General features: G+C 35.8%; 1 pseudogene; it reads right to left on the reverse strand.

Moving 5' to 3' along the window:
- Positions 1-19,308: 19,308 nt before the first annotated feature.
- Positions 19,309-34,017, reverse strand: LOC149232393 (indole-3-acetic acid-amido synthetase GH3.5-like; annotated as a pseudogene).
- Between the last annotated feature and the right edge of the window lie 38,072 nt (positions 34,018-72,089).

Raw genomic sequence — 72,089 nt, forward strand, 5'->3', positions numbered from 1 at the left:
GATGTCATCCATTAGCCTCATCAAGTTTGTAGGAGCATTCATCAACCTGAAAGGAATAACCAACCATTCGAAAAGGCCCTCCTTGACTTTGAAGGCAATCTTCCAGACATTGGAGGGTTCGATTGGTACCTGGTGATATCCTGACTTCAAATCAATGTTGCGGAAATATTTTTCCCCCTTCAGTTAGTCTAGAAGGTCATCAATCCGTGGGATTGGGTACCTATTCCACACAGTGATCTTGTTTAGTGCCCGATAGTCAATACAGAGTCTCCAAGTCACATCCTTCTTCTGTACCAACACAATCGGGCTCCCACAAGGCGATGAACTCAATCGTATGTGACCTTTCTACAACAACTCTTGAATCTGCCTCTTGATTTCATCGTTCTCTAGAACAGAGTGCCGATATATTGGTCCATTGGGCAGCGGTGCACCTGGTTCAGATCGATGGAGTGCTCTACCTGACAATGCAGAGGAACCCCTGCGATGGAGCCAAAGATGTCCTCGTACTCCTCCATGATCTTGTCCATCTATAGTTGTCATGCGGAGGGACCCTTTCTAGAGGTTGTGGCCACCGTCTTCTTCTTTCCCTAATCATCAGGAAAAAAAATTTCTCGGTTCTGGAAATGAGCTTACTGCATTGTTTTGCAGTACCTAAAGAGATGGTGGTAGGCGGTGCTACCTTCGGTATCTTGTACAACTTATTTCCCAAAGTAACAATAACAACACGAGGCCTTGACTCATAGATAGCATGTCGCTTCCACAAGTATGGTTGGCCTAATAATACATCACAAACATCAAGGGGAGAAACGTCACACAATACCTCATCAGTGAAGGGCTAGATGTTGTATGGAAGGTGACACTGTTGGCTCTCGCGAAGATCTCGTCCTTGGTGAAGCCACCCGATGGTGTATGGTTGTGGATGTGTTGTGGTCGGTAAGCCCATCCGCTTCACAACCTCTACTGAAATTAGGTTCTTTTGGCTCCTGTTGTCGACAATGAACTGTAGCGGGGAGCCCTCTTCCTAAATCTGGGAGTGGAAGAGGTGCTCCTCCTCCTCTTGATTTTTGGGTTCCTCCTTCTGGATCTTTGTGGTGGCAATAGTGGCATTGGGATCCGCATCGATAATCTGCTTCCCTTTGTCATTCCCCTTATGAGGTTCAGACTTAGAGTTTGAACATGCATTTGATTTCGAAGGCTTTACATCGGCCACTAGTGACTGCTTGGCCCCACACTCACTTGTGTTATGAGTGGAGATCTTACGGAACTCACACCAATTTCCCATGTCCTTATTTGGCTTCGTGGTGTTGTTCTTTGCTTGTGGCTTTGGCGGGTTGTCAGGGGCCACCCTGCCTTGGCTTTGTCCTTTGTTTAACGGTTTGGGGGCGCCTTTCCCTTGCTTCCGCTTTTCGGATCCAAAGCCTCGCTTCTTCTGTTTAAACTTCTGCTTGATCTTGACAACGTATCGGTATGTCGTGCCAAGTGATAAGATGTCAAGGAACTCCATCTCATCCTGGATGTACTTGTGTAGGAAGCCGTGGTATTTGAGTACCAAATGCAGCTCGGAATCCTTGATACCCAACTTTGTGCGGAGGGTACGAAAAATATTGGTAAACTCTGGCACGTCTTGGTCCCTTCCCTGCCACAACATGGTCCACTTTATGTATTTATCCTCATATCTTCTGACACGGTAGTACTGCTCCTTGATGACATTTCGGAATGAATTCCAAGTGGGTGCGGCTAAAAAGAGTGAGGCTGTACTTTCATCCTTCTGCTCATAGTAGGTTTCCCACCAATCCTTGACATGGGGGGTGGCTTTGAGAAGAGAGAAGGTAATCTTTTCCCGGCCAGAAAAATCATGAAGATAAAATTACCCTTCTAGCAGATTTAACCATTTATCTACATCGTCTGCATCTATCTGACGCTCAAATATGGGAATGTCAAAGTTAACTTGTACCTTAAAGGGTGTAGCTCTTTCAGAGTAGCTGCTAGAAGTAGATGTATCGCCACTCAGTAGTCATTGAAGGATATGGACAAATTTGTCCATCATCGCATTCCTTTGTTGCTGGAGGGTCTCTTCGAGCAAGATTTTGATAAGATCTCTTGCCCCCTCATCTTTCTTTTCATCCACTATGGGAGGCCATTGGGATTTGCAAGGCTAGTCTTGCAAAGGTTCGACCAATTGAAGCCCTAACTCTTTATATCCTGACCTTGTTGGGGACATGCAAAGAAAAATAGAGATTTAAGGCTATTTTCTAGGGCCATGATCCAGTCACTGCCCACAACTCCATGAAACATCCAGAACTCATAAAAGACATGAAGATAATTCTTTTGATAACGAACTTGATCAAGGACTTGACCAGACCTTCCCCAATCGGGACTGACATTCAGTCAAACACTTGGTAAACATACAACGTATAGGTCATGAATGCAAGGCTGAACATAAGGAGGTGAAAAATTGTTTGAGGTTTAACAAGAAGGATCCTTGCCTTCTCACATTATCTGTCACAACATCAATTAGGTCTTTAATTCATTATTCATTCAGTTACAAGTAAAAGCATGAAAAGAGCGATGACCAAGGGCTATCAAATAACCATGCTTATAACCAACATATAACCAAATAAATAACAATGAGAGAGCAACCATTAAATCCACATAGTAACAAGTACATTTACTCATCAAAAGTAAGAGAAACTTAGTTCTTCTTAAACATATGCAAAGGCCAACCAGGTTCGAGACTTCCATGTACCACCCAACCATAGATTGATGAAACCAAATCTTTCTTTCAGCCAAGTGCCTCAAATCCATTTACTTTACCTTTCATGTTACATTTATCATGATTGTCTTTCCATCATCCATTTACCCCAATGGACCCAACTAGTCCAATTGGATATAACATTCTTTCCTTCAACTGACTTCATACATGCATCAGTCTTCATCTGAGTCTTACATTACTTGTTGGGTTTCATTCAACTCTTCCCTATCTCCATTAACTTTCCTCCTTCCCAAACCAATTCCCAAGACCCTCAAAACATGAAAGGTAAGAACCAGAAATAATAAAAAATAAAACCATGAAACACCAACAACAACATGTCACCACAAACAAAACGGCATGGTCATGCACCAGACATAAACAAAACTGAAAATAAAGCATAAGAAAAAAACAAAACATTGAAACCACAAGACTAGTAACAAACATCATGACTCAATCCCCATGGGTTCCCAACACTTCCAAAGCAAATATCAACACGATCCTTCTTCAATATTTCATGGGAATCTCTTTTTTCATGCAACTGCCTTGCATCATATTGCCATAAACACACGAATATCAATACATAAATAAACATACAATATACTAGTTACCTTACCTTTTTGTGTTAAGCACGCTACTCTGTAACTGGACATGTACATATATAATCTCTCAAGGAACTCCAAGTCCTTGACGAATCCACTACACTTGCAACTTCTTTGGTGTTGAAGCAATGTTCTGAGTATAACATGTAGTGGCCAAGTATTGTGGATATGCTGGTAAAACTTGTATAGTTAGTCAATGTGATCTTGAAAGGCTTGAGATGCTTAACACATTTCTCTATCAAACTTTGAATCTCAAATTCATCCATTTTGTATGTGTAGATACTCAACACAACATTTTGTTTTCATACAAAATGGAATTATAATGTCGCATTTTGAAATAAAGTCATCCACAACACATCGCCCATTCTATAGCGATGAAGCCTATATTCTTGCCCAATTCTCACATCAACAAGTTTAACTAAATTGTCTTGCTCTTTCTATCAAGTGTGCCAAGGATCATTGATGATTCAACTGGCAGGATAAGTTCTTGTCAGTGAATAAGAAGGAACTTAAAATAGGCTATGTTTGGTAGTAGAGTGTAAGACACTTAGAAAAATGGTTTAGATTGAGTCTACAATAGCCTTCTGAAGAAAAGTATATAGTGCATACTAGCCGTAAGCACCCAATGTAGTAATCTAAAGTAGGAATATATCGAGCCATTACAACAGTCACAATAACTTTGATATACTTGATAGTTATGATAATTTTTTTTAACTAATTTAATTATTTTATCTTCTAATCATATGGATAGTCTATTAGTGCTTCCTACTTTGTAGAATTATATCATTGTTAATTCTTAAGTATATGCTTCCTATGTCACCATTATGTCGTGCTTATGTTCAGGGGAAGTTAGCAATGTGTTGCTCATTTTTCAAGTTGTATCTTGATCATTATATCAACCATTTCTAGTTGTTAAGTTAGTTTCATTATCTGAAGTATCTTTTTCATGTACTCATGTTAGTATTTAAGGTCCCCAATAACTTCTTTCTAACAGGTCTACATTTATCAAATTCGATAAGTTTCTCTAACAATCATACCTAGAATAATACCTTGGCTCTATTTCCATCATCTATAGGTGGTCTTATACTCATCATTTATTTTCATCATTGTTCATTGACTGAGTGGTTTCACTTGTGTCCATTTCTAGCTTATATTATCACACATTAGGATTTGTATAGTACCTTGGGTTCCATTTTCCTTATTGGTGGAATTCCTCTCCTCTGTTGGAAACTTTCATTATCAGTTGTTACTCAAGGGGTCTTCTTCATGTGTGGTGTTCCTTGAAATATTTCATCCGAGTCCTTCCAAATCATTTTGGCTACATGTGTGTTATTTAATGGGGACCTTAATACCCTCCTTCAATCAGATTTTTCCCCATCAACTTCAACTCCTTTTCTCTTGTAATAAGGTTTAGGGTATCATTTAGTACCTTGGGGTTTGCAATCATCAATGGTAGTTTCGATTATTTTTTATAGTCGAAATACACCAATGCCCCCTATTTGATACATTATATTGGTTTTCAAATTCAACACATCTATTTACAGTTTTTAGAATGTACTAGTTACCTTGACACCTATTATCATCAATGATGGGTTCCCTTTCATTTGTTAATGGCATAGATCAATGAGTGGTTATAATCAAATAATTTCTCCCATATTTGACTTCAACATTTGTTTCTATGTTGGTATCCAATTTAGTACCATATTTCATGTTGACACCCAAGTTTTTGGAAAATAGCACGCCTTTTCACATGTTTCTAGTACTTCACAGGGGGATTTTTTAATTTATTTTTCAGTTTTTGTTTTTGTTTCTCCAAAAATCCTCTTGCTTTATATAATAAAACATAGCTAAACTATGCATTATTAATGGCTATGACCTATTATCTTGAATCCATTGTGTAATCTCTTAATGACCATACAATCTACTTGATGGGTGAACATATTTTTCAATCTCTAAGCATGGGTTTTCCCAACTTGGTAAATGTGTTGTATTAAGTTGGTTTTTTTTTGTGGGTGTTTTGTCGTCCATTGTCTGGTGAACTTCTCCTAAGCCCACTTGATAACATCTTTCCAATTTTATATAATGTATTTTGGCCATTAACTACCCTTTTGACCTAACATATAATGGGGACTCTATTATAGTATCATTCCCCACATTTATTAGAATATGTAAATATTGGCTTGATCTTATCATCCCTATCCCCATTGCAAACATTTTTTCCCAAAAGAGATCTTTAAGACAATGAGGTGTGTTCATATACACCCATTTTGACTTATCATAACACAGACAAAGAGCACTGTCATGAAACAAAAGTGCACATATACGCTATTTTCGTTAAGGAAACTAATTTATTCCCTCATTTTGAACCAATTTTTTTTTTTTGCGTTTTCATTATTGTGCGCTTTGAGCTAGAATTTGTAGGTTTAATAGGTGTCCATCTCCTATATCCCATACCATAATGATCCTAACCTCTTTCTAAGATATTGATTCATGTCATGGGTGGAAGATAAGACAAGATTTCATCAAGTATCCTTATGTTGGTGATTTCCCTATTGATCATTGTATGAAATTCCCTTGGATTATAAATCCCTTTCCCCAAAAAGGAAACCCTCATTTCCTAATATACTTACTTATTTCAATCTCTAAGAAGAGCCTTACTCTTTTTCTCATTTAGAAGCATACGATTCAATGGAAGAGACCTTCAGTGGCCTAGGGTGGAGGGAGTTGGGCGATCAATGTCATCAACGAATATTAGGTGATCTCAACACTTTGTATTTTTTTTCATATTTTGTTAATAAGAAACCTTTTCCTAATTTTTCCAATTCAGAGTTATTGCAATATATTTTTCAATTATGAGTTATTATGATGATTTTCTTCATTTAAAACATTCAAAATTTCTTGGAATATATTATGAATCTTTTTTTGTTTGTTGCTTCTACATAAATATTAAGAAGCAGAAGCTTTTCTCAATAGAACTTCACTAACCTTCAGTATCCTACGTAATTATTTTTCCTTACTTAGTAGTTCTTCAATAATTCTCATTTTTTTCAATTGGATTGAGTCTCTTTAAGTATGATTTGTTGTGGTCTTGAATCTAAACCATAGGGAAGAAATTTATGTTAATAACATGCTTTCATAAAAAACTAGGATGCATTCTATAACATCATCAAGTTCATTTTGAGGATGCCATCTCAAAGGAACTAGTAAATCATAAGGTCATGATAAGCATGAAAATTATATGGAATATGATAATATTTCTACAAAATGCAACATTATTTCAAAATGCAATAGTTCTTCTACAATATGTGATGATGGTACAAATTGTGATAGTTGATGTAGTAGAATACAAGATGAAATATGTAGAAATGGTTAAGAGGAAATTTGCATACATGTAGAAGGTAGTCTAAAGGACACCTTGAAGAAGGAAATTTCTATTGAGTCAAAATTAGAAGGTCACACCGCAAAAGAAGGATCAATGGAAAGAGATGGATTCCAAGATGGAAACCAAAAGGAAGAAGTTGGAAATAGAAGGGCATGAGGATTGGTAATCAAAGTAGTATGAGAAGACCATTTGCAAGTGGAAGGTGAGCAATTTGTTGAAGTTCAATAAATACAACATTAAGAAGGAAAGAAGAGTAGCTTGTAGAAATAATAGAAGTTGGCTTGAGGAAGAAGAAAGGAGATCTCATTAATGATGCAAGGTAATGGTTGAGGTTGGTATGGCCTCAGACCTAGCAAACCAACAATCTTTATAAGTTGATATGAAGTCTTTGAGCCATTGAATTTATATTCTACAAAAAATGATAGAAATAATTTAGGTTTCAAAATTATATCCCTATACATATTTGTGGATTATTTGTGTGATTATATTATTGTGTTGATTTTGTATCAATGGTTGTAGATTACATTTTGTTGTATGGATGATTAATATTTTAAAAATGTCAAGGATGAACAATATATTCTCTTATGGATAACAATGTCCTCATGAATCCCTAACATTATGTGTATTCGTATGTGTGCATGCATGTGTGTGGAAATACTTGAGTTTCATAATTATGTAGGGAAGTGTTTTAGTGTGTTGAAGCATGAGTCAATTCTATTGTGTATGATGCTCATGAGGATGAGAGTTCCTATTGAATATAAGTAAGAATATAAATATTTCCCAGATCACTGATGAGTGTCTTCATAAGCAAGATATGATAAGTTTCCATATGAGAGAGGATAATTTCTTTGGTTTATGAACTAACCATTGATTACATGAAGTGGCATAACTTGTAGGCGATGCTACTATGAAGAGAGCATATAAATATTGTCGAATATATAATTGTTCCCAAAGACACTATATAGGTGACCACCCTTATGCACTCTTATGCTACAAATTGAGAAATATGGAGTAGATGTGATCATGCATACTTGTGTTATGTGGTGTCCATTTAACAATTCTATAAAAGAGTAGATAATGAGGATGCGTAATTCCAATGGTTATAGCATTCTTTGTTTGAGAATATTGTGTAGTTTTATTTTGTTGTAGAAGATATAAAGCTCCTACATTCCCAAATTATCTAGGTGAAGGAATTCCACTATGAATTTTCTATTATAAATGAGGGGAGTTGTATCCTCTTAAATCATTGATGAACTATAAAGTATTAAAGACTCTACAAAAGAGAATAATAAAAAGGTTGATTGGAGAAATCATATATTCTATAAAAGTGAGCTCAACCTAAACATCACTTACATAAAACTATATAAAATAAAAGGGAAATTATATATCACTTACTAATCAAAACAAGAAAATGAAAATATATTAATAGAGAATTTTGTATCTACTTTGTAAATTAAGAAAAAATATTAATGAAAACGTGAATTTTTCTTGAATAAAAAATATAAACATAATCTAATATGAACATTTAAATCGCCTACTTCATTTCTTATCTTTATTTTAAAAAAGTCTTTATATCAAAAAAGTTTTAAAACACAATTAACCAAAATTGTGTACTCCTTAATTTTACAAATCTTTTATAGTCAAATTCTTTCTTCTATTTTAATTATTGGAAAAGGTATGTAGATGACACTAATGTCATCTGGTCTCACGGCCAAGAGGAGTTAGATATCTTCTTTGATCATCTCAATAATCAATCCTCGGCTATTAAGTTCACTATGGAACAAGAGGTTAATGGTTGCCTCCCATTCCTTGATATTCTTATCTCTAAGAATGAGGATGGTTCCCTCTCCCACCAAGTGTTTCGCAAGAAAACTCATACGGAGCAGTATCTTCATGCTAGTTCCGACCATTTCCCAGCCCAGAAGTTGGGGGTTCTCAACACCCTTGCAACAAGTGCCTTAAGGATCTCTGATGATAAGAGCTTCGAGGAGGAGAAATCCCACCTCCTTAATGTCTTTGTTGAAAACGGTTATAGTAGACACTTGGGACAAAACGCGTTCCTTGAAGCAGGTAAGAGTTTGTTAACCAAAAGAGGGCCTAAAGAGAAGATTCCTAGTGTCCATCTTCTGTTTGTTCAGGGGACCACGAATAAGATTGCGAGGGTTCTTAAGAATCATAATGTCCCCGCAAATTTTAGACCTCTTAACACCATTCGTAAATCCCTCAGATCTGTAAAGGATCCCATCGACCCTAAGGACATAAAAGGGGTTTATATTATTCCTTGTTCTTGTGGGACCCCCTATATTGGTGAGACTGGTCGCTCCGTTAATCAAACGATTAGTGAGCATGCAGCTGACCTCAACCATATGAGAACTAAGTCTTCCGCTTTAGCAGAGCATGTGGAGAAAACCAATCATCATGTCTGCATCGAGGAGGCTAGTGTGATTGCTAGAGTGTCACAATTCCATCACCAGAAATTTAGGGAAGCCCTGGAGATTGAAAAAAGACTGAACAATCTCAATAGAGAGGATGGCTGGAAGATCAATAGTTGCTGGATCCCAGCCCTCTCCTCCTAGTCGTTTTCTTTCTTTTCCTCCCTTATTTCATCGATAAATTAATTTTTAATATGGTAATTTATTTATTTATTATTATTATTTATTTATTTTTTTAATTTATATGTGAAAACTCTTTGACTATTAATTTAAACTTAATTTATCTACAAAAATTAATTTAAATCTATTTTAATTAATTAATTTAAACTATTAATTAATTTTAATATGGTAAAATTATTATTATTATTATTATTATTATTATTAATTTATTTTATTTTATTTTTTGCGGATATCAATTTAAACTTAATTTACATAAAGTTAATTTTAAAATTAATCTATTTTATAATTAATATATAATTTTTTTTACCATTAAATAGAACTTGAATTAATTTTTATATTTCCAACCCTTGAGTTCACTAACTTTTTGACGAATATTTATATTACTAACTAATATTTTTATCTAACAATTTAAAATTAATTTTATTTGTAAGATAATCTTCGGCAAAATCACATAACGAATCTTTTGTCGACGCGTTTCGAACCAACCAGTGTGGTTCATCGTCAGGACAAGTTGAAGAACCAATCCAGCTTAGCGTGATTAAATAGAGCGTGCAGAGATCCCAACAGCTAAATTCCTAACGGCTAATTTGACCTAGAGACCCTGGTCAAACTACTAAAAAATTCAATTAATATTTCTCGAAAAAGCTAAATTTAGGTAAATAAAGGAATCCATTTGGTAAATTTAAAATAATTAGGTGTATTATTCTTATTATCCCAAATATCAAGAAACGTACATATTTTAATTAAGATGGTTATTATATCCCATAATATATATTAATTAATCCATATTTAATTATTATTCCAACGTAAAGGTAATCAAACCCTATTATTCTAAGAATTTAGTTATACTAGATAGTTGTGTGATAATTATTTAATGGCCTTGGTAAGTTAGATCTATATCATATTTAATATTTTTTAATTAGATTGGTCCATTAAATCAATAAGTTATATAAATTAATAAAAGTCTAATAAATAATCTAAATCTTCTTGATAATTAATAGATCTAAACAAATTGTTAAACTATTATTATTCTTAGAGTTTAGTTATATTAGGTGAAAATTATAACTAATATTATGGTAAATCATAATTACCTAATAATCCATATTATTTATTCCAAGGTAAATCTATTATTACTTATAATTTAAGGTCGATATGTTTATTACTAAAACTAATGTTATTGGTACCTAAAGGTTAAAACAATATTTATTAAAAAGATTTTTATTCCAAATTTATTAAGGTTAACAATGTCATTATTATTTATTATTATTATTTATAAGTTAGGTCTATATCATATTCATTATTTAAATAGATTGGTCCATTAAATTAATTAATAAAAGTTTATTACATAATCTAAATCTTCTTGATAATTAATAGATCTAAACAATTTGTTAAACTATTATTCCTAGAGTGTTATTATATTAGGTAAATATTATAACTAATAATATGGTAAATCATAATTACCTTTAAACCTAACGGTCAATAATCCAAAATCTATTATTACTTATAATCCAAGGTTGATATGTTTATTACTAAACTAATATTATTGGTATCTTTAAACCTAAAGGTTAAAACAATATTTATTAAAAAGAATATTTATTCCAAATTTTTATTAAGGATAACGATGTTAATATTTATAAGGTTTAAAACGTGTTTATTAGAAATTAGTTAAAGGGAAACTTAATTCTAAGGTTAATCTAGAGATAATTAAATAGTATAAATACTGAAATTTTGGTAAAAAATCTAATAGTACCATAGACAGGTAAGGTTGATACAATAATAGCCCGAAACAAATCACTAACTCAACCGCTCCAAAATAATAGGACAAAACTGCCAAAAGAAAAATAAAGGAGGGGGAAGACAGAAACCCTAAGACCTAACGAAAAGGAAATGAGGAGGCTAAGAAGACAAGGTTGGGACCCAGCAACTGCTAATCTTCTAGCCATCATCCCTATTAAGGTTGATCGGCCTTTTTTCGATCTTTAGGGCCTCTCTAAATTTGCGATGGTGAAACTGCGCAATTTTGGCAATGACTCGAGCCTCCTCTATACACACATGATGCATAGTCTTTCCTGCATGCTCAGCTAGGGCAGAGGACTTGGTCCTCCCATGTCTTAAGTCAGCCGAATTCTCGCTAATCCGCTGATTAATAGAGCGACCAGTTTCACCAATATAAGGGGTCCCACAGGAACAGGGAATGACATAGACACCCTTCATGTCCTTAGGGTCAATCGGGTCTTTCACCGACCTGAGGGATCCACGGATAGTATTGAGAGGTCTAAAGGTTGCGGGCACATCATACTTCCTCAGAATCCTTGCAATCCTGTCCGTGGTTCCTTGGATGTAAGGAAGGTTCACACCCATGATATGATCATTGGGAACCTTTCGGATAGAAGGCTCCTTCTTGGCCCTGAGGAAGGCTTTTTGACCGAGGTGCCTATCGTAACCATTCTTCTCAAAGACTTCTAGGAGGTGAGCCTTCTCCGCTTCCAGGCTCTCCTCATCCGAAATTCTAACAGCACGGGTGGCAAGCGTGCTAAGAACCCCTAACTTCTGAGCGGGGAAATGGTGGGAAGAAGCATGCAAGTATTGCTCAGTATGCGTCTTCTTCCTATACACCTGATGAGAAAAGGAACCATCCACCTTTTTAGAGATGAGAACATCCAAGAATGGAAGACAACCATTCTCTTCTTTTTCCATCGTGAATTTTATGGCGGTGGATTGGTTATTAAGGTGACAGAAGAAACGATCGAGCTCATCAGGACCATGAGACCAGACAACACCAGTGTCATCAACAAATCTTCTCCAAAGCTTTGGTAAGAGACGAGAGGAGGCCAAAGCCTTAGATTCAAAACCCTCCATGAAGAGATTAGCGACAACAGGGGACAAGGGGGAGCCCATGGCAACTCCGCAAGTCTGCTCATAGAATTCTCCCTCGAAGCTGAAAAAGGTAGAGGTAAGGCACAACTCAACTAACTTGGCCGTATCAGGGTCAGTTAGCTTATTAATAACCAACATGGCCTCATTGATAGGAATGCATGTATAAAGAGAGACCACGTCAAAACTAACCAAAATGTCCTCGGGTTCAATATTAATATTCTTAAGATCCTTAATAAAAGCAGCCGAGTCTTTGACAAAGGACTCAGTTTGCCCGACCAAGGGTCTCAACTTTGCCACGAGGAACTTGGCCAGGAGGTAAGTCGGACCACCAATGGTATTGACAATGGGTCTCAGGGGGACCCCCTCCTTATGGATTTTAGGAAGACCATAAATCCTAGGAGTGATGGGGTTACCCTCAATAAGTTTCTGGGCTAGAGGAATCGTGGAATTGCACGACTTGATCGCAAGAGCGACCGCTCTGGAAACCTTTTTGAGGGGATTCTTCGAAAGCTTCTTATAACTCCCACTATTACAAAGATGGTCCAGCATCTTATTTCTGTAATCCTTTCTATCCAGGATAACAGCAGCCCCACCCTTATCAGCTTTTAAGACCACGACGTCACGATTACTGTTCAAGCTTTTCAGAGCCTCAAACTCGGCCTTGCTGATATTGCTACGGGGAGGCTTAGCCCTCCTCAGGGTAACGGCACAATCCTGCCTAATCGTGTCTTTAATCTTATCAGGAAGGTTCTTAATGCCATACTCCACATCGCAAATGATGTCTTCAATCGGGATCTTTCTGGGGGCTAAGGCAAAATTCAGACCTTTCCCTAAGAGACTAAAAACCGCAGGCGGGAAGGAAGAACTCGACAAATTTACCACCTTATTGCCCTGAGGAAGGGAACCCGATTTACACACCGACAAACCCTTAATCTCAGATTTACCATAACAGCTACCCATCCCAACTTTATTACCATGACTACTAATATTATTATTATATACTTTATTAAAATCATAATTAAGAATATTGATTTTATCCTTGTTATTTTTATGTGATATAGCTTTATTACTATAATGCCAATTGTTAACGCTATTAATATGTTTAACCTTCTCGCTATCCATACTACCATTACCGCTACAGACTTTGTTCGAAATAGGGTCCTCTTTACGAACAGAAACACTTACCGTTCCATCGACCAAAGAGACGCTCTGCTGGAAGGACGCAGATGGAACCACCGACTCCAGCTCACGGCCTGACCTTTCTGCGCCTATCACTCCACCAGAGCCTCCGCGCGGATCAACAACTTCATACCTACCAAACTCGATGCCAACCGGAACAGAATTAACGGTTTCATCAACCAACGAGACACTCTGCTGGAAAGACGCAGATGAAACCACCGACTCCAGCTCACAGACGGCTGGATCAATCCGCAATCCACTCAAATTCAAACGGCTTGACCTTTCTCCACCTGCCACTCCGCGTCGATCAACACCTTCAGACCTACGAATATCGGTGCCAACCGGAACCGCGTCTCCCCGCAGCTCATCATTCATAGATCCAGCCGCAACTCCATCTGACAGCTGCGAACGGATAGGAGAGCCAACGACTGAACCCATTGCTCGGTTAATTACCGGCTCTTGGCTACCGCAGCCTGCTGCAGAGCCCGACACCACGCCACTACTAACACCAACGCTTCCTCTCTCCAGATCAGAGCCTTCAGATGGCGGATCAAGACCGACAAAAGAAGGGTCCTTCTTCTGTCGGTCTTGATCCGCCAACCGAAGGCTCTGATCTGGAGAGAGGAAGCGTTGGTGTTAGTAGAGGCGTGGTGTCGGGCTCTGCAGCAGGCTGCGGTAGCCAAGAGCCGGTAATTAACCGAGCAATGGGTTCAGTCGTTGGCTCTCCTATCCGTTCGCAGCTGTCAGATGGAGTTGCGGCTGGATCTATGAATGATGAGCTGCGGGGAGACGCGGTTCCGGTTGGCACCGATATTCGTAGGTCTGAAGGTGTTGATCAACGCGGAGTGGCAAGCAGAGAAAGGTCAAGCCGTTCGAATTTGAGTGGATTGCGGATTGATCCAGCCGTCTGTGAGCTGGAGTCGGTGGTTCCATCTGCGTCTTTTCAGCAGAGTGTCTCGTTGGTTGATGAAACCGTTAATTCTGTTCCGGTTGGCATCGAGTTTGGTAGGTATGAAGTTGTTGATCCGCGCGGAGACTCTGGTGGAGTGATAGGCGCAGAAAGGTCAGGCCGTGAGCTGGAGTCGGTGGCTCCATCTGGGTCCTTCCAGCAGAGCGTCTCTTTGGTCGATGGGACGGTAAGTGTTTCTGTTCGTAAAGAGGACCCTATTTCGAACAAAGTCTGTAGTGGTAATGGTAGTATTGATAGCGAGAAGGTTAAACATATTAATAGCGTTAACAATTGGCATTATAGTAATAAAGCTATATCACATAAAAATAACAAGGATAAAATCAATATTCTTAATTATGATTTTAATAAAGTATATAATAATAATATTAGTAGCCGTGGTAATAAAGTTGGGATGGATAGCCGTTATGGTAAATCTGAGATTAAGGGTTTGTCGGTGTGTAAATCGGGTTCCCTTCCTCAGGGCAATAAGGTGGTAAATTTGTCGAGTTCTTCCTTCCCGCCTGCGGTTTTTAGTCTCTTAGGGAAAGGTCTGAATTTTGCCTTAGCCCCCAGAAAGATCCCGATTGAAGACATCATTTGCGATGTGGAGTATGGCATTAAGAACCTTCCTGATAAGATTAAAGACACAATTAGGAAGGATTGTGCCGTTACCGTGAGGAGGGATAAGCCTCCCCGTAGCAATATCAGCAAAGACGAGTTTGAGGCTCTTAAAAGCTTGAACAGTAATCGTGACGTCGTGGTCTTAAAAGCTGATAAGGGTTGGGCTGCTGTTATCCTGGATAGAAAGGATTACAGAAATAAGATGCTGGACCATCTTTGTAATAGTGGGAGTTATAAGAAGCTTTCGAAGAATCCCCTCAAAAAGGTTTCCAGAGCGGTCGCTCTTGCGATCAAGTCGTGCAATTCCACGATTCCTCTAGCCCAGAAACTTATTGAGGGTAACCCCATCACTCCTAGGATTTATGGTCTTCCTAAAATCCATAAGGAGGGGGTCCCCCTGAGACCCATAGTCAATACCATTGGTGGTCCGACTTACCTCCTGGCCAAGTTCCTCGCGGCAAAGTTGAGACCCTTGGTCGGGCAGACTGAGTCCTTTGTCAAAGACTCGGCTGCTTTTATTAAGGATCTTAAGAATATTAATATTGAACCCGAGGACATTTTGGTTAGTTTTGACGTGGTCTCTCTTTATACATGCATTCCTATCAATGAGGCCATGTTGGTTATTAATAAGCTAACTGACCCTGATACGGCCAAGTTAGTTGAGCTGTGCCTTACCTCTACCTTTTTCAGCTTCGAGGGAGAATTCTATGAGCAGACTTGCGGAGTTGCCATGGGCTCCCCCTTGTCCCCTGTTGTCGCTAATCTCTTCATGGAGGATTTTGAGTCTAAGGCTTTGGCCTCCTCTCGTCTCTTACCAAAGCTTTGGAGAAGATTCGTTGATGACACTGGTGTTGTCTGGTCTCATGGTCCTGATGAGCTCGATCGTTTCTTCTGTCACCTTAATAACCAATCCACCGCCATAAAATTCACGATGGGAAAAGAAGAGAATGGTTGTCTTCCATTCTTGGATGTTCTCATCTCTAAAAAGGTGGATGGTTCCTTTTCTCATCAGGTGTATAGGAATAAGATGCATACTGAGCAATACTTGCATGCTTCTTCCCACCATTTCCCCGCTCAGAAGTTAGGGGTTCTTAGCACGCTTGCCACCCGTGCTGTTAGAATTTCGGATGAGGAGAGCCTGGAAGCAGAGAAGGCTCACCTCATAGAAGTCTTTGAGAAGAATGGTTACGATAGGCACCTCGGTCAAAAAACCTTCCTCAGGGCCAAGAAGGAGCCTTCTATCCGAAAGGTTCCCAATGATCATATCATGGGTGTGAACCTTCCTTACATCCAAGGAACCACGGACAGGATTGCAAGGATTCTGAGGAAGTATGATGTGCCCGCAACCTTTAGACCTCTCAATACTATCCGTGGATCCCTCAGGTCGGTGAAAGACCCGATTGACCCTAAGGACATGAAGGGTGTCTATGTCATTCCCTGTTCCTGTGGGACCCCTTATATTGGTGAAACTGGTTGCTCTATTAATCAGCGGATTAGCGAGCATTCCGCTGACTTAAGACATGGGAGGACCAAGTCCTCGGCCCTGGCTGAGCATGCGGGAAAGACTATGCATCATGTGTGTATAGAGGAGGCTCGAGTCATTGCCAAAATTGCGCAGTTTCACCATCGCAAATTTAGAGAGGCCCTGGAGATCGAAAAAAGGCCGATCAACCTTAATAGGGATGATGGCTGGAAGATTAGCAGTTGCTGGGTCCCAGCCTTGTCTTCTTAGCCTCCTCATTTCCTTTTCGTTAGGTCTTAGGGTTTCTGTCTTCCCCCTCCTTTATTTTTCTTTTGGCAGTTTTGTCCTATTATTTTGGAGCGGTTGAGTTAGTGATTTGTTTCGGGCTATTATTGTATCAACCTTACCTGTCTATGGTACTATTAGATTTTTTACCAAAATTTCAGTATTTATACTATTTAATTATCTCTAGATTAACCTTAGAATTAAGTTTCCCTTTAACTAATTTCTAATAAACGCGTTTTAAACCTTATAAATATTAACATCGTTATCCTTAATAAAAATTTGGAATAAATATTCTTTTTAATAAATATTGTTTTAACCTTTAGGTTTAAAGATACCAATAATATTAGTTTAGTAATAAACATATCAACCTTGGATTATAAGTAATAATAGATTTTGGATTATTGACGGTTAGGTTTAAAGGTAATTATGATTTACCATATTATTAGTTATAATATTTACCTAATATAATAACACTCTAGGAATAATAGTTTAACAAATTGTTTAGATCTATTAATTATCAAGAAGATTTAGATTATGTAATAAACTTTTATTAATTAATTTAATGGACCAATCTATTTAAATAATGAATATGATATAGACCTAACTTATAAATAATAATAATAAATAATAATGACATTGTTAACCTTAATAAATTTGGAATAAAAATCTTTTTAATAAATATTGTTTTAACCTTTAGGTACCAATAACATTAGTTTTAGTAATGAACATATCGACTACTTAAATTATAAGTAATAATAGATTTACCTTGGAATAAATAATATGGATTATTAGGTAATTATGATTTACCATAATATTAGTTATAATTTTCACCTAATATAACTAAACTCTAAGAATAATAATAGTTTAACAATTTGTTTAGATCTATTAATTAACAAGAAGATTTAGATTATTTATTAGACTTTTATTAATTTATATAACTTATTGATTTAATGGACCAATCTAATTAAAAAATATTAAATATGATATAGATCTAACTTACCAAGGCCATTAAATAATTATCACAGAACTATCTAGTATAACTGAATTCTTAGAATAATAGGGTTTGATTACCTTTACGTTGGAATAATAATTAAATATGGATTAATTAATATATATATTATGGGATATAATAACCACCTTAATTAAAATATGTACGTTCTTGATTTTTGGGATAATAAGAATAATACACCTAATTATTTTAAATTTACCAAATGGATTCCTTTATTTACCTAAATTTAGCTTTTTCGAGAAATATTAATTGAATTTTTTAGTAGTTTGACTAGGGTCTCTAGGTCAAATTAGCCGTTAGGAATTTAGCTGTTGGGATCTCTGCACGCTCTATTTGATCACGCTAAGCTGGATTGGTTCTTCAACTTGTCCTGACGATGAACCACACTGGTTGGTTCGAAACGCGTCGACAAAAGATTCGTTATGTGATTTTGCCGAAGATTATCTTACAATATTATGGATCACAGAAGTCTAAATTCCTCATTAATTTTATTCTTATTAATTAATATATTTGAAATTATTTATTTATTTATGTTGTTGTTGTTGTTATTATTATTATTATTGTTATTATTATTATTATTATTTTTACTTATTATTTTTACTTATTCTATTATATATTTCTAACAATTTTAAATTAATTTAGATTTATTAATATATTAATATATTTGAAATTAATTTATTTTATGATTTACTTATTATATTATATTAATTTATTCTATATTAATAGCTGAAATTTCTTTTATATAAATCAAATAAATAAATAAATAATATAAATTAATATAATACCCCTTATCATGGTCAAACTAGCCGTTATCAGGTCAAATCGAGCTATTGTCTTTTTAGCCGTTACCTTATCAAGAAATTTGAGTCATTGGATATTCTGCCTATCTATTTAAAGTGCATAGCTAGTTCTTCTCATTCAACTTGTCCTGACGATGAACCACACTAGTTGGTTCGAAACGTGTCGACAAAAATTTCTCCATGTGATTTTCGCCGAAGAATTCTTCAAAAAATAAAAAGTTATTAATAACTCAAATCACCATTAATAACTCAGATGTTCTATAATCTTCCACAAATTTAAATGAAATTCTCTCTCCAAAATTATTTATAAAAAAAGAATTATTAATCAACTCAGTCACTTAATTATTCATAAAGTGAAACCATTTCCTTTAAAAGTAACGTCATAAGGAGTTAGCAACTGTCGATCTCAAACTAAAATATGGATGGTGATCATATCAAAAGTCACAGCCTTATACTTCAAAACAATTTTAAACATGTTTATTGACTAGAACTCACATCATTGAAAAAGAACTTATTAAAAAAAAACATGGCAAAGATATCCTTCACAGGAAGTAGCACGTTGACGGTTGGACATACTGTCACAAGGCTTTTGAGATAAAACTATCCACCTACAACTTTCTGCAATACTGATAGCTCTGCATTGGTATGATGAATTGAGGTCAGAGGACATTGCCCTCAGGAACCATGTGCGACAATTTATTATTTATGGCCTGATTCACCACCATAACTAGCCCAATAATTTCGATTAAACAAGTTTATGTTACGCCCATTTCATGATTGATCATGAACCCACTAATTGGGACACCGCACTTCTGGGAGCCCACATGGGTGACCGCGGGCTGAAGTAGGAATGGGTGACTCTGGAATTTAGCAGCTCCACCATACGACTATTTTTCACGCATCGGGGTTCTTTGTATTGATTGATTGATGGCTTCTCACGGACAGCATGATCCATCAATTCCTCAAACGTTCCCTCTTCAACTATTCTAATTTCTAAGGGACTGATGGACTTATCAGCCCTTCTTCCTTGCCGATAGACAGAATTAAGGGATTCCTCTATAGTGAGACAACAATCTTCAAAAACTAAGGAAGGAACTGCACCTCCAACTTCTTTGGTGTTGTCGTGAGGTTCCCAGTATAACACGTAGTGACCAGGTGATGTGGATGTGTCGGCGAAACTTGTATAGTCCATCAATGTGACGTTGAAAGGCTTGAGATGCTTAACACATTTCTCTACCGAACTTTGAAGCTCTGCTTCATCCGTTTTTTCTGTGTGGATACTCAGCGCAACATTTTGTCTGCAAACAAAATGGAATTGAGGTGCTGCATTGTGAAACCCGGTCACCCGCAACACGTCGCCCATTCTATAGCGACACAAACCTGCACGCAAATTTATCAATTAAAACATTATTTCACACATTGGAGAAATAACTTTAGCTGAAAATCCTGTGCTACTCATGTAGTACCTGCATATGTGGTGACTGCAAGCTCGTATTCTTCTCCAATTTGCACGTCAACAAGTTTAACTAAACCCTCTTGCTCTTTTTCGTCGAGTGCTTTAGGGTTCTTTGGCGATTCGACTGTGGGGCCAAATTCTTGTCGGTGGACTGGAAGGAACTCAAAGTAGGCCATGTTTGGCATTAGAGTGTAAGACACTTCTGAAGGGTTGCAAAGAGGGTTCAGGTTGAGTCCAAAGGAGCCTTTTGAGGAAGAGTACATAGTGCATACGAGGGGTAGTGTCATGCCCCTACACCTGCGGTAGTCTTTCAACCGCTTATAGCGAGGTGCGGCACCACCGAACACTTTCTTTTCACCAATACTTATGTTCGTGGACTACGCCTAATTCACTTTTTCCTACTTAGTTTGTGTTTCGCAACCAAGTATTATTATGTTTATCCTTTATACCAATGAACACCCATACACATTCATTATCAACAACATTATACAAGAGAAATGCACAACAGTATAAAGGGAGGGGCAGCTCCCTGCAATATGAGTCTGCCCAAATATCAATATATTATATAACCTTCAATTTTACAATGTACAAGTTAAATCTTGGGAAACCCCAAATTTACACTTAGCCAATTTTCACAACTTCGGCAAACTCGGTTGCCTAGCTCGTCGGCACCTCTGCACAGTCGCCGCAAGACTAACAAAACCTTCGTTCACCCCGTCACCGTCGTGTCCTTTTCCCAACTTGGGCGCGCCTCCAAGTCGCCACACACGGGCGCCTTTAATCAAGACACACCTTCGTTCACAACTCGACACTTCAACAAATCTTCGTGCACACTTGCATGATGGGCGAGTGCTCACCTGAGCCACCAAGACACCCTCAACAAGTCTAGGCACAACCAACACCTCCACACGATCACCCCGGGCACGTCTTGCCCTACGCGTTCACCTCTCACCAAGAGCATTTCCACCAAGTGCGATCCAAGGAGAGTGCATGAGTTATGCACCTAAACCTCTCCTCAAATCTGCGCACAAGTGCCTCTTCTCCAAGAGCAAAGTGTGTATGATGATGAGCGAGTTCGTTGATGATTTTGAACGCTCCAACATTCCAACATATATACACTTCTTCGTATGTGGGTGGGCTGCCCAGTCGACCGCCCACACACCCCATACTCGCATCCATTTGAGCGCTCTACAAGTCGGCCTCCCCCTTCCATCGTAGGTCGGCCAACCCTCATCGCAATGCGCTCCAACATGGGTATAAACTCCAACGCTCCCTTCTCATGTGTACGCACATCTCCAAGGAACGTCGCATATCGTCGCAACCGCAGCTCGCATAACCGGTCGTCGCACCGTCGTGCATGACCGCCCATCGCACCTCCAACACGCGCCCGTGTGCGCGTGCTCGGTCGCCCGGCGCCCAACCGCGTCGCACATCTCCGAAGGCCTTACATCCTCCTCCACCTGAAGTCGTTGTCGTCCTCGACAACATACCATCCTGGTAGCCATCCACCAAGATCATCAATATCCATGATGTCAACTCCTCCACATACTGCAAACATCACTGCATCATATGTAGAACCATCGTCTCCACCATGTCTCGCCCCGGCAACCATCTGTCACCAAGATCACCATACCAAGGTATACACCTCATCGGTATGTCATACATCAAAGATCATCTCAATCCATGATCATCGATCACCCTGTCACAATCTCCACATGCTGCTCTCCATCGTGGAAGGCTGGCCCCTCCATCCAAGCTACATGCTCACTACAACATATCGTGTCGACCTCCTCATGTGTCATCATGTGAACTACTGCCATGATACTCCAACATAATGCTAACACATCTCTGTACATTGTCGACCCTCATGTCTAAACTAGTCGGGTGATCAGTCCAACTATCCCGCTCCAACCATGAGAATGCACATCCTCATGCCACCATCAGTCGTTTCTCAGAACATTCTGCCACATCCTCAACTCGATCAAGAATCCATCTCTATATAAGTATAAGCCATGCTCAAGTCCATGAAGTAGTCCTCATCTCATCTGCAACATGCTGTCCATGATGTTTGGCGTCAATGTGCTGCATGAAATCAACCACATCTATCACAACATCATCCATATGTGTATCTCCTCCATATGAAGAGATCATCTCATCAATCTCCAACTCTCGGTGTGCCACATCCAGGTCCATGAAGCAACCTCCATCATACCTGCAATGTGTCATTCCTCAAGTCTACCATAGAAACAAGTATACACCTGTCTCATCTATCAATGTGCTGCCCATGATCATAGATCAATCAGCGCCCATGTGTCAAAAGTAGTTGAGTCTCAGCGCAACCCATGCCCAAGTGTAGTCACCAAAGCATCCTTATCATTGTAACTCCATCACTCCAAAGTGTCTCATATCGATCCTCCACATCAAGTCACTCTTTCAAGCCATTCCCATGCATGTACTTGAAAGTATGCACCCCATCCTACATCAAAGTCTATAACCTCAGCTCCTCAATGCATCAGATCCTCCAAGTCCACCATATATGAAGTCCCCAAAAGTCACAACAATCTCATGTCATCATGAGCTCCATAAACCATCCCCAACCAACACCTTAGCAAGCATACAAGTCTCGGCCCAAAGGTCTCTGCAAGATGCCTCAGCTCTCCATGTAGTAGGAATGCTCCATAGTCTGCTTACAATCCCATCCACGTCCATGGCCCTGTTGTACCGAAGTGCACAGCCTCTCCATCGGCTCATAAATAATAAACCTCCATGTCACATCAAAAAATCCACCTGCACAACATCCCTGCCTTGGCACTCCTCATTGGATGCCCATAAGTGACACCTCTACAAGTGCTCCCGCATAATGTCCCTGCATGAGACTGCCATGCTCCATGTCTCCAACCTGATGTCCATGACTAAGCTGCCCATGTAGTCCAACCAAGTAGACTCATTACAACATTCGGTCATCCTCATCCAAGTCTGTAATCTTCGGTCTAGTGAACTCGGTCACCCAACCATATCATCATCATCATGAGTCCCTTCCATCATAGCTCCCCCACTAAAGGTTCCACCAAGACTATCTCTTGGTCTCGAACATGAGAAGTCCACCCAAGCATCATCAAACGTGTGCCCTTCAATCTTTCCATGAGTCATGCCGGGCACTTAGCCAAAGTAGCTAAAACATGACTCAATCCTCCACAACGATCATCATGTTCCTCCCTTGTCACGGGCCTTTTCACCTTCTACCATAAGGTCACAAACAACCCCAACAAGTCCTGCAACAATCAACAATCCTTGCTCTTCATCATGATCATGAGGCTCCTCCATGTGAGTATCCTCATCCATCCATGTCTGCAAACTGCATGACCCTGGTTAGACTTGATCACTTTCAAGTTCATCCTCCATCGTTGTCACATTTGCAACATCCTCAATCATCACGGCTTCCTCTTCCTTGATAGCACAATCTGCAACTTCACCTTGCCCCATTGTCCAACCAAGTTGAAGAAGTTCATCTTCAACATTCTTTTCTAAGACTTCAAGTTCCTTTCGAATCTGGGGATTCTCTCCTTTCAACCTCTTCAACCGGTATAAGGTAAGCAAGAGCTTCCCTTCACATTCTTCCAAACCTGCCATGTCTTGTCGTTCAGCTTGGCCCAAGCAGAAGGCTTCACCCCTGCTAAACCTGTTTCACCATTCACCAGCTTCAGCAAGTTCCCTGCAACCATGAATCGGCCCTTGTTCCACTTGTATGTGAAACTAGCTTCCTTGACCTGCAAGTACTTGCTTCCATTGTCATCAACTGCCAAGTGCATCCACACCTGCAATTCGTCACGTACCAGCTCTGATACCACCTGTCACGCCCCTACACCTGCGGTAGTCTTTCAACCGCTTATAGCAAGGTGCGGCACCACCGAACACTTTCTTTTTACCAATACTTATGTTCGTGGACTACGCCTAATTCACTTTTTCCTATTTAGTTTGTGTTTCACAACCAAGTATTATTATGTTTATCCTTTATACCAATGAACACCCATACACATTCATTATCAACAGCATTATACAAGAGAAATGCACAATAGTATAAAGGGAGGGGCAACTCCCTGTAATATGAGTCTGCCCAAATATCAATATATTATATAACCTTCACTTTTACAATGTACAAGTTAAATCTTGGGAAACCCAAAATTTACACTTAGCCAATTTTCACAACTTCGGCAAACTCGGTTGCCCAGCTCGTCGGCACCTCCGCACGGTCGCCGCACGACTAACCAAACCTTCGTTCACCCCATCGCACCGTCGTGTCGTTTGCCCAACTTGGGCGCGCCTCCAAGTCGCCACACACGGGCGCCTCCAACCGAGACACACCTTCGTTCACAACCCAACACTTCAACAAATCTTCGTGCACACTTGCACGATGGGTGGGCGCTCACCCGAGCCACCAAGACACCCTCGCCAAGTCTAGGCACAACCAACACCTCTGCACGATCACCCCGGGCACGTCTTGCCCAACGCGTTCACCTCTCACCAAGAGCGTTTCCACCAAGTGCGATCCAAGGAGAGCGCATGAGTTATGCGCCTAAACCTCTCCTCAAATCTGCGCACAAGTACCTCTTCTCCAAGAGCAAAGTGTGTATGATGATGAGCGAGTTCGTTGATGATTTTGAACGCTCCAATGTTCCAACATATATACACTTCTTCGTATGTGGGTGGGCTACCCAGTCGACCGCCCACACACCCCATACTTGCATCCATTCGGGCGCTCTACAAGTCGGCCTCACCATTCCATCGTAGGCCGGCCAACCCTCATCGCAATGCGCTCCAACATGGGTATAAACTCCAACGCTCCCTTTTCATGTGTACGCACATCTCCAAGGAACGTCGCATATCGTCGCAACCGCAGCTCGCATAACCGGTCATCGCACTGTCGTGTATGATCGCCCATCGCACCTCCAACACGCGCCCGTGTGCATGCGCCCGGTCGCCAGGCGCCCAACTGCGTTGCACATCTCCGAAGGCCTTACAGGTAGGCCCCCACTGTAGTAATCCAAAGTAGGAATATATTGAGCCATTGCACCAGTCACGATAACTTTGATATACTTGGCGTTTGGCCAAAGGCGAGTTATAATTCCTTGCCATGAAGGAGCTGAGCATTCCCTTTCAATGAGTTGAGCCAATTCTGGATTTGGGTTTAGCAGCAGCTTCTCGACGGCTTCTCTGACGGATGGATCCATTACCTCTTTGTTGAGAATGCCAGTTTTTATGTCCAGACATAGTTGTCTCCAGTGCTCTTCCAGAAAGCGTATGGTTCTAATGAACCCAGAAGCAAAGATGGCTCCCATCCGCATGTACGTCATAGTTTTGAAGGAGGCCGCATAGCAGTTGGCAATACATGCTCTGATAGGCATTTGGACAGAGGATTGTCTCTAGGGAACTGGTATAGACTCTGTGGGGATCATAAGGTCGCTCCTTTAAGAAGCGACTCTTATACCACCTTGTGGAGGAGCAACGTGCGAACAAACCACCGGGAGTCCTGGACTCATTATTAATGAAGTGGAAACACATGCCTTTTCCCTCGTCCATTCCTTGCATATATCTGCACCTCCACGAGTAAAAAGTGATAGTAATCAATGACAGAGACATCAAAGGGGCTATCAAATTTGGGGAATATTTTATAATTTAACATAAGCAAAGTAAATCACTAGCTAGATTTGTGTGTTCTTAAAAATTGCCATTGACTAGCTAGATTGAGTGTTGTTAAGAATCTCACTGACTCATGATGGGAATGACAAGACTGATCAAAAGAGCTCTCCTCTCCAGATCCTCTTCGATAGTGGGCACCAATTTAGATTGACCACCGGAAGTTCCCGTGCTACACAAAATGTTACAATCAAATTTCGTCAAACTAAATATATTTGTGCAAAGGATTGAATTCAGCACACGCAGATACAACCTATTCTTAGGACTGGTCAACAACTTGACGTTATAATAGAAATTGTGAACACAATGATTTCATGTTTGGCGGAACAGTACCTGGTACTTTTCTACCCAAATAAAGATAGCTGAAAACAGTTAGTACCTGAGGAGGAATTCCGAAATTGGATGAGCAGAAAGGATAGGGGAAGTGTCTCCATTAGCAATACGATGTATTCCAGGCTTGATGTCATCGTAAGTTATTAGTGGCAGGCAATTCTTGAAGGTGTCTGCACCGGCGAATGTCCCGTAAAATGTTGCTCTGCAAATCCCAACAATATCATAGCCCTTCTCAATTCTGCCATTAGTAAGATTCGCTTCAAAGAAACAAAGAATGCCTCCTCCAAGAAGCCGAGGGAAAGTGGTGTTGAATTCATGGACAGCCATGAATCAAGCCGGGTACCCACGACACCGCCTGCGTCGCCACTGTTGCTATTCCTAGACGCTGCATCACTTGACCTTCAATGCAATAAAACGAGCACACCTGCAAATAATTCCTGGCACTTCATCTTCAGCTAAGGAGCTCCACGATCACCGCATCCCACATAGTGATCATCGAACAACGCTCTGCTAACCCTCGCCTATCCCTTAATCTGGCGTTGATCCCTCAAACTGACATCGTTCTTGACCACGCTAGAGCAAATCTCACACAGGCTCCTCACAGCAACTGATCACCGACTCCAACTGATCTCAGATCTCTCTGATCGAATGCATGCAACAAACTTGCAGCAATTGCCACAATCTGCTCCGATTTGCTCTAATCTAAACACCAAATGCCATGATCTACTCCACAGATCCACCGCTTCGGATCTAATCCTGCCTCCCAGCCCGGTTTAGCAACAGCTACAGCGAAAAAACTTCCGCTTCTGGGTTCGATTCTTGACCCAAACCCTGGGCTCCAAATTCCGAGCAGCCCCGTGGAGACCCGCAAGGGTTTTCAAGAACCGAATCCACCGGTCTAGATCTCCAGGGACTCGAATCGGGGACATATGGACAATGCCCAAAAATGCAACACGGATATATTGCTACTTGCAAAGCAAGATTCGCCGCCGAAACTCTCCATTCAGAGGAGCAATGGATACCTACGCCAACACAACGAAATAGAGCAGCAGCGTGCTTAACACTATTTCAATCAGCGGCTCAAGCACTTGAACAGATCACAAAAATAATTGATGGACAAACAACATATACTAAACTCTTTATTTTCCCTCAGCCCAGGAAGGGCCAAGCCCAGGAGGGGCCAGGCCCTCACAGGCTCTGATACCAAGATAAAATTGCAGTCACTCAAAATATATTCTATTGATTGTTGAATGAGGAAATTACATATTTATACAATCAATAGTCTCAAGATAGGGATGCTATCTTAGACGTACAGTAGTGTGGTTGAGAGATTCTCTCAACCACACACTAAACTAGGAGAAACTATATTCTAGCGTATTCCTATTATGTAGGAACAAACTCCTCAATTAGAAAATTACAACCATAGACAAGTAGGAATTAATTATTTCAAACTATGTCATCGTAAGTTATTAGTGGCAAGCAATTCTTGAAGGTGTCTCTATCAGTGTGTCCCCTGAGGCCGTATCTCTTCAAGTATTCAGTATCAGCTTTTCTCGTTATCAGCTTTTCTCGTTAGAATTTCTGCTAGCACCTGAGCCTGCACCTGGTCGGCGTTTCTGGTGACATTCTCGATTAATTCTAGAGCTCTCTTGTCTCGACCATTGGCTCTGTTTTCTACAGAACTCATTGGAGCTCTACCATCGATTGTAGTTGCGACCCTTGCCGAAATGTTGCAAACTCAAAAATGTTCAAATCCAACAGTTTAATTGTGTTCAGGTTGCTCAGAAACCCCTTATATCGCAGTTTGAAGATGAGAAGATTGTACATTGGCAATGTTGGCGGTGCAGCTGCAGCATTCACAGAAAACACGTGGGGCGAGATGGGAGCTATGGATCGGTGCTAATTCGTAATCGGGTGTTAGAATATGTGACTTATAGGGTGGGTAGCTAAGAAAGGTGAGTTAAGAACCACGTCAATGGTGCAAGCAAGTGGATGCTCAGACCAGGATAAGGTGCTTCGACTAGATATGATATAGCGAAACGTGAGGGGTGAGGGTGTTGGTATGATGGGACAAGCACGTGAAATGCGAGAGCGTAGGTGTCAAACCGAAAAGAGAATAGGATAATATTATGGTGGTCTTTCTTAATGTGAGGGTAGTACAATGATCCAAAAATGGAAAGTAAAGATGCGTTAGTTGGTAGTGGCCGTCGTCGGTAGCGGTAATGATCGTAGTTCATAAAGTTGCCAGGCAACAAAAACACTTCATAATTATATATTAATTTAATATACGTTATATATATACAAACACTTCATAAATATATCTTAATTATATATATACACATAAAATAATTTTTTTAAATATAAATTTTATTATAATGATTTTTAATCTATACCTATATCTTATTACAATATCATAAATTAATATTATGATTTACTAAGATCATAAATTAATATTATGATTTACTAAGATCATAGGCTTAAAAAAATATAAATTATATGTATATATATATATGACATAATTAAAATGAAAAAGGCTTATTACTATTAAAATGATATCTCAAAGAATTAAACATTAATTAAAAATTATTCATTTCATAGTATCAATGATTAGTTACATATTGTATATAATGGAAGGATGCAATTACATAGTTTACAAAGAAAATTGCATTTTAAAGAAAATTTAAAATTGCAAGGTATGAGGGGTTTGGGAAAAAACAAAGTTGGTTTGATGAATAAGATATTAATGGACAAATATGGATATCACTCTAGAAAATGATTTTAAAAAATTAAAAATAAATGAATAAGATGATTTCATTTAAGGATTGATTATGTTAGTAAATTAAAGTCACAATGTACTAAATTAAACCCGCTGTGGAATAATTTTGGGCTTGATTTGATTTAGATTTAAAGCATGAAAATGGGCGTAGGGTTAATAAGGATTTTACTAGATCTAAGTGTGAGATTTTCAAGAGTAATGATTATCTTGTTGTTAGAAGGGAAATATATATCCCAACTAGAGTGTATTATGTGGGCATTCAATGACATTGGAAATTTCTATTCAGTCCATTGCATGATAAGTAGTTAAAAATTTGCTAGTTTGATGGGAAATCCCTTTCCCATTTGTTGATTAACTTTGAATTCTACATATTTAACTTTTTTTTATAACATTTTGGTCTTAATTATGGAGATAACCATATCCTAAGACAAGTGAAATGAATGATGCAATCCATAGTTTCTTGAGTGTTTGACAAAGTCTCTTAGATTTCCACCTGTAAGGGTGATAGCTTGGGTGATGGCTCTTTGTCTATGGACATTCTAGACACCAATTTGCCAATAATCAATTTGAGTTTTCCACACCCAAATGAGATAGTTGGTAGTGAGATTCATGTATCCACCATGTTTGAAATTAGAAAGTAGTGAAAGAAAAATAATATGTGACTAGATTGTGAGTGAATATCTCATGAAAGCATTTTATTGAACTCTTTCCATACTATTGATGTTAGTAACAAATCCTATTACTTTAGAACCAAATTAAAATGTTGAACAACAATTTGTGTTCTCTTTAATGGAAATCTCCAGATTCATAGCCATTTTGTTTTGTTACAAAAAAAATTGTAAAAAATGATACTCATTAATATTTCACTTAAACTACCATAATTAGCATCCACTTCTTTTTCAAATAAATTGTATATTGCATTAATTTTTTTCTAATTTAATAAAATTATTAAAATTAAAATTAAATGTTATATTATCATCTTTTAAAATATGATATATTTTAAAATTTTATTTTTATTTATCATATTTTAAAATTTTATTTTTATTTAATATATATCTATATAGACTCTTTTTTAATTTTAATTGAACACATTAAATACCATAATAGACTAATAAAATATATATTTTAGATTATTTAAAATAAATTTATTTTATTTTATTTTATAATTTTTATTTTAGTATATATTTATATATTTATAATATTTAATTATATAATCCTGCATAACCAAATCATTTAAACATGAAATTCTAATCTTAATAAATTAAATTTTAATAAAATTATGACCATATAAATTTTCCCATACATATATTGTAAAAGAAAATAATTAATGTTCTTATTTTATTTGATGTAAAAACATTCAAAAAAAATATAATTGTTCACAGACCAAAACATTCAAACAATATAATTGTTCATAGACGAAATAATTTTACAAAATTATCCAGATTCTTATTTTATTTGTTTTAAAATCATTTAAGTAATATTTTTCATAAACCAAATATCTTTATCTACAACCTTTTAATTTTAATTATAAATTTATTAACTATTCAAATTTATTTAATAAAAACTTTATATTAATAATATTCCAACTTTCACCTAAAGAAATGTAACGCATTTTTCTCATTTTAATTAATCTATTTATAAATTTTAATATAAACTTAAAAACAAAAGCATTATGAATAAAAATAAATACACCTACCTCCTTCAAAATATAATACTAAAAACATAACCCATATTGTTATTCCACTAAAACATGAAAGAATTTAAACATAAGCATTAATAATAATAGCACTGCCTCCTTATGAGAAGAGAATACCAGAAACATAATGTTATTCCACTTAAAAATAGAAAAAAAAAAAGCATAAGCATTAATAACAAGGAGCCACTGTTGTGGCGCTAGTCTCTGCCGGTTAATAGAACAGTTTGGTGAGTTATTATTATGAGATTTAATTTGTGTTTAATTTGCATTATCATCAGAGCTGGTTTGCATTACTAGTGTGTTGTAGGCATGCTTACTTGTATTAAGATTTAGTGAATTGGATAGCGAATTGTTGTATGGACTTTTTGACTTTATGCAAAGAGTGAAATATAATGAACTTTGCGTTTCTTAAGTAAGAATTGTGATAAATGTAAGATTAGTTTTAGATGTAATTTTCCAATGTGTCATGATTTAGAAAATGTTTAGATTAATAATTAAAATGTAATAAAATTTAAGAGTGAATCATGGAAACCTTGACGGAAAAAACTATAAAAGGTAATAATAATGCATTATAATGTATGAAGAATTAGAGAGTGTTAAAGTAAGTTATGTATTTTAATAAGCATGGGGTATAAAATATATTTAAATGCATAATAATGAATTCATGGTGCACAAAAGATAGAATTTTGTTATGTTTTTACATTTGAATATTATGGAAATATTCATAAAATGATAATGAGCAAATAAACATTATTATGAATATAAATTTGTTAATTAAATCCGTGGTGGAGAGTGTTCAATATTTAGATAAATGATTCTCGAAAGTCAAAGAAGAACTTAAGCATTTAAAAATTATGGAGTCTTGAACCCATGATTGAAAGATTAGATATCTAGTAACATGTTTGGACATAAGTGATACCATTTAGGTTAATGTCAATGATTGGGGAATTATTCCATGGTCAAAAGAACAAAAAAATATTTATTTAAAAATATTGTTTATCATAACTTTAGTGTGAACTTTAAATTTGTCCAATTACTAATTAGCAAAGAAAATAAACCCTGCATCTAATTTCTAATTAGTAATTTGTTGCATTTAATTAATAATTTGTTGTGATGCAAAAGGACATGACTTTTGGTCTTTTTTATAGTTTTGGGTTAGTAAATATAGGATCTAAGTACAATAGCAAAGTAATTTTGATAAGTTTATTTTATAAATTAAAAACTAAAATAAACAGATTAAAATTAAAAAAACATTTAAACTCTACGAGTTGAAATGTAAAATGATCATGATCTGCAAGAAAAAATTCATTATCTTTTGGTGTTGTATACTCTTGCTTTCTGCAATATCTGTGTTCCATTTAAGTAAGTTAGTTTGTTATTGAAATTTTTTCGAAGTATAATGAAAGGACTTACATCACAGATAAACAGATGTCATTAAACATAGTTGTTTTTCTATTTTGTGATTATCTTAATTAGGGAGTATAGTTTAATATAATTCATTTATTTGGCATAACATAAGCATAGGAGGTATGATGACATATAGAATGATGAAAATTGGGACAATTGAGAATAATAAAAGAATGGAGATTGACTATACCAATTGAAATTACTCTATTTATTAGTTAGAAATAATGTTTTGACAGCTTGATTTTTTAAAAGTTATTATGTTATTAAACTTTATACGTGGTGACAAGAAAGGCTTACCTTGGCATAAGCTAATTATTGCAGGTTAATACAACTGGGAGAAATGATATTACATGTTATAAATTATGAAAGTCATATTCAATTAATACTGTTTTAAAAAATACATAAGAGTTCATTTCAATGTGGGAATCTTTTTATTCAAGGAATTTTATTTCTTTGTGATTGGAAGTGTAATCTTTCCATTATGAATACTGAATAATAAAAATATTATAGGAAATTTATACTTAGTTAAAACTATAAATAATTTAATAGTTATAATTAAATATGAATGGATAAGCAGTATTTAATATTATATGGGTAATTTAAATCATAAAATGCATTATTTATTTAAACATCAAAGATAGAGTGTGATATTATAATTAAATAAAAATAAATAATAATAATATTTTTATATTGGATCAGAGATATTGAAATTTAATTATAATTGGCATGTTTATCATGATTAATAATAGTAAAAAGTGTTTAATCATAATTAACATGGTTGTGATGCTAATGCATGGTCATCTCGCTAATCCATGGTCAAAATGGTCAATCATCATTAAAATGGTGAATGATGGTAAAGCATGCCCAATGTAGTTAACAAATATTAAAAATAAACAAACCCAACTATTAAATAAATGAGTTCAAGTAACTAAATATAGTAGATAGAAAATGGTGAATGATGGTAAAGCATGACCAACATGGCTATCAAATATTAGAAACAAACAAACCCAAATATTAGATAAATGATTTCAAGTAACTAAATATAGTAGATAGTAATTTATATTTATGAAACTTGTTCAAATTGAATTATAACATTGATTTTCTACATAAAATCAAATATATAACACATAAAGAGCCCAATTTATTAAACATTAGCATAATGAATCAAGAGCCATAGAGACAAAATAAAAACTGCCAATGCCAATTTTTATCAACTAATAATTAATGCATTAAACATTAGCATAATGAATCAAGAGCCATAGAGACAAAATAAAAACTGCCAATGCCAATTTTTATCAACTAATAATTAATGCAACATTCGACTAGATGAATGTTCAGATACAAGATGATCATTTAAGAACATAGGATTTGTGCTGTAACATTTTGTCATTCTGTCAATACAATGTCATTTTGTCAGCAATGACAGCACTTCATTCCAAGTCTGCATGTTTCAAAAATTTCAGTTGAAGGGGATCCCATGGAATTTGCAGAAATTTATGCTTCTTTATACTAGCTTAACTGCTGAATTTTAACAAGATCATTTCCAGACTTTCCTAGAATGGCTGCAACTGTGCGTTCAGATGTTACAACTTCAACTGTAGTTTTTGTGATAAGCTGACCAGCTGCTGTCACACTGCCAAAGGTGATATACAATGCCAAGGACATTAGTACAGAAACATTGATCAGCAAAACCACTATGATAGCAGCAATTGACAAAATTTTGCAAATGTTGTGTACCTTTCAAATCTGGCAGAAGTCCGTTGACGAAGAATTGGGTCCTCAAACTCAGCAAAATTGCCAATACTGTTTATATTGCGATTTGACTGAATTTTGAAACAAAGCATATAGTTAGTACTACAGGGGTTCGTGTTTGCAGACAGATTTATGGTTAATTATCTTAAATAGAAATTTAATTGAATCAAGGAATCTTCTTTTGTTCTAAGAAATCAAAATCAAAAAGTAGCAACAGAGGGACAGTAGACGAATTGTTGGCAAATGTTGGAAAATGTCGGAGGGAGATCAAGAACTGCATACAAAATTGGTGCACTTGTTTGCTGTGGATTGCCTGAAATTTCAATCAGTGATTCAGATTTTCCTGGTCTAACTTCAAGAAGATTAACTTTGGCATGAGAAATATGACCATACAAAGAAAACATGATCAGTAAATAAAGTGTGTTCATAGCAAGGCATCAACAATTGAGCTTGTTATTTGAGCGTGCAAGAGTCCATGGTTATTTGAGCATTATAAGTTAATGGCATTCTGGTTGAATACTGAGGGTTTGTCTTAGCTGTGGTCGGCATGCGCTGTGGTGGTCTGATCGGCGGCCATCTATTCCTCCTCGAGATGCTGGAAAGTTCGGCTTGGGTTTTACTGTCTTCGCGGCCTTTGGGTTGGTATTGTTACTTGCTTGTTTAGCTTTGCAGTCTGTGCGATTTTTCGTGTGCGGTGGAGTTCCTGCTTGCTCGGGTATTGTTACTTGCTTGTTTAGCTCTGCAGTCTGTGCGATTTTTCGTCTGTGGTGGTCTTGTGGGCGGACAACTGTCCCTCGTCGAGATCCTGGAAAGTTACTCGACTTGGGTTTTACCCTGTTCGCACCCTTTGGGTTATTATTGTTACTTGGTTGTTTAGCTCTGCAGTCTTGCCTGCTTCGTAGGTGCAGCAGTATTGTCTGTTCGTTTCCCTCAAGAGTCCATGGTTATTTGAGCATTATAAGTTAATGGCATTCTGGTTAAATACTGAGGGTTTCTCTTACCTGCATGGCTTTTATGAGCGATATAACCTAAGTCGAACCAAGGTTTTGGGGGTGGAAAGGTTGGTTTTGGGGGTGGAAAGGTTTTGGGGTGTTATTGGGGGCCTCGCATCGTTCGAGGTGAAGGGCACGTGGTCCGGTGACTCCCAAGCGGTTGTGTAACGTTGGTATGAATCGGACCGTGTTCGCGCCCTTTGGGTTATTATTGTTACTTGGTTGTTTAGCTCTGCAATCTCTGCGAATTTTGGTTTGTATTTGTTGTATTGTCTGCGGTGAAAACACAATGCGGTTTCTGCCTGCCGTGATACTGTGGGCTTGTCTTAGATACATGGGTTTTATGGAAATTTCTGTAAATGTCGGTTTCGACCAGCATTTGGAGCGAGACGACCTGGGTGAAGCTATGGCGTGTATTCAAGGTTTTTCGGTTGTATAATTTATGTGTATGTTTACTTTGGTGCATAATGTTTTTTTAAGTTTGTAATTCTGTTATGGATGTATGAATATTCGACTCTGATATTACTCCTAGAACGGAAGGTTGCTTTGTTGACTAAAGCTGTATAAGACTAAAACACATGCCTAAGATGGCTTGTTGCAGCTTTTCAATGTTGATGAGATCTGTTTTGATTTGCAAAAACAATTTATTAGAAAGTGAGTATTGTACATACCTGAACCAACTGATCAGTTTCGAAAGCACACCGAGGAAGTTGTTCTCTTTGTAATATTCTAATATTGGCAGTTGTTGTGTGCCTCATATCAGAAGTCAGTGCGGCACCCCTGCCAATTAGACAACACAATTTCAAAATAAGATCAAGTTGTTGAAACGTACTTTATCATATGCAATCCTATTACTGGTTACAGAACTGTATCTGCGATCAAACTTCAGATTCATGCTAACTAGCTAAACATGAGAATGCAGAAGGAGAGATCAAAAGTGTGAGGCTACAAAGTCATAAACTTCTGGAACAAGGCTTGTAGCACGTGCTTTTCAATGAGGTCTAATAGAAACATTGGCTGAAAATATTGCACAATGCTGAGGATGTAGGCAATTAAATGCAAAGAACCAACTAGAAATTTTAGGCACGAGTTTCATAAAAAGGTTTAAGCCCCCTTGCTGAAGTATTCCAAAGGTAGCTTCTGCATACACAACACTGTGTGTGAAGTGCACTTCAAATGATATAAAAAATGAAATGGGTTGAGGTAAACTTACTGCTTGGAGATTCTTTATCATGCTTATTTTAAAAGCTTGCATCATTTTATTTATTATTTCTAAATAACTATGTGTCATGATCTTTCTTTTTTTATTCTCGAGTCAAATGAATGCAATTAAACTAAAACAGAATGCACACAGAATCCAGACCAACACGTAGGAAAGTTTTAGAGACATATATGTAAAACCAACTGAAGCACAAAATAAACGTACTTTCACGTTGAACTCTGAGCGGTTATGTTTTAGAAGATAAAGAATTGCAAAAAATTCATTTCTATCTATATCCGAATCCAACAGAATTTGATGCGGTGCTCCATGCGATGGAAAAATTTGACAACTTAGGTAAGCTAACAGAAATATTTGGGAAAGAATAAACACATGTGACATCATCATGATGCTCTGTCACGAGTTGCACTTTATATCATCAACTGCACTTGCTCATGCAAATAAACTAGTTGAGTCAAAACAGTAGTCAAATTATGCAAGACTGAAATAACATGGAAGTGTAACCTAAAACATCTCAACTGAATTTTGCATCTAATAATATCTTGATCCATAAATAAAACAAAGATGTCTGGATATGGTATTTGCAAAAAAACCTGAAATACTTGCAAACAGAAAGAAGCATCAAATAGTTGCAGATTGTACTTGCCTTATGTGAGCAGGGAACAACACAATTTCAAAATAAGATCAAGCTGCTGAAAGGTATTTTATCGTATGCAATGCTATTACTGGTTACAGAACTGTATCTGCGATCAAACTTTAGATTCACGCTAACTAGCTAAACATGACAATGCAGAACCATATTCATATTACTTTTGCATTTGTTCTGGATGTGAAGGGCAGCATGTTCCTGCATTTTGTAATCTGTAGAACAAATAGTTAGTTAGAATAAAATGATAGCATTGTAAATTGATGAGAGGACATATTTGAGAGAAAACATGTTAAGGAGTTATGTGAACTAAGGTTTCTTGTGCAATCCTTATATCATGTACAATGTGTCAAAAGCTTGTTTAACATTAAAAAAAGTATTTGATTGACTAAAGCTGTATAAGAGTAAAATAGATCTCTAACATGGCTTGTTCCAGGTTTCCAATCTTGACAACATCTCTTTTAATTTGCAAAAACAATTTACTAGAAACTCAGTATTGTATATACCTGAACCAACTGATCAGTTTCGAAAGCACACCGAGGAAGTTGTTCTCTTGGCAATATTCTAATATTGGCAGCTGTTGTATGCATGATTTCAGAAGTCACTGCAGCAGTGCTGCTAATTAGAGAACAAAATTTCAAAATAAGATCAAGCTATTCGAACGTACTTTATTTAAGATTAAAAGGAGTATTTGATTGACTAAAGCTGTATAAGACTAAAACAGATGCCTAACATGGCTTGTTGCAGCTTTGCAATGTTGACAAGATCTTTTTTGATTCGCAAAAACAATTTATTAGAAAGTCAGTATTGTATATACCTGAACCAAGTGATCAGTTTCGAAAGCACACCGAGGAAGCTCTCCTCTTTGTAATACCGTAATATTGGTAGTTGTTGTGTGCCTCATATCAGAAGTCAGTGCAGCACCCCTGCCAATTAGACAACACAATTTCAAAATAAGATCAAGCTGCTGAAACGTATTTTATCATATGCAATGCTATTACTGGTTAGAGAACTGTATCTGCCATCAAACTTCAGATTCATGCTAACTAGCTAAACATGAAAATGCAAAACCATATTCATATTACTTTTGCATTTGTTCTGGACATGAAGGCCAGCATGTTCCTGCATTTTGTAATCTGTAGAAGAAACAGTTGGTTAGAATAAAATGATAACATTGTAAATTGAACAGAGGACATATTTGAGAGAAAACATGTTAAGGAGTTATCTGAACTGAGGCTTCTTCTGCAATACTTATGGCTGTATAAGAGTAAAACAGATCTCTAACATGGCTTGTTCCAGTTTTCCAATCTTGACGAGATCTGTTTTAATTTGCAAAAACAATTTATTACAAACTCAGTATTGTATATACCTGAACCAACTGATTAGTTTCGAAAGCACACTGAGCAAGGCGTTCTCTTGGTAATATTCTAATATTGGGAGCTGTTCTGTGCTTCATTTCAGAAGTCATTGCAACAGTGCTGCTAATTAGACAACAAAATTTCAAAATAAGATCAAGCTAAACAAGCAGAATAGGAACCCCACCAACAACAAATACAAACTTCATATTCATGCTAACTAGTTAAACATGGCAATGCACAAGGAGAGATAAAAACCATGAACCTACAAAGTCATAAACTTCTGAAATAAGGTTTGGACTTCAAATGATATAAAAAATGAAATGGGTTCAGATAAACGTACTGGTTTGAAATTCATCATTGAGTCCGAGCAAGAATACCAATGGAATGAGTGGAAGCTACCAGAAATGTATATCAGCCATTGTGTCCTTTGTGCTTTGTAGATTGGAAACCATGTGAGCATTGTTCAGATTGTAAACTACAAATCATGTCAGCAGTCTCCAGATATATGGTATATTCACATGGTCTGTGGGATAAATTCTTTCCTGGTAATGTTACCAGATTTTATGCAAAGCAGTTACCCTGTAGCATTTATTTCGAAAATATAACTCTACGTTTGACTTTGAATTAGATGTGTTTAGGAACATGGAAAAAATTTAAGCAAATTGTAGAGCTAACAGTAAACATAAACATAGGTAATATAAAACAAAACCTTTCGAGCCCAAAACTTTCATTTGGCTTAAGGTTATAATGCTATTATAATGAAAATCATGTGGATCAAGCAACAGTCAGCAATTGATTGATTGCATATAGTCCCAGGGAAGGACTAATAATACCAAATGCATTATGTCATAATTGCATTTTCAAACAACATATATTCATTTTAAAGTCCATATAGTTTGATGCTATTTATAAAGTCTAGCTTCAAGCATGTTGTAGAATGCGTTCGATCTCAAATACAAAACAGAAACACAAACAATACAAATAGACATGTATAAAGACTTTCTAGGCCTCTTTCCTGAATCGTTAGCTACACTACGCAACAAACAAAAACTAACATAGCATTCAGCCATAACATAGGAGGAGACAGAAATGACTAGGTGATTCAATATACAATTTGTCATTTAATCAATCTATGGAATCTTTGGTGTTTGCATTCAGCAGCTGTAGATAAAAAATTATTGTTGATCTGATGTTGCATTTGCTATATTCAATGATATAATTTAAACCAAACATGGTACTTTTTAAGATGCGACAAAAATATAGATACAAAAGCTGGCAAGACAATCTCTCGTTGTCAAGCTTGAAGCATGATGCAGAATGCGTTCCATTTGAGATAGAGAACAGAAACAGAAACACTACAAACACATATGCATAAAGACTTTCTAGCCTTTTTTCATCAACTGTTGCGTCACATATTCTTTGTAAATGAGTCAAAATTGCAAGTCAAATACTTTTATTATCGTGAGAGCATAATATGAAGAAACATATTCATATTACTTTTGCATTTGTTATGGATGTGAAGGCTGCCATGCTCCTGGATTTTGTAATCAGTATAACAAACGGTTAGTTAGAACAAAATGATAACAATGTAAATTGAAGAGAGGACATATTTGAGAGAAAACATGTTAAGGCATATGTTGATGTACCTTCCATTTGTTAGTTGACATGTAATAGCTCACTATCTTCATTGAGTGTGAACTTGCTCTGAATTTTGAAGTCACGTAAGATGTAAACAGTGGTAGCTTTCTATTGCAAATATGTCTCATATGACATTGATTTTAAATCAGGAAGTAACTCATGTAATAAGGGCTCCCTGATAATGCACTAGAAAAAGTTATTTGTAATGGATTCTATTACAACATTTATACAATGCTTGTAGAGGAAAGGGCAATTATCATTGCATTGTGAACAGAAAATTGTTGCATTGGCTATTGCTATGGATGAATTCACTGGGCAGTTACAAATTGCACAAACAGGTTCGAAAGGAGTTGAATATGGATTTGTTGCGATCAGAATACCTTCGACCTGTTTATAAAACATTCAAACGTTAATTTACATTATTACATGCCAAATGCAAATGCAGCAAAAACATTATTATTGCTATACTTACAACATAGGTAGATGTAGTTAGTTTTGTGAGATTGTTGAGTGCATCTGTGTTAAGTTCAGTCATGAACGTTGACTTCGATGCTCTGAATATTGTTTCTGTTGTGTTTACCTTTTTTGTTAAATTTTTTAAAAGAATGAGCGGAAAGTGTCCTTTTTGCAATTGTTTTTCCATTGAAAGGAAAAATTGTTCATATGTGTCAAAGAGTTGCAACTGCAGAGCAGAAATTGCTATGTATTGAAAAATACAAAAAGTAATATGCAACTACATTGTTCGTATGCATTGAAAAATTGCAATTGCAGAAGACAAATTACAAAAACTATGGACAAATTACAAAAACTATGTATTGAAGTGATGCATGTTATCTACTGACAATTAGGAATAAGTAACATCTGAATACATACAGTTGCATTGTCGTTTTCAGAATCTCCATCTTTGATATGGAGTATGTAATGAAATCCAACTCGTTTGGCAAGTGTAACGGCAACAGCGATTGTGCCAATTGGGTACATTTCTTTTTTGTTTGCAAATTGCCTAATGGTCGTATTGGGAATGAAGCGATATTCTTTGCAAACTTCAGGTACAGTTTCTATGATACTTGATTCATTAAGCAATATTATTTTGTCACAGTCACCGCGATCATAAACACTTTTAGGCAATATCCTGAAGTTTGTAATTGAGATGTTGTTGCCTTGCAAAATTTTGTGTTCATGTCGCTCCACCAAATGTGCAGGTACACTCAACATTATAGTCATCATTCCTTGAGCATCTGTCAAATCAGCTCGCAATACTTGACGTGATTTGTTTGCTTTATCAGGGAATGCACTATAGACAACCATTATGTCTCCAACAAATAGCTGCCCAATTTTATGACTATTGAGATCTTCAATTGATACTTTAATTGGCAGTATCTGTTTTTGCCTATTAAAATTGCCTAGTTAGAAATTGCTATAAACATTTGTAGAATACTATGTTTCTCCTAAAGACTGAATAACTAGAAATAGATTAGAGTGTTGTGTTTCATATGCATACCTTTTTGATGTATCGTTTTGCACGTTTGTTGAATGAAGTTTGGCTGTGATTGTTTCAGTTGGACTAACACAGGCAAACGCATGGTTCAATATGATGTGGATATTATCACATGTATTTTGTGATAAGCAATCAATAAAGAAATTGTGATATGTAACCTGTACATGTCTTCTTGCTGCATTGTTTGGGGGGACTTACTACTAGTGCTTTCTTCACTCGTCCAAGATTTTCTAATTTATATACATTTAAATATAGATATGCAAAAAGATAAGATATATATAGTAAACACTAATCTGACATATATACATTTAAATATAGATATGTAAAAAGAGGAGATATATATAGTAAACATTAATATTTTAAATAGAAAATAGCATATTTGTATAGTTGTCATACATACCTTTTCAAAGCAAGTGGTTGGTTTGCCTTTCCTAATTGAGTTATGTGGTCTATTTCTTCAGTTGTTTGTTTTCCTTTTTCAGGATTTATGCTATGTTATAGAATAGGAACATATATTTAGTTCAATTTCAAAGAGCATATAGAAGTAAACAGTTAACAAGGAACATTAAAACCATAGAACCATACATATGTAAAGATAGAATGGATATATACTAAACATTAACATTCTAAATACAAATTGGCATGTTTGTATAGTTGTCATAGACATACCTTGCTGAACATTATTATTCTAAATACAAATTAGCATATTTGTATAGTTGTCATAGACATACCTTTGCAAAACAACTGGTTGGCTTGCCCTTTCTAATTGGGTTATGCATTCTATTTCTTCAATTGTTTCTTTTCGTCTTTGAAGATTTAGGCTATGTTATAGAATAGTAACATATATTTAGTGCAAATTAGAAGTGAAAAGTGAACAAGAACATTAAAACCATAGAACCATACATATGTAAAAATAAAAATAGAATGCATATCTAGTAAAGATTAATATTCTAAATACAAATTAGCATATTTGTGTAGTTCTCATAGACATACCTTTGCAAAAAAAGTGGTTGGGTTGCGCTTTCTAATTGGCTTACACATTCTATTTCTTCAATTGTTTCATTTCCTTTTTCAAGATTTATGCTATGTTATAGAATAGTAAGACATATTTAGTGCAAGTCAAAAGAACATATAAAAGTAAAACTTGAACAAGAACAGAAGATCCATAGGAAAGGAAAGGCAAAAAGAATATACTCTGTTTGTTTATGTTGCATGTTGTCTTTCTTTTTTCTTGGTCGTTCTGTTCAATTGAAAAGGGTTTTACTAGCAGAATCTGCATGCATAAATAGATGAGGTCATATCTGCAAATTTATGATAGGATAGTTGTGTTGGTTAATTGAAAAGGCTGTCTTTGGCATAAGTTGCATTGATCAATACAGAACGCCATATATGCAAATGTAGAATAGAATTCATAGTATGTGTGCTGTTATCACTTCGTTTACCACAAAATGATATTGTAGTATGCTTTAGTAAAATAGATATGGTAAAACCAATGAGGTATTGCAAAAATGTCAAAATTTGGAATTTTGTAAACTGTTTCATGTGTATATCATAGGTCAAGGACAAGAGATATTATATCATGGTCAGACCAATATGCATCCAATACGAAAATTCTATACTTTATATTGCCTAGATTTGCCCAAACATGGTCAATCAATGATTTGTGCATGCTATTAGTTTTGTCAACTAGGAAATGAAGATTGTAGTTTTGCATGTAGGTTTCTAGCTGCTTTGTTTTTTTATTGCAATGCACCATATCAATATTGAAGTCCCCTAATATAAATATGATATTGTTTAGATCTAACTGGTATAAGGCTTTTGCAATGACGTTGAGGATATTGTTTAGGTTTGCATGTGGCGATGCATATATATTGAGTATTGCAATTTGTAATGTGTGAACTTTTATTTTTGCAAACAATGCTTCTACAAAGCAGTCTTCAAAATGGGTATGTTCAAGGATAATGATATTTTTCTTTATCAATATCATTACTCCATGCTTAATGCAACTTGAGATGCAATTGAAATTTTTGAAGTATTCATTTTGCATAGACAGAAACATATGTGTTTCTTGTAAGCACAAGATATCAGATTGCATTGTGTCATAGTCATTGCATATGTCAGTAAGATGCGCATGAAGATTGCGAGTGTTCAATGAAAGAATAAAGATGGATCGCAATGATTGTATTGATGAACAGTCATATTCTAGTTGCCATTTTGCAGTGGTTTGCAAACTTTGCATTTCAGAATTTACTTTTTGCTTGACCTTGAAGTTACTATGTTTAAGAGGATTAAGCAAATACAATGATTCTATGTTTGTGACGCGTGATAGTGTTGTGTATACTAGGCCATGCACTTGTACTCCAGTAGGGTCGAATGCAAGCCTATCCAAGGTTAAGCCTTGTGATCTGTGTATTGTGCATGCACATGCAAGTTGAATTGGAAATTGTTTTCGTATTTTCAATGGCGCCATCTTTGATGTCATAGGCATTGGTTTTGATATTCGCAATATTGGTGTCCAATCATGTGCTATCTCTGAAGTGTACAAATGATCTAGTTTTCTAGATTGTCGATGACCAATATTAGGGTCATGGAACTTAATCCATAGAACATCGACCTTATTTGTATGGGTATATGCTTTAACTATTCCATCTGCACCATTCACTAGCCCATCTGGTGCATCATAATTGCAAGCATACATTTCAACTAACATGTTCAACTTTATCAAAAGCTGCGGAGGCAAAATCCGTATGTTGATGAGCTGCGAAATTGTCGCTATTCTCCTCATTTTCGTCAATTGCATTAATCAAAATTTCTTTGCCAGGCATTAGCATCAACATTTTCTTGTTATGCATTGCAACATCTTTGTTTTTGTAAAATAAATAGGGAAATGTTGGATCATTTGGTACAGGGCGCATGCAACTTGTATTCATGTATGTTATATCGTCAGATGTTTGACAATTTGTTCGCATTCGATTTAACACTGATATGAATCTCTTATTTGTTTGTCGCAACGTCATATGCAATTGGAAGCACTTGACATTATCCTTCCAGAAATCATGTGTTATTGTTTGATTGTTGATTGTTGGTTGTTCAAAAATAAGAGAGTCTTGAATAGGTTGTGCTTGATAGAAATCACCACAAAATATGATGTCAATGTTCCCAAAGTATTTTGTTTGGACATGTTTTATGTTTCTGAGTCTATTTTCAATAGAATATAAGAACCAACTTCCAATCATCGAGATCTCATCTATGAAAGCTACTTGCAATTCTTGATATAGCTTTGATAAGTTGTCCAATACTTCTTTGCTCAGTGAGAACAGTTGAGACTTGTTAAAAGGCATTAGCAATGCATAATGGATTGTTGTTCCACCTGCATTATATGCAGCTTTTCCTGTGTATGCTAATATTAGACCTTTTGGTTTCATAGCATCAGTTGTGTTTTGTGAATCATAAATTTGTATAAGCATTTGGAAAATCGCTTTTGCTGTGAGCGTTTTACCTACACCTGCTCCACCTGTAATAAAAAGGTAAATTGGTTCCTTGGGGTTTTTTTTTTTTTAACTGCAATGTCTTTTACAATTTCTTGTTGTTCTTTGTTCAAGATTCTTCTAAGTTTGTAATATTCATTGTTCTCCATTAAAAATGGATGGGCAGTAATTTGAAATCCAAGATTGATTTTTTTCTTCATTTCAAATTGTTTTGGAAATTGCAAGTCCGATTGCAAATCATATTCCTCATAATGGGAATTGTTCTCTTGGTTTTGCATATTCATTTCATTAGTATTCAAAGAACTAATTTGCTCATTTGTTGTAGTCTCTAAATAACCCCATGTTGGATTGATGTTATATGTAAATTTGGCTTCATTAACTTGAATTGTTTTTTCATGTAATGTATATGCAGAGAGCCATGTAGGCAATTCTTGTTTCAATGTATCTTCACAATTTTCAAATGGCATATATAACAACAATTTCTCTGGACAAAAGTTTTCAATATCATTGTGTTTGTTATATTTGAAAAATCGTATAACATTTGTTTTTTTCCTTTTAGATATGGGTTTGCCATTTTTCTTGTAATTTGATACAAATTCTGCAAGGCAGATTTTGCTAATGGAACTTGGTCGTCCAATGTAGTAGTCAACAATGGAATGGCACATAACATCTTTTGAATCATCAGGTTCTTGTTTCAAAAGAATAGGCGGTTCAAGCATAAACATGCGTTCATCAACTGGAGACGTGTTCACAAATATACATTCCCTTGAACTAGAATTCAATGGCAATGAAAGTGCTATATGCACTGCTTGTTGAGCTGACATTTGTTGTAGATTGAGTAATGTATTTACAAGTTTACGAATCATTTGCATAGCGTCAATTTCATCTTTCTGATGCTCTTTCCGTATTCTTCTAAATGCATTTGTCATAGACTTGTCAATTTTGGTCATATATGAACTACAATATGATGTTGTAGCATATGCATTTAGCACAAATTGTGCATCTGTATTTGCATTCCATAAAGCAGGGATACCGTTTGCAAAACTGTTATTCCAAATGTGAGAAGGTTTTCGTTTCAGGAAAATTGTTGGTTGCTTTACTGTATGTTTTAATAGTTCTATGTACTCATTTTGTAGTAGGCCTATTTCTAGGAGGAGATCGTCATGTGTTGTTGAATCATTGTAGTTTGTTTGCTCCAAGAATGCAAAAAATGATATTGATTTCTCTACAATTTTTTTATTTTCTGCATTGGTTGGTTCAATGATCATTGTTGATTTCATTGGTGGCATGGGGAAGTTGTATCTGCAATTTGAATTTTTTCGCTTCTTACAACATTTTGTATGGTGAGGTTTATGCAATTTAGCAACATCTGGCTCCAAATGATCTGTATTACAAGTGATGTAATTGTCAAGAAACTTCTCAATTTCTGAGTTGCTTTCTTTTCCATATATTGGAGCATTCTCTATCCATAACAGTCCATGTTCATGTTCAGTTCCTCTATTTTGGAATTCTGTTACAAAATAGTAATCAGATATTTTTCCAAAGAATGTAGTATCTTGAGATATCAATCGCTTTATAGCATTAATTCTATGTCTATAGTATTGGCTACATGTGACTGGATATTTTCTTATAAGGTAGTCAATGTCATCATCTTCTAATATATCAATAGCATTTTTATTTGCTTTATTTCTAAACAATGTGACAAGTGTATCTACTAATGGTTTCCATCGATGTTCTGCACTTGTGAATGTCACAAAGAAAGTTGGAGGGCCCAGTTGTCGTATCATTGCAAATATGTTTTTCCTAATTTGTTCCAAATGGTCAGAAGATATGTGAATGTTTTTGAAATCTATGTATCCAATGCCAGACTTCAATAACTTTTCCAAATTTGCTCGATACTTGACATCTTTTGCTAATATTTTCCTGCCTTTTAGTTGTCCTTTTCTTATTCGCACCCATATGCAAGAAAGCACTTTATCAATTATTATTCGCATTGTCTTGAAAAACAAATTTGTTGTATGATATTGGAAGTCACCACTTGCTTGTAACAATTCCCATTGTACAATTTTTTGGTAACTAAACCTATTTGTGATGTCATGATCACGTGCATCGCCATAAAATAATGTTGGAAAGTTCATTTCTTCTGCATATTTGTCCTTGAAGATGCCTAATGGTCGTTGTCCTTTAGCAGGGGCCACTTCAATAATCTTGTCTTGCAGATCGTAGATGCGTTGTGATTCTATTGATCCGTGCACCAATGTTTCAGTAGGTGTTTCATTATTTGCATCACTATCTGTATCACTTTCATTGTCACTGTTTGAATTTTGTACAATGTATTCATTATCCTCTTGTAAAACATGGGCCCAATTCTCATTTATACAAATGTTGCTAGCTTTATAAAGACTTCTATAACATAGTTCGTTCAATGCCTTCATGACAATAATCGGACGTACTTTACCTGTTTGGTATGCATTTTTGTATTGCAATCGTCTTTTCAATGCAACTGCAATTGTCATTGTATCATTTAGATATTGTGGCAATGCTTTTTGCACAATGTCCATATGAACTGGTACAATGATAATTGATCCTGTTAAGCCAATTTGTGACCGTCTATGTCCCCATTGTCTGATTTGTGCAAATGCAATTCTCAATGACACAAGTCTTTCTTCTAGGTCTGAAAGTATATTTACAGTTGGCAATGAAATGTTACGTCTTATTTGTTCAGGTGCTGCAAATTGTGGTAGCTTTCCATTCTCGAGTGCTTTCTTGCAAGAAACACATATGTTTTCATTGCTAAAGGTCCTATTGTTCAACGTCAAATTCATATGATTTTCTTGCAAATCTGTAGTGAAGAACCTAATATTTTTTGCAAAATGCAATTTGTTGCAAACTGCACATGTATTCCTAGGCGTGTCTTCGACTTTTTCCATATAAATTTGTATTGCGTTTTTCTTTCTTGACTTCTTATTAGAAAATGGTTTTTTGCATTTCTCATTGCATTTGCGTTTTGTACGTATGAATTGCTTTAGCTTGTGATAATTCAGCCTACAATCCTTGGTTGCATTTGCTCTAAATGACATGCTATCTCAAATACAATATTATTGCTAAAATGTACTTGAGATATACATTGCTCTTTTTCTAGTACATGCTCATGACGCAATTGATTACAAACATCATTTGCTTCCATGCACAATTCTTGAGAATTGTGAACATATTCTTGTATCATTGCATGATAGTGAATATGTGATGTATTTGTCATGAATGACAAGATGTTAACAATATCATTGCATCTCGAATAAGCGCAACTGTACTTGACAAAGCTATTAGTAACAGAGGACCATACTTGGATATTGACTTTGAATATGATAGATATCTATTGTAGACAAAATGGTTCGCCTTCCACTTGTCCTTTTTCATATGGCATTGCCATATTTATCAGATATTGTTGCCAGTTGCTATTCATTGTATAGTGTATCGCATCAACTACTAGGTATTGCTCTAAACAATGCAATGCCTCTTGATTCTTATGCATAACTGCATTGCAAAAAGACTGCACAATGTAAAGTCGCAAACACTCTGCATTGAATTCTGTTGCTACTAAATAGCAAATTGCATTAAAGAGACTGTCACCACAATTAGATGTCACTTGCTTTGCAATTGTTAGTCCATTTAAAAGCATATTATTTGCAATGTGCATCCAATTGCTTTCAATATCTTTGCAAATAGGTGATAGGTAGATATTAGACTGGTTGCAAATGCAAATTGGAAACTTTTGGTAAACCAATGGTTGATAATGACCACTAACAGGATTTGCATCGTGAAAGAGAATGCAATATGGAATTGCATTTTCATGTTGATTAAAGAGCAAATATCTTGTTTTTCTTGTCAATGACCAAACTGCAATTGATATATCTAGCCATTTAGCTAGCCAACGTATGCAAAAGGTATCACCCCATAAACCTCGTTCAGACTCCTTTATATTTGTAGATGCAGAATAACGCATTTTATGAAGATATGTACCAATATCATTAACACCATGTAACTCGTATAGGAACTCAGGTGCTAGTTCATATTGATATGACTGTATTGCTTCAACGTCATTGTTCTTTAAGCAAAAAAAGAAAGTGGTCTATTAACCCATTTCGCAATTCATTTGAAGTATAACGAAAATGTAGAAGCATTTCGAACGAGTCAAATAGACAATCTCCTATAGTATATGAAAATGCATTTAGTCTAAAAAGACCATTTCTTTTTAATACAATATCAATGTTCTCAGGCAAAATGCATTGCAATCTGAATTTGTAATTGTCAACATCTATTATTTCTTCCATCATTTGCAATTGCTTACCAAGTTGGCTTTTGCAATTGTCTTGTACAGCTTTGCAAAAAATATTAATGAAGTTAGCAAAAACTGAACATGATTGTTTTGAACAAAATGTATGTATATTAAAAAAATAGGCTATTGCATTATCTTGGTAAACAAATATCAAATTTCTAGCAACAAGCCATATTTATAAATAACAAAGAAATTGAAAATGGAAACAATGCAAAGACATAATGAAAAAAATGGAGCATAATTCTAAGAATATTTGTGCAAGTTAACAAAAGGGAACAATCGAAACACAAAATGAAGTTAACAAAAGGAAGCAATGGAAACACAAAATGAACAAATGCAACAGAACTTTAAGAATATTTCTGAAAGTTAACATCATTGTCAATTGCATTTGTCAAATAAAATAACCATGAGGCTATTTATGAGTTTTACATAAGTGGTGCACCAATTCAACTGTCAAAATATAAAAAGTATCGTCTCTGATTTGTGCTAGATTGCAACTCCAACATATTCCAAGGTAAAAAGTTTCCTGCTATTCGTTATCAGACTATGGTTATACTATATGGATCTAAACAGAATTCAAGGATCAAGGAACGCAAACAAGGCATTGAGAACCAGATATGAGTAGTGCATAAGCGTACTTCCATAACGCTTCTCAAGAAGATCCATCATTATGGGATGCTGCAGGTATGATCCATATAAATGATGAACATGTAATATGTTCAAAGGACAGCTTTGGCAAACACAGCAACAATCTGCCTAAGCAAATTGTCCCAAGACTGTTGGCAATTGTGGCATGTGAAAGAAGATGCCCAAAAATTACAGATCTTTGATGATTCACAAATTGTGGTGAATTGGATGAATGGAACAAATTCATTGGATAATTATAAACTTCAACCTATATTTCAGGAGATTCGACTTGCTTAAACAGAGTATTTAACATATTATGTTTGAACATGTTTACAAAGATAGGAACATGGAAACTAATGGACTGTCAAAAGCAAGATTACACTTGGTAGCATGAGCTTGGGTCATTCAACAGAGAGTGGAAGGAGAGCTGATGGAATGTCTTTTAAATGTCAATATCTATATGTATAATTTTTTATGGCACTGTTTATGAACATATCTAGGACCTAATTCTTTATGAGACAAAACCGGTTTCAAACCTGTGATGTATGTCAGAATGACCATGACAGGGCTGTCATATTGACATTTTTGAAAACTGGTTATGAAGCAACATATCTTCTCAGCCATACTTTTATCACTTCCTATGCTTAAGCATATCTCTATATCTATATTTTTTTATGGGACTGTTTATGGACATATCTAGGAGCTAATTTCTTATGAGATAAAATTGGCTTCAAAGCTCTGATATATGTTAGAATGACTATGATAGGGCTGTCATATTGACATTTTTGAAAACTGTTTATGAAGCAAGATATGTTCCCCGCAATACTTTTATCACTTCCTATGCTTAAGGATATCTGTGAAATGCAGAAACATATATAATAAATGTAATTTTGTTTTCATAATAAAATAATTTTTTCTCTCTAAGCAGAATAAGGTAGTTAAACATCATATCAGAAGCAATTTGGTTATAAGTAGCTAACATGAGATTTTAATCTAAGGTTTAAATAGACAAAATGTCTTGATACATCATTATACGGAGCTAGTTGCATGCATTACTCAACTTCTACTTGTTGGGATCATCTCAAATAATATTATTGTTGTGATTATAACAATTGATAATATTAATATTAATATTAATGTAAACACAGAATAAACAATGACAATTTCAGATTTGAATTCCAATGTAATTGAATGAGAGAAAAAATATAAATGACTGAATACAGCTTAAATATCTATATTTTTTAAAACAATCATAGAGTAACTCGACTATAAATCTAGAGTAACTGAACCATAAACCTACAGAATGCAAAAATTAAAAGCCTAACAAATTCACAAAAAACAATTAATAGAAAAATTGACAAAAAGCAATTAGTCGAATAACACCGTACCTGGAACAACGCCGACCGTTCAAATTCCTTCTCGTCTAGACCATATTCATGCACAACAGAGCCTGTAACAAGAACCACAGCTTCACCTAGGTCATCTCGGCCCAAATGACAAGGAAGTCACATGGTGCTCGAAACTGACATTTACGGGAATTTCCATAAAACCCATGTAGGTAAGAGAAACCCTCAGTATCACGGAAAAGCTTATAATTTTCGCAAATGAAACATTTCATCCAATATATAAACAACAGCAAACGAACAACATCTAGTACCAATATAGCAAACCTTCAATTCAGCACTTCTTAACAAAGAAAATGAACTTAACACTAACTAAATGAACTTAACAGAGTTGTTAACAAAGCAACCTTCCGTTCTAGGAGTAATATCAGAGTCGAATATTCATACATCCATAACAGAATTACAAACTTAAAGAAACATTATGGACCAAAGTAAACATACACATAAATTATACGAGCGAAAAACCTTGAATACACGCCTAAGATAGGAAACCGTGCAGTTACAAAAGAGACTGCAATCTTCAATATTTTAACATTTCAAACAGTTCAAAAACCCCAATTTATTTAGATCTTCATGTGCAAAAACAGTTCAAACTACAAAATACTGCCACTCAATCTGTACCAAGAACCATAGCTTCACCCAGGTCGTCTCGGCCCAAATGATAAGGAAGTCACATGGTGGTTGAAACCGACATTTACAGAAATTTCCATAAAACCCATGCAGGTAAGAGAAACCCAGAGTATCAGGCAGGCAGCAACCGCATTGTGTTTTCACCACAGACAATACAACAAATACAAACGAAAAATCGCACAGATTGTAGAGCTAAACAACCAAGTAACAATAATAACCCAAAGGGCGCGAACAGGGTATAACCCAAGCCAAGTAACTTTCCAGGATCTGGAGTAGGGACAGTTGTCCGCCAATAAGACCACCACAGCACATGCTGTAACCCAAGTCAATTGTAAATCATTCTGAATTTATTGCCAAATCAATTGTATACTGTCCGATTCATACGAGCGTTACACATCCGCTTGGGAGTCACGGGACCACGTGCCCTTCACCTCGAACGATGTGAAGCACGTAATAAGACCCCAAATCCTTTCCACCTGCAAAAACCTTGGTTTGACTTAGGTTATATCGCAAATATAATCAAAAATCGCGTCGGTCAACCCAAAGTCAGCGATCTATCGATCGCATATAGTCCCCAGCAGGGATCACGGAGTAACTGGACTATAAACCTAGAGTAACTGGACCATAAACCTACACAATGCAAAAATTAAAACCCTAACAAATTGACAAAAAGCAAGTAATACAAAAATTGACAAAAAGAAATTAGTAGAATAACACCGTACCTGCAACGAATTCCTTCTCGTCTAGACCATATTCATGCACAACCCAGCCTGTGCCAGTACCATGAGAAAATTTGCAAATGACGAAATTGGTTAACGAAGTCTGCACACAAAACCCTCAGTATTCAACCAGAATGCCATTAACTTATAATGCTCAAATAACCATGGACTGTTGCATGCAGGTAACAGAAACCCTCAGTATTTAACCAAAATGCCATTAACTTATAATGCAGTAGCCGAACTTAACCTCTAAGCAATACAACCAAGAACCACAGCTTCACGCAGACATTTACCCAAATTTCCATAAAACCCATGCAACTAAGACAAACCCTCAGTATTCAACCAGAATGCCATTAACTTATAATGCTCAAATAACCATGGACTCTTGTATGCAAGTAACAAAAACCCTCAGTATTTAACCAGAATGCCATTAACTTATAATGCAGTAGCTGAACTTAACCTCTAAACAATACAGTAGCCGAACTTACCAAAGCGACAACACACAGTCGAGGGATACAAGCCGCACCTGGAACAACAGAACCGCAATTAAACGTTTGCGATAGAGTTAACCGAGCAGGCAGGAACCGCATTGTGTTTTCACCGCAGACAATACAACAAATACAAAGGAAAAATCGCAGAGACCGCAGAGCTAAACAACCAAGTAACAATAATAATCCAAATTCCATTAACTTATAATGCAGTAGCCGAACTTAACCTCTAAACAATACAGCTAAGAATCACAGCTTCACGCAGACATTTACCGAAATTTCCATAAAACCCATGCAGCTAAGACAAACCCTCAGTATTCAACCAGAATGCCATTAACTTATAATGCTCAAATAACCATGGACTCTTGCATGCAGGTAACAGCAACCCTCAGAGCAGGCAGGAACCGCATTGTGTTTTCACCGCAGACAATACAACAAATAGAAAGGAAAAATCGCACAGACCGCAGAGCTAAACAACCAAGTAACAATAACAACCCAAAGGCCGCGAACAGGGTAAAACCCAAATAACCATGGACTCTTGCATGCAGGTAACAGAAACCCTCAGTATTTAACCAGAATGCCATACAGTAGCCGAACTTACCAAAGCCACACCCAGCAGGCAGGAACCCCACCGCAGACGAAAAATCACACAGACTGCAGAGCTAAACAAGCAAGTAACAATACCCGAATAGGCAGGAACTCCACCGCAGATGAAAAATCGCACAGACTGCAGAGCTAAACAAGCAAGTAACAATACCAACCCAAAGGCCGCGAAGACAGTAAAACCCAAAGGCCGCGAAGACAGTAAAACCCAAAGGCCGCGAAGACACTAAAACCCAAGCCGAACTTTCCAGCATCTCGAGGAGCAACAGCTGGCCGCCGATGAGACCACCACAGCGCATGTCGACCACAACTAAGACAAACCCTCAGTATTCAACCAGAATGCCATTAACTTATAATGCTCAAATAACCATGGACTCTTGCATGCAGGTAAGAGAAAACCTCAGTATTTAACCAGAAGACAAACCCTCAGTATTCACAATAATAATCCAAATTCCATTAACTTATAATGCAGTAGCGGAACTTAACCTCTAAACAATACAACTAAGAATCATAGCTTCACGCAGACATTTACCGAAATTTGCATAAAACCCATGCAGCTAAGACAAACCCTCAGTATTCAACCAGAATGCCATTAACTTATAATGCTCAAATAACCATGGACTCTTGCATGCAGGTAACAGAGCAGGCAGGAACCGCATTGTGTTTTCACCGCAGACAATACAACAAATAGAAAGGAAAAATCGCACAGACCGCAGAGCTAAACAACCAAGTAACCATAATAACCCAAAGGCCGCGAACAGGGTAAAACCCAAATAGCAATGGACTCTTGCATGCAGGTAACAGAAACCCTCAGTATTTAACCAGAATGCCATACAGTAGCCGAACTTACGAAAGCCACACCGAGCAGACAGGAACCTCACCGCAGACGAAAAATCGCACAGACTGCAGAGCTAAACAAGCAAGTAACAATTACCCGAGCAGGCAGGAACTCCACCGCAGATGAAAAATCGCATAGACTACAGAGCTAAACAAGCAAGTAACAATACCAACCCAAAGGCCGCGAAGACAGTAAAACCCAAGCCGAACTTTCCAGCATCTCGAGGAGGAACAGCTGGCCGCCGATGAGACCACCACAGCGCATGCTGACCACAGCTAAGACAAACCCCCAGTATTCAACCAGAATGCCATTAACTTATAATGCTCAAATAACCATGGACTCTTGCATGCAGGTAAGAGAAACCCTCAGTATTTAACCAGAAGACAAACCCTCAGTATTCAACCAGAATGCCATTAACTTATAATGCTCAAATAACCATCGACTCTTGCATGCAGGCCACACAGTAGCCGAACTTACCAAAGCCACAACGAGCAGGCAGGAACTCCATCGCAGACGAAAAATCGCACAGACTGCAGAGCTAAACAAGCAACTAACAATACCCAAGCAGGCAGGAACTCCACCGCAGACGAAAAATCGCACAGACTGCAGAGCTAAACAAGCAAGTAACAATACCAACCCAAATGCCGCGAAGACAGTAAACCCAAGCCGAACTTTCCAGCATCTCGAGGAGGGACACCTGGCCGCCGATCAGACCACCAGAGCGCATGCAACCACGTGCCCTTCACGAGCACCACGTGCCATTCACCTCGAATGATGCGAAGCGCGTAATAAGACCCCCAATCCTTTCCGCCCCCTAAACCTTGGTTCGACTTAGGATATATGGCAAATATATCCAAAAATCGCGTCGGTCAACCCAAAGACAGTCCCCAGCAGGGACTAATAATAGCACTAAAGTCCTTACAGAGAGGGAACGAACACGTTATGAAAGAGTTCTAACTTCTTAATGTTCTCAGTCTTATTGCTTTTGAACAATTTTCAACTCTTTTTATAATTTTATTTAATAGCTTGTTTTTATTTATTTATTTATAAGCATGGCTTTATAGTGCTTGCATTTGTCATGGAGTATGTTGACTTGTTCACGTATTAACAATATAGGATGTATGTGATGTAATGACAAGGTATTATCAACTTTATAATAAATTATAAAAAAAATAAATATGAAATTATAATATATATATATTTTTATAAAATGATTATTTATAAATTATAAATAAAATTAATGATAAGTAATATTTTTGGTAAATATGGAAATTAAGATGGATAATTAAGTATTATATAAATTTTTCTTCATGAGTAAGGTTTGTTTAATTATTATGTGTCACATCAAATAAGACTTGTCCAACTATCATATATTAAATAGTTAGTCTTCATTCACCTATTTTGTTACCTTAACTCGCTAAGCTGGATTGTTATTTCCAATAGCTTGTTGGGTGTAGATAGTGGTAAAGAGATATAGGCATGCATCACTTTTTCTTCACCATGAATTTCCATATCACCATTTGGACCCAAGCATATGGTACTGGAAGTTTCTTCCTAAATAGATTAGCATGAAATCCACAACTCATGTAGAAGTGCCACACAATTATGTCATCAAATTCAAGAATCGAATTCATAGCATTGTCATTCTTCATTAGTTCTCTAGAAGCAGTTTCCCTCTCAACCAAATCCATAATGTCACTTCGCTTCAAGGACTTGTTGATGGAATAATATTCGTCAAACTTTGCATTCCCAACCTTGTGTTTTCCATGGCAATGACCTTGTTGTAGGCACCAATACATATTTTAGTGCTTTAACATAAAACATACAAGGAGGCATCCATGGCCTTGGTGACTTCCAAGGACTGCACAAAAGGCTCCACAATGGAACATTAAGAAGGGCTATATCTACCACACCAAATTACATGAAAATGCAAAGTGGGTTTGTAGTGAGAAAGGGAACATGGAGTGTAACTAAATCTCACATACTAAGTTACATTGACATCCACAATGGGTATGGTGGTAAGCACGAAACATTGTGATAAGTTAAAACAAAAAGTTTTTATTCCAACATTTCTCGCACCTGTGGAAAATCAAGAGGATTTTGATAAACACATTCGAGTGGATGGACACTAAAGAAATCAAAGTTATTATTCAAGGAAGATATTTAATCCCACTAATATTGATTTGGTTGGGTTGGTCATATCATTGTCGCTTCTTGAATCTAGAGAACCCTTAAAATAGAGAATGAATATTATGCGAATGCACATGTCATGAAAAGCAGGATTTGGACAACCATCTATTGGTGCATATCCTTTCTTTTGGCTGCGTTTTTTTATATTTTCATAAAAAAATCAAAACACAATAAACGTTATAAGCAAATTTCTCAAAATATGCTGCGTAGGAATTTAAAAACATATTAGGTGTGCGTCACACTTGCCTTTTATCTATAAAAGCATTACTAATATAAGAAAAAATATAGAAGAGCACGAATATTGAGAAACAAACAATAATATTGGTGTAAAAAATTAGTTGCAAGGCATTTATCTTTCTAAATGCGAAAAAATCAAATATGCTCTCTAAGATCTTAAAATTTCTCATTATATATTTCATAGGGTATCATAATATTATTATTCTACTGTGTCACACTTTCCTGTTATTTATATAAATATTATTAATATAAGAAAAAAAAACTTAAATATTGAAAAATAAACTATAATTTAAAATTATAAAATTAGTTTCACAACATTTATCTTTCTAAATACCAAAAAAATCATCTAATTGATATAAATGATTAGAAACACTCTAAAATCATATATATAATTCGTATGTACTAAACACTAATTTTCAAAATATTACAGGATTAAATTAAGTAGTCTAGTAGTGAAATTACAAATAGCATTTGCCAAAAAAAACTACTTTTAAATACAAATACAATCGACTCCAACTTCACACAACAAAAACAAGGAGCGGAAATAAAATAAAATTAACCACTTTGATTTTTGGAAATAGAAAACACTCACATGTCCAAAGAAGACCTAACGTATCTCATGAATCACGAGGAAACAATACAAATGCGTATAAAAGGGGTATTTCCGAGATAAAAGGCTTCATACTACACGTTAATTTTTCTTTTAATTAAGTAATGTATGTGTAAATTTAATAACATATAATCCCATATAGCTTGCCCATGTGCTTTTTGTGTGAGCCTAGGAACGTGTGCGCTAGGAGGGAACAGTATCATAAAATGATATATGTGAATGGCAACAAATGGAGTGTATATTTAAAAGTATTGTTATGCAATATTAATCTTTGTTGGCGTTAACTTTTATTGATGTCGACAAATGGTTTTCATTAATATTTTTTTAAGAATAAAATGATATTTTCTACTCAGAATAAAAGTAGTTATATTGTTTTTAGATCTTGTAATTAGATCTTGTAAGCTTAACTGGTTGCATAAATTTATTCATCTGTAAAGTAGTCAAAGATCAACTCATGGGAATAGTGGGTCCACAAAACAAGAGGGTTCATAAAACAAGAGACAAAATTATATGAATAATTGTCTGCACAAAAAAAAGGTCAAAGGAGACAAAAAGAGGATCCCACTGCTAGAAGGAGAAGTCACCAAGGCTGCTAATAAAGCCATTGTCGAGAATGGATAAGAATAACTTCCTCGACATAACAGAGCGGCCCTTTTTGGAGAGGGGGTCGACACACTGGTTTTCTTCCAAATATACATGGGAAAACATGATGCACTTGAAATGAAAAACTAGTTCTCTAATATGAGTCATCCAATTGAATATGGTCGGGGGTTAAAGGAAGTTTTCCCCTGCACCCAGTTTATACCAGATTTAGAGTCCCCTCTAATCACCATCTCTTCAATTTCTAGCCATGAAGCGCATTATAGAGCTCCACATAGAGTAACCAACTTAGCACGACTGTTAGTACGTGCTCTTGCACTCCAGTAGAAATTATATTGCAGACCTACCCACATCGAATGATAGCCCCACAACCACAATAACCATCAGAGGAGGCTCCATAAAAAAAAAACCACTAGGAGAGACCCATCAAATTCTCTATAAGCAATAGTCCTCCTACAAGGAGAAGGGAACCAAGGCCAGATCTCCCCAAAGAAACCCACAACCTTCGTACAGGTAGAGCGCACATCAGGAACTTCATGCTCAAATATGATGGAAATACTACATAGCCAAATTCCCTAGAATATACATAGCTGAAGTGCCCTGCAAGGCTTTTTTCCTCCAATCCAAATTTTAAAAGAAGAATTGATAGAGGAGAAACCAATCCTGGTTGAGATTTGTAGAAACTCAAACGCTTATTTCCAGATGGTGGTAGAAAAGGGACAACTGAGAAAGAGGTGAGTGACCTCTTCGTTTGCATATCCACTCATGGAGAAAATCCCTCATCCTTGGAAACCCCTATGCATGAGATTGTCCCATGTTAGTATACGGTTATGAAAGGTAAGCCAAAAGAAACATTTCATTTTTAGAGGGATGACATAGCTCCATATGTCAGTCAGCCCTCTATCACAATGTATAGGTTGAATATCCTTAGTGATGTAAGCATATATTTCTTTGACCAGGATGCTACCATCAACCACCCTACCATCCCATGTAAGTTGATCGTCTTTAAGGAAGGAGAATACTAGCATGACCAAGCGTATGGTCTTCATTAATATAATTGCACAAATTTACTCGAACAAGGCTAAGTTACAACTTTGCTTTTTGTGAAATGGCAATCTTTATTGTTACAATATGTATGTCATATACAACCTAAGATGTTTTGGTATGATATTTATTTAATATAATATAAATTAATTAATTACTTTTAAAATTTTAAAATAGATACATTTAACAATCATATATATATAAGAAAATGAAGAAAATGAAATATAGTAATTGTTGATTGTTAAATGTAATATGCAACAAATTAAATTTAGATTATAGAAGTAAAAAACAAACATTGGAAATGAAATTGATAATAGGGAGAACAATCCATTACAATTATATAAAAATGAATTCATAAAATCCTCTCATCTATTTCCCATAGTGAAATTATCCAAGTTCTAAAAACACTTGCCTCTCACACAACTAGTTAGTAACAAAGATGAAATGAAATTCAATTGAGCATTTAACAATAGCTAGAGTAGTACATCAACTAAAGGACATACATAGCTAGAAATTGTAAGAAACTAATCATGTTTCAAACTAATTGAAAAGCTTTATCCTCCATATTGGACAAGATCAACCATAATATATATGAGAGTAATGCTAGAATAGTCCAAGAGTTTGAGTGTTTACACCTGTAAGCATTAAATGAAGCAGTAGGAGAATAACAACAAGATAAAGCACAACTCTACAAGAGTATAAATATGATAGGGTGAATGCAGGAATATGGGTTACATTTTTTGGCTAAAATGTGGCGATGAAATTTAAAAATTTTAATCTTTTATTGAAGTGAAGCTCTCAAAATTCATATAAGCATTGTGAATTTTGATTCAGAGTAAAAAGGAAATTTGTGGAGAATTATGTTGTTCTCCTAATGATATTTTTTGCAAAAAACATTAGTGTCGTATAATATGTAAATTTTCCATTAAATGAAATGCTTTTCCTTGCAATTTTTCAAACATCATAAGAGGCATGTGTGTTTACGTAGCATAAATTAGTCTAAAATGTGTAATTTAAAAAAAAATATATATGTTAACATGATCTACAAGGAGAGAACTAAATTTTCCATATTAAAAATTTATTTTTATGCAAAATTATATTTTTTATTATTTTTCGAAGTTGGCAAAGTAATATTTCAATTGCACTTTGAAGACACATGTTTGTGTAAGGTTTTTTGAACTATTTGAATAAATTGAAAAATCCAATAGTACTCTTTTTAAGAGTACTAGTAAACGAATATAGTGGTATTTTAAAAATAAAAAAGTGTTGCATATATTTTATGTTACTGATATTCTATTCAACCTCTTTAAAATTATCTAAAATAATTTCAAGCATTATCTTTAAATGAAATTAGACGAAAAATATCGTATGAGTTCAAAAATGTAAGACTCATATGCCATTGGATATAAGATTCCTTTATGAATCCAACATGATCAACTCCACAACCTAAGGATATATTTTTCCCTTAGTCTGTTAGGGTACAAAATGGTGTTGCTGAAAATTCTGTAGAAGGGGTGCTGAAATTGTGTATTTTAGGAGCTCAGAAGCTCGATCGAGTTCTTAAAACGATCGATTGGGTGCTTACATTTTAAATCCATATAACTCGATTGAGGGTTTCGTAAACCCTCTATCGAGCCATTTACATGACTAACCAGGGGCTGGATTGGGCCTCTATAAAAGAAATTATGGATCCCACAATTTATATTTTAGAACCAATAAAGATCTAAATTTAATCCATCCATAATTTAACTGAGTTGATATGATATCATTTTACGAAAAACAAAAATTCAACTAGATCTAGGTTATGAACAATATTAGATTTTTTTTATGTTATTGCGCCGAGATGCACATTATACAACCCAATATGGGGGCTATATGTAAGTGTGTTTGTCTGTGCTAAAAATATACCTTATCATATACCTTGAATTTGAATGGATCATAAATCGACCTTCCACAAACATTTTTACTACATTAAAGTTACAAATTTTATTATAATTTTTGTTATCATATCATGTAGAAACCTTATTAAATTTAATATTAAAATATTAAAAATTTATTATTATTATTATTAAACTAAATTATGAAATTTGATACTAATATTAATATATTTCAATGTTAACAATATTAAATTTATTATTTTTGGATTAATATAATATTAAATTTGATATAATACAAAATTTGTTATATTATAATATATACTAGCACAACCACATTAATAAATTTGGTTGATATACATGGTAGGCATTAGAAAAAGAGTCATTAACACAAAAAGAGTCATGCAAGTTGACTCAATATGTTCATTTTATTTCACCGATTTTTTTTTATAAATCTCAAATCACGAAATATAATATTTTTAAAATCACAAAGTAATCATAACCTAAAGCTACCTAATGAAATAAAACATAAATAGTTTCAATTGGAAAATTTTAGATCAAATTTCCATAAAAATTTATCATTTTCGTAACCACCCCTCCCACATTTACCCAGTTTCAACGGCCTGCCAGGGTAAACATGAGACAAAGAGTTACTATGACATGAACCAACCTCTTATATCTAGTTAAGGAAGTTGGGCCTACAACTGACCACCAACTAGCAACTCAAAACATTCGTCGGGACTACAGGGACACTCAAGGGCCAAAGAACCACCCAGGTGACTAAACACTGAGTTGGGGCTCCTTTTCACACAATTTAACACCCAAATCCATGCATGAAAAGGCCTCCGTGTGGTTATTGGCCTCCAATTGCATGCAGGAGCCTACCCGGTGCAGTTGTGACCCAAATTCTCTAGTTTTGATTATGTGGTCTCATGATTAATGCCACCTTTTGAAACCTACCTCCAAATCATTGCCCAAAATTGCTTGACATTTTTTAGAATCAAATTTAACATGGAAACAATGATAAACATTCAATCTAATCTCAAAAACTTTCCCTAGACTTCCCAGAACGTAACAAACATTTCGTCAAACACATGGAAAACATGTAAGCTACATGTCATGAATGCATATCTTATCATAACAGTACGAGATTCATATGAAAATCATTGAAAAGGCCCTATGCCATCTCCACACAGTTGTAATAACACTTATTAGTACATCCACTCACCAACTGATTAATAGCTAAACGATTCATGACAAGAACCATAGAAGATACACATGATATGAACAACATATACTCATAAAATAACTAGCATATAAACCATGGAAACTCAACCATAATATCATCAACATATTTCCAACATATATACATGAGTCACAACAGAAGAATAGATCTTATTGACATATAAAAATAACAGCGAGGTTAGAGACTTCCACGTACCACCTGATCATAGATTGGGATGAACCAAATCTCTCTTTCCGCTAATCACCACTGCGCCATATTCCAAGCGTCAATGTGGGATCTCATGGAATGAACTAAACAAATCCAAACCCAAGGCTTGTAGAGGGAAAACCTCCTCAACCCTCATCTAATGATTCCACCTCACGATTAGACATCACTAACACCAATCAAATAGGTCTCTACCCAAGTTGTCCAAGGCTCCAAGAACTAGTAACTGAATTCACAACCTTCCAGAGCTCCATAGCATTTTTCCAACCCATCTCCATGGATAAGTAAATCAACCCACCAAGGGCTATAGACTGTTTGCCGCAACCTAGGCTCCAAGACTAGTAACTCAGCCCAAGTTGTTCCAGCGCTTCCGGAGCATTTTTTCCAACCGACAACCATAAGAAATTATGATCTCCAACCAGAGAACAATCAAGTGGAAAAACCCACAACACTATGGCTATCCAAGAAATGGCAAGGCAAGGCTAAAACCATTGTCAATGTAGGAAATCCTCCATTCCAATGACAACACATAACTAGAAAACCACATGCATATACCATGCATCCATAAATCAACAAGGAAATCACACATGAAACCTGGCACCTACAAAGAAATCTAGTTGTAGCTGTTGATCCACCTATTCCCTTACGCTTTTTTTCTTTCCTTTTGCTTCTTTCTCCAATTCGAAGCCAATACTAGAGTGCTCCAAGGATTCTCCAAAATTCTCTAATTGTGCAAGAGTATGAGAGAATGAGATAATAGAAGAGAGCTCCAAGCTAAAAATGAATTGAAAAAAGTTATGAACTGATCCTTAGAATCTTTTTTATTGTTGAGGCCTATATTTTCTTCATTTTCCTTCATTTTTCCTTAAAATTCCTTCTCATGCAACTTTTTGACCTTCCATCTCCCTTTTCTCCTATTTTCCTTTATTTCATAAATAACATGTCAATTATTTTCACTTTGCCTTTTCCAATTTCCATAGCCATTAATTAATCACAAGTGATCCCCATCTCTATGTTTTTCCCAACGTTCATCTTGGAATACATGTCCCATGACCTTGGTTTTGTTTTTTTATTTACATATGAAATCAACTAGGGGTTGTTACAACAACACACCCTACCCCCCCCCCCCCCCCCCCCCCCCCACCAACCCCCTTGTGGGAGCACATTCTAGAGCTCAATAGGGTTTATCCAACTCAGCTCTAGGGATAAGTAACCCAACCCACCAAGGGCTCCAGAGTGTTTGTCCCAACCTAAGCTCCAGGCTTAGTAACTCGACCCAAGTTGTTCCAGGGCTTCCACAACGTTTGTTCCAACCAACAACCATAATAAATTATGATCTGCAACTAGAGAACAATGAATTGGAAAATCCCGCAACACCATGGTTATCCAGGAAATGACAAGGCAAGGCTAAAACCATTGTGAATGTAGACAATCCTCCATTCCAATGACAACACATAACTATAAAACCACATGCATATACCATGCATCCATAAATCAACAAGGAAATCACACATGCAACCTAGTACCTACAAAGAAATCTAGTTGTAGTCGTTGGTCCACCTATTCCCTTACATTTTTTTGTTTTCCTTTGCCTTATTTCTCCAATTATAAGACAATACTAGAGTTTTCCAAGCATGCTCTTAGTGTGCAAGAGTATGAGAGAATGAGAGAACATAAGAGAGTTCCAAGCTAAAACTGAATTGAAAAAAGCTATGAACTCATCCTCAAAAGCCTTTTTATTATTGAGGCCTCTATTTTCTTCATTTTTGTTCATTTTTCCTTAAATTTCCTTCTCATGCAACTTTGTGACCTTTCATCTCCCTTTTCTCCAATTTTCCTCTATTTCATAAATAAAATTCCAATTATTTCCACTTTTCCTTTGCCAATTTCCATATCCCTTAATTAATCACAAGTGATCCCCATCACTTTTTTATCACATGACCTTGGTTTTTTTTTTTTTTTACATAGGAAATCAACCAAGGGTTGTTACAAACCCCCCTTCCCACCCCTTGGGGAAACATTGTCCTCAGTGTTCAATGACACTTATAAAGCAACAAAACACATGATGCACATAGATATTTATAACACAACTTGATGTAGCATTTACATCATATCATATGAACATCATAACATGAATACCATACTGCTTATTAGAGCTTTATAACAAAGCTCAATGTGGTATTTACACACATATACATATACATACATAACCAAAACATCAAAACATATATCAAAGAACATCTTCTCAACCAAAAAATAAAGAAGGATACATAGCCCACATCTGATCATCCATCTCCCATGTAGCTTCATTGGGCCCAAAGTGCTTCGACTACACTTCAACTTGCTCGCTTGCTCTATTCTGGAGCATGATCATATTTCGCTGCAAAATTCACTGAGGTTCCGACGGAAATTCTGCTTCTGGATCCACATGCAATACATACCAATCAATCACATAATCAACATCTTTCACATACTTTTTAAGCAATGACACATGGAAAACATCATGGAATTTCACTATCGCAGGCAATGCAACTCGGTAGGCCACTGGTCTAATCCTCTCGAGGATCTCGAATATCCCCACAATACCGAGGTGCCAACTTAGTACATGATCCAATCCTAAAGGATATTCTCTCGGTCTTGAAGTGGAAGTACACATGTTTCCCAACCTTAAACTCCTTAAATACCTTATGTGGATTTGCATAACTCTTCTCTCTATCTGTGCTTCCTTTAGATTCTTCTGGATAACCTTCATTTCTTGTTCCATCTCAGCTGACATGTTCGGTCTAATCAATACCATGTCCAGTGGATCATTCCAACTAATAGGAGTATTACAACTCCACCCATATAGTGCCTCAAATAAACGCATCTTCAAAGATTCCCGATACCCATTATTGTATGCAAACTCTACTAGTGCAAGATACTCTTCCCACTTCCGCTGCTAATACATAACATACATTCTCAACATATCCTCAAGAATCTTGTTAACCCTCTCTGTCTGCCCATGTTCCTGTGGATGATACGATGTATTGAAGGCTAACTTTGTCCCCAAATCTGCAACAACTCCTTCCAAAACCTGGAAGTGAACTTGGCATCTCTGTTTGACATAATCTTCCTAGGAATGCCATGTAACCTCACTATCTCCCTGATGAAGACCTGAGCTACTTCACTAGCGGAATTCATAGACTTCACTAGAATGAAGTGAGATACCTTATTCAACCTCTCAAATACAACCATAATAAAATCATGTTGCCTAGATGTCCTCAACAAAAATGTAGTGAATTTCATGAAAATGACCTCTAATTTCCACTATAGAATTGAAATCAGCTACAATAACCCACCTAGATTCTTATACTCTGCTTTTACCTGTTGACAATCTAAACATATTGCAACAAACTCAACTACCTGCTTCTTCAAATTCAGCCAATGGTAGAGATTCTTAACTATTGTCAATGCCTTATGATATCCCTAGTTACCTGAAGACAACTTAACATGAAATTCCCACAAGGTAAGCTTCTTGAGCTCACTGTTGTATGGCACATAGATCATGTCCCTAAATCTAACTAAACCATCTACCATGAGATGATAATCCACATCATGTTCACTTGTACCCTGCTACTATGACCTGTGCTTAGGCTACTGGCACCTGTCATCCTATTGTCCCGGATACAAGATCTGATCCTAAATTTCTCCCATATGAACTCATAGTTGCTATGTTTTTTACCTACATTCTTCTGCTAAGAGCATATTCAACCATGTTCTCTTTACCCTTAATATACCTAATCTCAAAGTCAAACTCATTGAGCATGGTCAACCACCTCGCTTGCCCGGCATTCAGATTAGGTTGGTCAAACAAGTACCTCAACCCATTGTGATCACTCATAAAAATGAACCTCCTACCAAGAAGATAGTGTCTCCACATCTTCAATTCATGAATGATTGCTGCCAACTCAAGATCATGCGTGATGTAGTTATGCTCGTCCTCATTCATTTTGCTTGAATCGTAGCATACTACATTTCCTTCATGCATAAAGACTCCACGAAGTCCTCCCTTGCAATCATCTATACGTACCACAAACTCTTTATCTATATCTTCAATATTCAAGATTGGATAATTTGTACTTGTAATTACTTCAACTGCTCAAAACTAGTTGCACATTCCTCTGTCCATTAAAATTTATTCCCTTTTCGTTGCAAGGATGTAATAGGATAGGAAATCTATGAGAATTTCCTTAGGAACCACCTGTAATAACCCACTAGCACCATGAATGATCTGACCTCATCCACATTCCTAGGATTTTCCCACTCCATGATAACTCTGATTTTTTCTAGATCCACTACTATACCATCCTTGGAAACAAAATGCCCCAAGTATATGTGTATTTTGGGAATATTTCACATCAACAAGTTTAACTAAACTGTCTCGCTCTTTCTGACAAGTGTGCCAAGGGTCATTGATGATTCATTTGGCAGGATAAGTTCTTGTCAGTGAATAGGAAGGAACTTAAAATAGGCTATGTTTGGTAGTAGAGTGTAAGACACTTCTCAATTCTTAGAAAAATGGTTTAGATTAAGTCTAAAGTAGCTTTCTGAAGAAAAGTACATAGTGCATACTAGCGGTAAGCACCCACTATAGTAATCTAAAGTAGGAATATATCGAGCCATTACACCAGACACAATAACTTTGATATACTTGATAGTTATGATAAAAAAAATTAACGAATTTAATTAGTTTATCTTCTAATCATATGGATAATCTATTAGTTCTTACTATGTTGTAGAATTATATCATTGTTAATTCTTAAGTATATGCTTCCTATGTCATCATTATGTCGTGCTTATGTTCAGGGGAAGTTAGCAATGTGTTGGTCATTTTTCAAGTTGTCTCTTGATCATTATATCGACCATTTCTGGTTGTTAAGTTAATTTCATTTTCTGAAGTATCTTTTTCATGTACTCATGTTAGTATTTAAGGTCCCCAATAACTTCTTTTTAACAGGTCTACATTTATCAAATTCGATAAGTTTCTCTAACAATCATACCTAGAATAACACCTTGGCTCTATTTCCATCATCTATAGGTGGTCTTATAGTCATCATTTCTTTTCATAATTGTTCATTGACTGAGTGGTTTCACTTGTGTTCATTGGTAGCTTATAATATCACACATTAGGATGTGTATAGTACCTTCGGTTCCATTTTCCTTATTGGTGGAATTCCTTTCCTCTGTCGGCATCTTTCAATATCAGTTGTTACTCAAGGGGTATTCTTCATGTGTGATGTTCCTTGCAATATTTCATTTGAGTCCTTCCAAATCATTGGCCTTTTGGCTACACGTGCGTTATTTAATTGGGGGCTTAACACCCTTTTTCAATCAGATATTTTCCCCTCAACTTCAACTCCTTTTCTCTGGTAATAAGGTTTAGGGTCTCATTTAGTACCTTGGGGTTTGCAGCCATCAATGGTAGTTTTGATTATTGTTGATAGTGGAAATACACCAATGCCCCCTGTTTGATAAATTATATTGGTTTTCAACTTCAACACATCTATTCACGGTTGTTAGAATGTACTACTTACATTGATGCCTATTATCATCAATGATGGGTTTTCTTTCATTTGTTAATGGCATAAATCAATGAGCGGTTGTAATCAAATAGTTTATCACATATTTTACTTCAACATCTGTTTCTATGTTAGTCTCCACTTTAGTACCATCTTTCATGTTGACACCCAAGTTTTTGGAGAATAGCACTCATTTTCATATGTTTCTAGTACTTAGAAGGGGGATTATTTTTTCAGTTTATTGCTCCAAAAATCATCTTGCTTTATATAATAAAACATAGCTAAACTATGCATTATTCATGGCTATGACCTATTATCTTAGATCCATTGTGTAATCTGTTAATCTTTATGGTTGTCACTTTTCATATATATATATATATATATATATATATATATATATATATTTTATATATATATATATTTATATATATAGATATCAACAATCTACTTGATTGGTGAACATGTTTTTTGATCTCTAAGCATGGGTTTTCCCACCTTGCTAAATGCATTGTATTAAGTCGGTTCTTTTTTCATGGTTATTTTTTGGTCCATTGTCTCGTGAACTCCTCCTAAGCCCACTAGATAACATCTTTCCAATTTTATATAATGCCTTTTGGCCATTAAATACCCTTTTGATCTGACATATTATGGGGACTCTATTATAGTATCATTCCCCACATTTATTGGAAGATGTACATATTGGCTTGATCTTATCATCCCTATCCCCACTGCAAACATTTTTTTTCCCAAAAGAGATCTTTAAAAAAAATGAGTTGGGTTCGTATACACCCATTTTGACCTAGCATAACACAGACATACACAAATCTCATGAAACAAAAGTGCATATACGCCAGTTTCCTTAAAGAAACTAATGTATGCCCTCATTTTGAACCAAAACATTTTTAGTGTTTATATTATTGTGTGTTTTAGGCTAGGATTTGTGGTCTAATAGGGAGCCATATCCTATATCCCATACCTTAATGACCATAACCTATTTCTAAGATATTGATTCATCCCATGGATGGAGGATAAGACAATATTTGATTGAGTATCCTTATGTTGGTGATTTCCTCATTGATCCTTATATGGAATTCCCTTGGATTTTAAATCCCTTTTCCCAAAAAGGAAACCCTCATTTCCTAATATAGTTATTTATTTCAATATCTGAGAAGAGCCTTACTCTTTTTCTCATTTAGAAGCATAAGATTCTATGGAAGAGACCTTCAGTGACCTAGGGTGGAGGGATTTGGGGGATCAATGTCATCAACAAATATTAGTTGATCTCAACACTTTGTATTTTTTTCATATTTTGTTAATAAGAAACTTTTTCCTCATTTTTCCAATTCAATATTATTGCATTATATTTTTCAATTATGAGTTATTATGATAATTTTCTTCATTTAAATCATTTAAGTTTTCTTGAAATATATTATGAATCTTTTTTTGTTTTTTGTTTGTACCTAAACATTCATAAGGAGAAGGTTCCCTCAATATAACTTCACTAACCTTCGTTATCCTAGGTAATTAATTTTTCCTTACTTAGCAGTTCTTCAATAATTTTTATTATTTTTCAATTGGATTGAGCCTCTTTAAGTATGCTTTTTTGTGGTCTTCAACCGAAACCATAGGGAAGAAATTTACTCTAATAGCATGCTTTCATAAAAACCTGGAATGTATTCTGCAAGATCATCAAGTTCATTTTGAAGATTCCATATCAAAGGATAGTAACTCGTAAGGTCATGATGAGCATGAAAATTATATGGAATATGATAATATTGCTATACAATGCGACATTATTTCAAAATGTGATAGTTCTGCTACAATATGTGATGATGTTACAAATTCTGATAGTTGATGTAGTAGAATACAACATGAAATATGTAGAAATGGTTAAGAGGAAATTTGTATACATGTGGAAGGTAGTCTAAAGCACACGTTGAAGAAGGAAATTTCTATTGAGTCAAAACTAGAAGGTCACACTACAAAAGAAGAATCATTGGAAAGAGATGGATTCCAAGATGGAAATGAAAAGGAAGAAGTTGGAAATAGAAGGTCATGAGGATTGGTAATCAAAGTAGTATGAGAAGACCATTTGCAAGTGGAAGGTGAGCAATTTGCTGAAGTTAAATAAATACAACATTAAGAAGGAAGAAAGAGTAGCTTGCAGAAAGAATAGAAGTTGGCTTGAGGGAGAAGAAAGGACATCTCATTAGTGATGCAAGGAAATGGTTGAGGTTGGTATGGCCTTAGACCCAACAACCCAACAATCTGTATAAACTAATATGAAGTCTGTGATCCATTGAATTTATATTTCTACAAAAAAAAGATAGAAAAAATTTAAAAACTTAGGTTTCAAAATTATATCCCTATACATATTTGTTGTTTATTTGTGTGATTATATTGTTGTGTTTATTTTGTATCTATGGTTGTACATTACATTTTGTTGTATGGATGATTAATATTGTAAATATGTCAAGGATGGACAATATATTATCTTATGGAGAACAATGTCCTCCTCAATTTATAACATTATGTGTATATGTATGTGTGCATGCATGTGTGTGGAAATATTCACTAATTATGGCATTATTCTTGAGTTTCAGAATTATGTAGGGAAGTATTTTAGTGTGTTGAAGCATGAGTCAATTCTATTGTGTATGATGCTCATGAGGATGAGAGTTCCTATTGAATATAAGTAAGAATATAAATATTCCCATATGGGAAACGATAATTTCTTTGTTTTATGACGTAACCATTGATTAAATGAAGTGGCATAACTTATAGGCAATGCTACTATAAAGAGAGCATAGAAATGTTGTATAATATATAATTGTTGTCGAAGGCTCTATATGGGTTGCCACCCTTATGCTACAAATTGAGTTATATGGAGTACATGTGATCATGCATACTTGTGTTATGTGGTGTCCATTTACCAATTCTATAAAATGGTAGACAATGAGGATGCGTAATTCCAATGGTTATAGCATTCTTTGTTTGAGAATATTGTGTGGTTTTATTTTGTTGTAGAAGATTTAGAGTTCCTACATTCCCTAATTATTTAGGTGAAGGAATTCCACTACGAATTTACTCTAATAGATGAGGGGAGGTGTATCCTCTTAAATCATTGATGAACTATTGGCTATTAGAGACTTTGCAAAAAGAGAATAATAAAAAGATTGTGGTAGGAGAAATCAAATATTCTATAAAGGTAAAATCAACTTAAGCATTACTTACATAAAGCTAACATACAATAAAAATGAAACTATATATCACTTACTAATCATAAAAAAATATTAATAGAAAATTTGTCCTTACTTTGCAAATTAGGGAAAACTTGATTTTTTTTTGCATAAAAATATATAAACATAATCTAATATGAAAACTGAAATCACCTACAACATTTCTTATCGTTACTAAACAAACATTTATATCAAACATGTTTTAAAACACCATTAACCTAAATTTTGTACTCAATCTTACAAATTTTTTATGATCAAATTCTTTCTTCTAAATTGTTTATAATAAAAAAGTTATTAATTATCCAAATCACACTTAATAATTCCGATGTTCTATAATTTTCCACAAATATAAATGAAAATTCTCTCTCCTAATTTATTTATAATAAAGAATTATCTATCAACCCAGTCACTTAATTATTCATAAAGTGAAACCATTTCATTTAAAAGTAACATCATATGGAGCAAGCAACGGTCGATCTCAAACTAAAATATGGATGGTGAGCATATCAAAAGGCACAGCCTGATACTTCAAAACAATTTTAGACATATTTATTGACCATAAAGAATACTGAACTTATTAAAAAAACAGGTCAAAGATATCCTTCACAGGGAGTAGCAAGTTGACGGTTGGACATATTTGTTGGACATTTTTTCTGTTAAAATCCCAAAAACAAAAATAAACTTAACACAAAGACAATGCTCTGATTTCAATACAGGATCTTTAATCATAAAAAAAGATTGTTACAGAATTGTCTTCCTCTACAGAGGGGTTACATCAGGAACGCTCCAGTTCCAGAATCTGTTTTAACTATCTTAGCACTGCTGTGCGTTTACAGATAATTGCAAAGCTCTCAGATTCTTCAAAGATTTCTCACTCTGTCTAACTTGTCTACTGAACTGTTGTTCATTACACATTATATATGTTGAAAAAAATATCTGATTCCAAACGATAAGATAGAAGAAAAATATCCTACCTGCATTTACCAACCGCAGTAAATAGCTTTGATTACTCAGTTGAAAATATCCTATCTACATTCAATGCAGACTTATCACAATATCGCACCATCGCATAGCGAAATGCCAATTTTACGATGTGCCGAAGCGATATCCATATATGCGATGCATTTTAATCTATGCCTGAAAAACATTACAAAACATGGGAA

The sequence above is a fragment of the Pinus tabuliformis genome, chromosome J (genome assembly GCF_031772625.1).
Source record: "Pinus tabuliformis cultivar Carrire ecotype Pingquan chromosome J, CPIR1, whole genome shotgun sequence".
In the NCBI taxonomy this organism is placed as follows: domain Eukaryota; kingdom Viridiplantae; phylum Streptophyta; class Pinopsida; order Pinales; family Pinaceae; genus Pinus; species Pinus tabuliformis.